The sequence below is a fragment of the Cheilinus undulatus genome, linkage group 17 (genome assembly GCF_018320785.1).
Source record: "Cheilinus undulatus linkage group 17, ASM1832078v1, whole genome shotgun sequence".
NCBI classification, from domain to species: Eukaryota; Metazoa; Chordata; class Actinopteri; order Labriformes; family Labridae; genus Cheilinus; species Cheilinus undulatus.
The window spans coordinates 7,068,613-7,140,701 of record NC_054881.1 but is presented as its reverse complement, the minus strand read 5'-3'; the positions used below and the strand labels follow the sequence as shown (position 1 = coordinate 7,140,701).

Below are 72,089 nucleotides of genomic sequence, written 5' to 3'. Positions count from 1 at the left end.
TGATGCTTTGTTTGACATCTTTTAATGGTAAACAACATTAGGTTTTCGCAGCAGACTTCTGAGCTCAATAACAGTAAAGTAAGACTGGCATAAGCAAAGGAGGACAGGATGTGATTACATCATTAGTTTGTGCAACTTAAGGAACAAGAAGAAAAAACCTTAATGTGCAAAGTGTCCCCATTTTCCTTTTATTGTTTTCAAGCAGATGCCACGAGTACTTTGAGGCGGTACTTTAGAAAGTGAAATTGTTGGAGTTTTATTGCTGCTGAACTTTTGAAGATGAGATATTCTGCTGATGAAGATGTGTTAGAGATGCGTACCCAACTTAACACCCCAGCCATGCTTAGAGTTCTTGACTGGGGAGACTAAACTGGAGCTTAGACCTCTGCAGGGGTCAGATGAGATTTGTGATCAACATACAGAGCTGTGGAAAAAAGCCATCAACACCTAAAGGGACCTATGTGAGAAATTCACTTCCCCCTAAACCTAATAACTGGTTATTCCACCCTTGGCAGCAACAACTAAGGCCGCCCATAAGGGGGGATAAAGGGAGAGCTTTCTGGGCCAGGCCAAACTGAGGCCCCTTAGAGGTCAGGAAAGTCACGTTCTATTGTAAAGTTAAAAATGTGTTAAAATAGCACAAATAAGGCATAAATGGGTTAAAAGTTGCAAAAATGGCCAAAAGTGGCATACATGGGCAAAAAAAGGGTCAAAAAGTGGCAAGAAATGAACAGAGGGTGACAAATCACCCATAAATGGGTTAAATGCACAAAAACTGGAAAAACTGACAAAGTGGTGAAAAGCAGCGAAATTAGGCAAAAAGTTTCACAAAAATGTTGCAGAAATGGACAAAGAAGGGGCAAAAAGAGGTTAAAAAGTGTTAGAAATGAGGAAAAAGGGCAAAAATGGAATAAAGTGGTGAAAAAAAAACCGTAAAGTTTAGCAAAAATAGACAAAAAGTGTTGAAAAATGTGCAAAAAATTGAGAAAAGGGTGGCCAACATAGGAGGAAGTTGCAAAAAGATGTTGCAGAAATGGGAAAAGGGTGGTTTTGGGTTTTTTTTTAATGGCAAAAATTTGACAAAGAGCCGTGAAAAGTGAAAAGGGGTAACATGAAAAAAGTTTCACTAAGATGTTGTAGAAATGGACAAAGAATGGGCAAAAAGTGGTTAAAAAAATGACAGAAATTGGCAAAATGCTGGCAAAAACGTGTTAAAGTTTGAAAATATGGGCAAGAGATTGATAAAAACAAAAGAAGTGGAAAAAATGGGTGGAAAGGGCAACGATTTGTTAAAAAGTGACAAGAAATGGGTGAAAAGCAGCAATAAATGGGTTAAATGCAGTAAAAAACTGGCAAAAATAGACAAAAAGTTGCATAAATATGTTGCAGAAATAGGCAAAAACTGGTGCAGAGTTATTAAAAAGTGACAGAAATGGGTGAAAAGGGCCAAAATGGGAAAAAGTGGAAAAAAAAATTTTTTTTTTTTTTTTTTGTTTCCGTTTATTTTGTTTTGTTTGTTTGAGTGGCAAAAATTTGACAAAAAGCAATGAAAAGTGCAAAGGGAAAATGTGAAAAAAGTTGCAAAAAGATGTAGGACTGGGTAAAATGTGGCCAAAAATGACAAAAAAGACCAACAAAAAAATGTCCAATTACGTGCAAAAAGATGTTAAAAAAGTGGCAGAAATGGTTGAAAAACAGCAAAAATGGGATGAAGTGGCAAAAAAAGGGCAAAAAATGGAAAAGATGGGCAAAAGGCAGTAAATTTTGTTTACAAATGGCAAAGAAATGTGGCAATAATGGATGGGAAAGTGGTGAAAGTGGTTGAAAAGTACCACAAATAAATTATTCCAACATCATAACCCAGTTTTATCTTGACACATTTTTTAGCTCCAAAATGAGGGAACTGTTAGCCAGGATGCTAGCATCACAGCTGCTGATCCAGCACACATGCACTGACATCATCAGTGAGTCAAAACCAGGGAAGGCCCAGTCTCTGGGATTTCAGGGGACCAGCCGAATCTGTGGGTGGGCCTGGCAACATCTGCAAACAAGCGTTAAGTGGCACTGAATCTGTCACAGTGAAGGAATACTTTCCTACTCTTCTTTAGAGAATTGATGGAGGATGGAGGGTTTTCCAGCATGAACGCCCTGTTTAAGGTCACGCCATAGCATCTCAATCAGATTTGAGTCCAGACTTTGACTAGACCACTCCAAAACCTTCATTTTGTTTGTAATGAGCCATTCAGAGGTGGAGTTGCTGGTGGGTTTGGATCATAACTCAAGTGAGCTTGGGCTCAAGGTCATGAAATGATGGCATTTTCTGGTTGTGAGCAGAATTCATGGGTGCAGTTCAAGTGGTCCAGGTCCTGAAGCAGCAAAGCAGCCCTAGACCATCCCACTACCTCCACCATGTTTGACTGTTGGTATGATGTTCTTTTCATGAAATGCTGTGTTGGTTTGACTCATTTGTCTTTTACCCCAAAAATATTTTTTGTAAGGGTTTGAATTCAAACAAGCCATTTCCGTCTGTTTTTATTGCTCTGGACTAATGGGAACATAAATACACACGCAGCAGAACAGCAACAATGGTTGGCAAGGTCGTGGAGTCATGTAGCTGCCAGGCAGTAGCCGTAGTCGTACTCAGGAAGCACTGGACTGTATTAGTTTTGTATAGAAATTGGATGAAGCTGTGCACAAACTGGCACAAATGAATGCAGGCCCCTTTAAACGTCTTTGCCTGTAGCTCACAACAAAGCCAAATATTTTAATTTGAATTAAAGAGAAACATTCATAGCTCAGGGTGCTACTGTGTGGATGATGAAACAGATTCCAGGTTGAAGCCCATGCAATCCCAGGCCACCTTTAACACCCCTGCACATCACACAGAAGGTGTACAACCAGCCTATTCTGAAATATATTCCTCTTTTTGGAGACGAATAGGAAAACTGTTTGCCTGAACTGCTTATAGGGAGAGAAGCACTTTTCTTTTGTCAATTTGTCAGAGCTTTGAGAGGAGTGTGACTCCTCTTAATGAATGCAGCTTAGGCCCTGCACAGCAGGGTGGCACCGGGCTGATGCTCTTTGAAGAGGGTTTTACTTGAGTGCTTGCATCAGTGTCTCGCCTACAGCAGGGATGGTTAGTAACATGAAACCTGGGCTGGCATATTCCAGTGTATTCCATAGGGGAAGTACTCTGGTGACAAGAGGGTTGCTCTTTGGAATGATTAAAAGAAATTCAGAGGCCTCTTTAAGCGCTTTTTTCAGCTGTTTATAACCGAGTATTTGTAATTCCACATAAACAAATCTGTTGAGAAGCCCGGGGGGAACGAAGCACTGATAGGGAAACAATATTTAGTGACAGTTCTCATATTAAACCACAGAAATATAAACCCATTCAAGAGAAATATCAGGGGTTTTGAATGTCCAACTGTCCAGCAGTAGCAGGAATCATCTGTGATCCATCTTTGGCTTTTGAATGCTGCCTTAAGTAGACTTTTGTGCTCTTTATTCCACCTTAACTGACCTCAACCCCACATTAAAACAGAGAAATGACACCAGAGAAATACTTAGACCTTCATATTTCCATGCTTTGGACCACTGACCAAGCTGTACTTTTTGATGACTTCAGAGTTCTGTCTGGCTGCCTATCCTGTCCTGCTCTTTAGGTCAGGATATGTTTCATTTGCTTCATTGATAGTCCGCCCCACCCCGTGATTGGTTTCAGCTGTGCCTCATCAGCATTGCCTCCTGGGTGTATTAAGTCTGTCCTTGATGCACAAATCACTTCCTTTACTTATAACACATTATGTGGCTGCCCTTAAAGTGTAGGTGTCTGATCTTTTCAACTGAATGTGGCGTAAAAGTTTTATATCATCAAACATATTTTATATAAAGATTACCTGAGAAAGTAGTCAGTATGTAAGTAATGAATTCATTAATTAAGGGGGGGGAAAAGCCATCCAAACCTGCCTGGTCCTTTGTGAAAACATCATTACTCTTTAAACCTAATAACTGGTTGTGCCATGCTTGGCAGCAACAACTGCAAGCTGGTATTTCTTATAACTGGTAATGAGTCTGTCACATCACAGTGAAGGAATTTTGGCCCACTCATCTTTGCAGAATTGTTTTAAATCAGCCACACTGGAGGGTTTTCCAGCATGAAGGTCATGCCATAGCATCTCAATCAGATTTAAGTCCAAACTTTGACTTGGCCACTCCAAAACCTTCTCCAAATCCATCTATTACAGTAAGTGGTCCAGGACCATCCCACTACCTCCAGCATGTCCGACCATAGTTTGTTACTCAGGGTGTAATGGGACACACACCTTACAAAAAGTCCAACTGTTGTCTCGTCAGTCCATAGAATATTTTGCCAAAAGTCTTGGGGATTATCAGGTTGGGTTATGGCAAATGTGAGACGAGCCTTTGTGAGCTTTTTGGTCTGGTTTTCTGGCTTTGGAACTCTGCCATGGTTGTCATTTTTGCCCAGTCTCTTTCTTACTGTTGAATCATGAATTGAGTCAAGTGAGGCCTGCAGGTCTTTAGATGTTCCAGGTTCTTTGTTGGCCTCCTGGATGAGTCGTCAATGCACTCTTGGAGTCATTTTAGTAGACCGGCAACTCTTGGAAAGGTTTACCACTGGTCCAAGTTTTCCCCATTTGTGGATAATGGCTCTCACCATGGTTCGCAGGAGTCCCAAAGCCGTGGAAATGGCTTTGTGACCTTTTCCAGGCTGACAAATGTCAATGACTGTTCTTGAATTTCTTTGGATGGCACCATGATGTGTTGCTTTTTGAGATCTTTAAACAACTTCACTTTGTCAGACTCTATTCTGAAAATGTTTCTCAACAGTCAAAATTTCAAAACTGCATTTTTTTATATACTCAGGTTATCTTTGTCTAATATAAAAATTTGTGCAATGATATGACACATTTAAATGTGACAAATATGCTAGAATAAGAAATCAAAAAGGGGGCCATTGAAGCAACTCTGTCTTGTAGTTTAACTATAAAAGCCGACTTACTAAAGAAGTCATGTGGTATAGGGCTGGCTGGGCCGGGCTTGAAGAGGACATTAACTGCTCAGGAATATGGACTGGAATTATAAGCCTGATCTAAGCACTTGGCCAAATCTGAGTGCAAATGCCCTACAGGATCTGCTCATATACTTGGTATGGGGACATTTGGGGTCTTTTGGGGGCTTAGACCTTGCTGCTGGGGCTGGGTGACAGGGGTCCTCCCCAGGTCCATCCTTGTTTACAACCCCTCTCTTAATGTATTTTTAAAGCACATCTATAATGAGTATTTCTCGAGTCTCCTTCGAGCATTGAGCCCCAGGCAAATCCCACCTTTGCTTATTGGTAGAACTGTGAGTGAAAGGGACTTCCTTGTAGGCAATCCAATCAAACAGAATGACAAGGTTGTCTGTTATTTTAAAGGGAGTTTTGTCAAGCATCCAGTCTTTAATAGCCGCCAGAGATTTGAGCTGAAACGTTTACTCTTTTGCTGATTGATTCATCCATTTCTGTATCTGAAACATCCATATTTGATCGGTCCACTGGGATATCTGTCGTAGTCTGCAGAAGACTGAGTCAAAGAAGCTCAAAATAACGCTGACTCATATAAGAAAACGGGTGTAATTGGACATCCTGTTATTTTTGGCATATTGCATTGAAGTACAGCGCTTGGCGTATTTTATCTTTCCCTGGCATGATAAATTGTATTAAAATATGGGCGCTGGAACACAGCCGACGAGTTCCTTTCTCTCAGTGCCAGTTTGTCTTTGTCTCGTGTCGAGCATTCCAGCTGAAGTGTTTAATCCAATAAAGTTTTGGATCCCTGCAGTGTTTCCCTCTCTCCTGCTTTGTGCATTTGTGTTTCCTACCTGCTCTCTGTCAGAGATATGTTCCTGTTTACTTTATAGTTCTGACCCTTGTCTGTAGACTTGAACAGATGGTACGCCTTTTGTTGACGACTGTGTTACTGGTTAATTGAATAAACTGCACAGGCTGTGTCTTAGTAGTTTGCATTTGGGTCCTGTTGACTGTAATCCTGCTTCTGTGTTTGACAAATGCAGTTTAAGACAGAGTTTAAAGGAAACATAGGTGCCATGCCTATATATTTCTAAAATCCCTTCACATCCACGGTCGGTCCGCCCACACAGACCTATTTCTTCTGATCAAACTTTGAACGTCTCAGGGCTGTGTGGGTGTGTGCTAAACATGACTGACATCTCTATCACATCCCTGTCAGTTCTGTGGATCCTGTTAGGATATATGAACAAATTACACCTCAATCATCCCTGCAGATTACGTACATGGGGTTCAGCGAAATCATATGGTATCCTACATACTGTAGTACAAATCTAAGATCAACCTGAGACATGATTAATCTCAATAAATTCCTTCATTTTAATCGCCTTGAATTTAGATAAAGGCCTGTTGTGTAGGTTTCAATCCTCAGATAATTTCAAAGAAAAGGAGAAAGCAGCATTGCATGTGTAAGTGGTTCTAAGATAGCCTTCTTGTGAGCAAATATCTCAAGAAAGCTTTGAGGGATTTTCTTCAAACTTTACACAAATGTCAAGTCTGCACCAAGGATGAACTGATTTGAATTTGGAGGTCAAAGGTTGCAGACGTCTTTCTCGTGAATGTGATATCTCAAGAAGGCTTCGAAAGATTTATTCATGCTTTGCACAAAGACCTCAAAGAGACGTGTTGAAGGTATTTTGTCTCATTCTCAATACTTGAATCCTTTAATTTTTGTCACAAAAGTCACAATATTTTTCCGAGTATAAAGTCAAAGAAAAATTTACAAGAAAACAAACTCAGAATTTCAGAGTTAAGAAAATAGTAATTTATAAGAAAAACCGAAAATTTTAAGGTTAAAAAGTCTCAAATTTTGGCAGTAGAAAACCCAAAAATGTCAAGTTTTTTGAATTGTTAATTTACAACAATGTACATTAAAAAATTTATAATAAACTAAACTTAAAACAGTGGTTGGATCTTCAACCTTATGACTATATAGTCTCAAAATTTAACCTTAACTTCACGTAATTTATAACCTTCAGAGCCATGAAGTCTCGTAAATTAGCGCCTTTTTGAACTTGAGAATTTTCTAATTTTTCTTGGAAATTCACTGCTCCACTTCATTGTTTTTTGTAATAACAGATAGTTTATACATAGATCTTTTGTCAAGAACAAGTGTCTGTGGGCCAGTTATGTTGGGTTTTTGTCAATTAACAATTAAAGTTGATGTTTAATTTTTCCAGGGGTGGGGGACTTAAGTCTGATCTATGCTTATGCGTCACGTCGACGGTGTAGCTACACGTAGCCCTCTGCGTTGATGTGGACCCCTACTCCGTAGCCTGATGCGCACTTCCAAAAAATCCTTACTACATGTCGCGGCGATGCAGACCGCAAGGGCTGTGATTGGTCCACTCAAAATGTCATTTCATGAGAACATGAGAACTCTCAGAACTTGACGAAATTTCTTCGTTAAAGGAATAACAAAGAACAGCAGTGAGTTGTTTTCTTTTCAAAATCGACAAAAGTCATGTACTGACATGTCTACAGTCACCATGGCTCGAGTTATGCAGTTCCCCATAGAGTTTAGTCCTCAGTAGGGGTGCAGCTTGAGTTTTTTTCCAGAGGCTCTGCCCTTTACCAAACGCTGTGTACGAGTGGTTTTCTAGATGGATGTGTGAAACAAATCCATCTGGCGTACCAGGTTACATAGGCAGACAATAAGACAACAAATGCAGCTTTCAATGAATGTTCATGAAACACTTACTACAGGAATTCTGCCCATATGAAAGTGTCTTACTTATGATCCATTTATGTTCCTTCCACGGTTCCTGCAGGGGGGGTCAAATCACGAATATTGAAGGAGGTAGCGGGAATTTAAAAAAACACCGTGGAGGTAGGGGCAGACGTGGTAGAAGCAGTGGCGGTGGAGGCTGCCTGGTGATGTCAGAATATGCAAGTTAGATGAGTGAATTTACTCCCACCACAAAGTTTGGGTCATACTGAATATTTTTCTCATTTACAGTATGCCTTTATCTCTAACCACTTTCAAGCTGCAGCCTTTTGAAATCTTGATATAACAATTGAATATTTTCTTGAAAAAACCGTGGTGTCCAAAGAGTTAAATGTCATGTCCCTTAAGATTCAGCTTTAGCATGAGAACAGGACTTGTATCCTCCTTCCAGCGTAGGAGAAGAGTTGTGTGGCCTCTTTGGATACCGGTGGGTCTGGATGGCGTCAAAGGAAGGAAAGAACTCTTGTACTCAACTGGTCTGTTGCTGACTGCACTAAAACTTAATCTAAAACTGGGAATACACAAGAGCAGTGGGAGGCAACTGGTCTGCTTTCTGAATGGGGGTGAAAAGGCCCTGGGTCACTGGGGGTTTTATTACCTGTGAACCCCCCTGCAGAGTCTCTAATCAGAGAGGAGAGTGATGTTCTGCAAAGCATACTGGGAAAACGTGTCTTAATGGAAAGACATATCGTATCATATTGTACCCTAATGTATTGTATTGCAACCTATCCTTTCTTATCGTTTCCTATCATATTGTATCATACTGTGTCTACTGCATTGGGAGATAACCTGCTAAATCCACCGTCTATGCTGTAAAATGTATACAAACCCTTGCTTTTTAAAAGGCAGACTGCTTTGAGGCATGGCATGCATTCCAGGCTCTTAAATCCCATCTTAAACTTGACATTTGCAGCACTTATTCATACCCTGCTGAATCTTCCATCTTTCTTTAAGTAGGGCCTTCATTTACAGAATGTTAATGCTGCTTTAAAGTCTCAGCGTTTGACCACAAACTCAGGAGGAAGGTGTTTACTGTTTGGGAGATAAAGTGAGGGTCATTTTCTCATAGACTTCTCTAACAACCACTCTTCTTGCTGCAGACAGCAGATTTGCCTCCTGCTGGCCTTTAATGGAGGTTTAAGGTACCTCTGCATTGACTTCATTTGTCAGACGCTGAGCCTACATCTTCTTGTTTACAGCCTGTTAAAGTGCCTTTAATTTATATTTTTTATGTTTTCCCATTGCTGATCTTGTATTTCAGCCTTAATCTATAAATTCTAGACTTTGATCACAAACTTTAATATGACAGGTCATCTAAAATCCCACCCATCTGCAGCTGTGAGAGCAGAGAGATCCGTCCTCACCTTGTTTTAAAGATGCCTCAGGTAGAAAATGGTTCATGTCTCTGCTCCCTCCCCCACGCCCTCCCTCCAGAGAAAGTGTTGGAGCTGAAAGCTCTATCAAAAGCTGATGGGCCTCCCTAATGTAATTTCTCACAAGGTAAAAGCTGATAATGTATCCTCATATTCGCTGAGGTCAGTTTAACACAATAGGGTCTTTCATTTGCTCCCCACTCTGTTTGGTCTCAGTAATAGCATCTGAAACTGCAAAATTGGAAGGATCTTACTGCAATGACATTGACTCTGGGTCGCTATCTTCATTTTAAAGGCTGTCCAATGTTTTAAAGGGATTTCCACAAGTTTTCCCCATTTTAACTCAAAGGCCAACCAAAGGATTAATAAAGATGTTATCAGTGCTATTCATGTGGATCACAACATTTGAAAACCCAGTGATTTGAAGCCACATTTATGCTTCATTTAAGACCTTATAAATATTTCCCTGACTAAGATATTGATATCTGTGGACGTCCTAAGCAGACATGCATGCAAACATTGTATTTACTCCATTTTTCCCAGGCATAATCAGTACGTTTTTGATCATTTTCTCAAGATGTGGACCCCATGCAGAGCTGCAAAAGCACAAAGCAAACAGAATTAGGACGTGTCCACAATCACAAAGCCAATCACTACTTCCTGTTTCCCTCACAGGGAGCCGTCTGACTATTCTTAGCTTTCACTCACATGACTGACACAGAGGCCTGGAGGGCAAAAAGAGCTTAGGACAGTTACAGCTACAACTGACTGCAGAGCAGTTCTGTAGCACTGAGCTCTATACTCCATTCTTTAATGACGTATTATATCACCTAACTTCTGCAGAAAATGAGACATAATAATTTAGGCTAATTTTTTTTGTTACATTAGACCCTTATACAGCCCCTGGGTTGTTATTTTAATTGCTGTAACTGTAAAAGTTTGGAAGGTTCCTTTAAAAGCAAAGATGAATGCTAGTTTTACCAATATTAGCTCATTCACGCTGTTTTATGATACAAGAATCGCTCGGCTGTTCGTCAATGTTCTGCCATGAGCCTGAAAAATCCTGCTCTCCTCTCCTTAGAGGAGCTGTTCAGGTCCCGCTGCCACAGGAAGGCCCTGGGCATCCAGAAGGACTCACCCCACCCAGCACATCACCTGTTCCAACTGCTACCCTCAGAAAGACGGTCCAGGACAATAAGAACCAAATCTAACAGACTAAAAACAGCACATATCCCAGAGCAGTTTCAAAATTTAATGAGAAACTGCTTGAGCACTGAATGGAACTGCAAAAATAATTTCATTATACGTTGTACAATGACAATAAAATGATTGAAATGAAATGAAATGAAATGGAATGAAAAAACACCGCTGCCTTCTGACGCACATCCAAAAGAGTCCTCTACAAACAAAACCAGCAGTGGCCAGATGCACTCGTCTAGATTTGGCACCATTGCTCTGTTCTCTGCTCTCTTTCAAATTTCAACTGTTGCTGAAGTTTTCTCTTTCCATATCAGTATTTAGATATTAAGACATAAGTCTACAAATGTCAGGAGGCAACAGAATAAAGTAGAAGAACTCGAGACAACTTCAATGGAGAAGTATGATTGTAAAGAATTGCATAATTGTTAAAAGTGGCAAAAATGGGTTAATCATTGCAAAAATGGTAAAATGAAATGACAGAATTAGGTAAAAGAGGCAAAAAAATAGCAAAAATGAGCAAAAAAATATGGCCAAGAATTTAAAAAAATGTGTTAAAAGTGGAAAAATAACAAAGAATTGGCACAAATGGGTAAAAACTGTCAAAGAATGGCAAAAAGGGCAAAAAAAAAAAAAAAAAAAAAAAAAAGATAATGGGTTAAAAATTGCAAAAATGACAAAAAGAAAGGGCAAAAATGGACATAAACTGGAAAAAGGACTTGGCACAAATGGGCAGAAGTTGGTTTAACATTGGTTAAACATTGCAAAATAGGTAAAACAGGTAAAAAAAAAAAAAAAAAAGTTGCAAAATTTGCAAACAAAAAAACAAAAAAACAAAAAAACAAAACCAAAAAAAAAAAGAGAAGAAAACAAAAGATATGGGTGAAAGTGGAAAAATAATATTAAGAAGTGGCACAAATGGGTAAAAACTGGCAACAAGTAAGTGGCAGATGGGCAAAAATTGCCAAGAATGACAAAAATAGCCCTAAAGTGGCAAAAAAAATGGGTTAAAGATGCAAAACTTAGTTAAAGTAACAAAAGGGAGTGTGAAAATGGACAAAGGCTGGCCAAGAATGATAAAAATTGGCAAAAATTGGACAAAATGGGTTAAAAGTTGCAGAAACGAAATAGTAAGTGGTAGCAATGGGCAACAAGTGGACCTACAGATTGGCAGAAATGGGCAAAAAGTGGTCAAAAATGGTTAAACATTGCAAAAATGACAAAATGGAGTGGTATAAATGGGTATAAGCGGTGAAAAAAATTCAAAAATGTGCAAAAAATGGCTAAGAATGTAAGAAAACATGGGTTATAACTGGAAAAATAACATAAGGAAATGGTACAAACGGGTAAAAAGAAGTGACAGATGGGAAAAAGTGGCAAGGAATGACAAAAATGGCCAAAAAGTGGCAAAAACAGGTTAAAGAATGGACAGAAATGGGTTAGTTACAAAAAGGATTGTGAAGATGGACAAAAACTGGGCAAGAATGACAAAAATGGGCAAAAAGTTGATAAAGTTCCAAAAATGACAAAAAGAAAGGGCATCAATGGGCAGAAATTAGAAAAAGGAATTGCCGATAATGGGCAAAAAGTGGAAAAATGGGTTAAAAGTTGCAATTAAAAAAAAACATGTCGCCAGGAAGATAAACACAATACCATCTGGCTTGTGCTTTTCAAAGTAAAAGCCAGATTCAGCAATTCCATGTGAAAACTAACCTTGGTTGATGCTTTAATTCCAAAATTTTCCCGGCTCAGTTGGGGTAAGCAACAAATCAAATCATGTGTAAGGAGATTGACTGAGGTGAGGTTTGCACTGACAGTGCAAGCCTTAGCTGATGTTCTCTGCAACTACACACATCTAACACACCCAGTCTGATTATTATGTCCACATCGGAGTACTTTCTGCTTTGATCAGACTAACTCTAAGGAGAAAGGGTATGATTATGTGATATATGGCATCAAAGAATTTGAGAAAAATACCATAAAATTTTAAAAATATGGTCAGACTTCACCCCCACTGGTTTAAATGTGCAATGATGCCTCTCAGTTTAGACATTTCTTTGCAGAAATTCTGCACATCTTAGCATCAAAATTCCTTCAGGAACATGGGAAGCAATGCATCTTACAAATGACTTATTTTTCATCATGGAAGTGTGACAGAATGCAAACTCTAAGCTACACTTTTTGGCTCAGAGCTGCTGTGTTGTGCCACCCGCCCCAGGAGTAATCCTGTGACAGTGACGGCTGACAGTGACAGATTGACACAGACAGATTAAACTCTGCCTGTCACACAGACTCTTCTCTGCAGACGAGCACCTATCCCGTGTTCTGCCTTTCTGCTGCAGTCGGTTTCACAGGTTAGAACCAATCAAATGTCTGATCGACTTTGGACAGTTGGGAGACGTGTTCGGGCCGTGTTTGATCATTAAAAGGACACATGAAGCTCAGACACAAAGATTTACTGTCAAAGTTTAACAGGACAGCTTTAAGAAAAAGCAGATCTAATGTTGTTTACATCAGCTGAACTTCCTGTTCACAGAGAATCATGCATTCATTTATGTTTAAAAAAAACTTTTCATATGATAAAGTTTTGGAAGAATTTTCTATAAGACTGAAATATTGAATGGACAAGTATGAGGTGGGTTGGAAGGGCTGTCTGCAGGCAGGAGTTATAAGATTTTTATCCATGTCAGGATGTGAAGCTATCAAAAAATAATGCTCTATGTAGGGGAGGGATATTTCAACTTACATCACTTTTTTATTATGATGATCAAACTTTTTAAAAATGGATTTCTGGAGGGAAACATGCTTCTTCAATGTGCAGACGCGGCATAGTACAACGATATCACATGATAATTTTACAAGAAAATACTTTCTTAGGTCTGCTTTTGAGAAATCGAGATAAACCACAAGAATATAACTCACATGAGGACTAACCTTACCCCTACTTTAGGAGTGATGGGCAAAATAGGACCACAGTTTAAATAGAATAGTTTCTGAAAGTAGTTTAACAGTAGTAGTAGTAACATCATTTACCTTTACCTTAATTTCTGCCTCTTCTACAAAATCAGCATGTTGTTTGTCTTCATTTGAACATTGTAAGGATTTTTGGTAATGTAGAGGATCAGGTCAAGTCATCAGAATCACGTGAGCTCTGCAGTTAAAAAAAAAAAAAAATAGAGTTATCAGCATGAAAACAACATTTTATTTTTTAACTTAAATAATAATATGTAACTCTTATCAAAGCAGTAAGAAATGAATTTCACTGATGATTGATTTAGTATAATAGAACATTTTAAAAAATGTAATCCCCTTCTATAGAGTAAAATTACTGTTTTATTGGTAATGTTCAAAATGAGGATGGGCACACTAGCTAGGACCGGATGTGCACGAACGTCAGGATCCAAAAAATAAAGTAGAAGAAACAGAGACAAATTTAATGAAAATGGTTTGAATAATTTAAAAAAGTGGTTAAAGTGGAAAAGAATTGGCAAAAAGTGGCAAAAAAAATTGTGAGAGAATGACAAAAATGGCCAAGAAGTGCCAAAACCAGATTAAAAGTTGCAAAAATTGGTTAAAGTGAAAAAAAAGAGTGTGCAAATGGACAAAACTGGTTAAGAAAGGGCAAAATGGGGCAAAAAGTATATATAATTGGTTAAAAGTTGCAAAAACGGTGAAAAGATGGGGCAAAAATGGGCAAATATTGGTTAAAAAAAAAAACAAGTTGGCAGAAATGGGCAAAAGTGTCCAAGAATCATAAAAAGAATGGGCAGTGGATAAAATGGGTTAAAAGTTGCAGAAATGTTGAAAAGAATGGGCAAAAATGTGCAAAAAGTGGAAAAATATTGGCAAAAATGGGCACAAAGTAGATATTATTGGTTAAAAGTTGCAAAAATGGTGAAAAGACGGGGCAAAAATGGGCAAAAATTGGTAAAAAAAAAAAATAGATAAATAAAAGTCGGCAGAAATGGGCAAAAAGTGTCCAATAATTGCATAAAGAAGGGGCCGTAGATAAAATGGGTTAAAAGGTGCAGAAATGGTGAAAAGAATGGGAAAAACTGTGCAAAATGTGGAAAAAATATTGGCAGGAATGGGTAAAAGTGGCCAGGAATGGCAAAAATGGGCAAAAAGTGGCAAAAGTGGCAAAAATGGTATAAAATGGGTTAAAAGTTGCAAAAATTGTGAAAAGAACTGGGCAAGGCAGTGAAAAAGGAATTGGCAGGAAAAGGAAAAATGGCCAAAAAAAGGCAAAAATGGGCACAAATGGTAAAAATGAGGGGAAAAAAATGGCCAAGAAGGGCAATAATGAGTAAAGACTGACCAGGAGTGAGCAAAAAGTGGATAAAATGGGTTTAAAGTTGCGTAAATGGCAAGGATTAAACCTCAAAAATGGTTAATTAAAGTGGCAAAATTTGGGCAAAAAATGGCAAAAACGGGTTAAATGTGGCAAAAAAAAAAAAAAGAAAGAAGTGTGCACAATTAGGCGAAAAGCTCCAAAAAAAAAAAAAAAACAGGTTTAAAGGGGCAAACTGAAGTGGCAAAAATGGGATGCCATGTGATGAAACAGGTTAAAGAGTAACATGTATAATTTATTTCAACATCAGAACCTTTAAATGGCTTTGCACACTGTTCAGCTCTAAAGTGAGATAACTGTTAGCCAGTATGGTAGCGCCAAAATTCCTCATCTCAGGACATCACAAGTAAATCTCAACTGAGGCGGGCCCATTCTCTGGGTTTTTCAGAGGCCCAGCCAAGTCTGTGGGTAGGCCTGATAACATGCCCTTTTTGTCTGGTGCAATTATCTGTTTTTATAGGACTTTATTCCATAGTTATTATTTGTGTTGTATTTTTACAATGAAGTGATTGCTTAAATGCTCGTTTGAAATAAAAAGGACCATAATGCATTGAAAAAGCTGTAAATTTTCTGTCTGAGGGGCAACGTAGCCTTAGCTCTTCACCCTACCCCTCCATTCCAACAAGCATCAGGACACTCCTTCCCTAAGACGCGCATGCCTAAACATAGTAGGGTTGGGCAAAGTGGTAAGGGCTAAAGCAGAGTACCAGGCTTAGGACTGAGCCTAAGCCTGGTGTAGCAGCGCAGTCAGTATCATTAAATACATCTATTTTACTTTATTTGATTTACTCATCAATGCACTGGTAATCAAACCTGTAATTGAAAATAGGATTAAATGCAATTTATTCTCAAAATTCTGAGACCAACTCAGTTTCTTTATCCAGCTCTTGGCCAGAAGAGAAGATTTTTTTTTCCCTTCCATCCTTGGGTCAACCTTCAGAGAACCTTAGACTATAAAAGCATAAAGCTGTGAGACAGCAGCCTGTAGAAAGCCAAATCACATCTCCCACAGAGTAAACAATAATAATACAAAGCCTCCATGAAGACTGAAGCAAATACTCTATGTAATATAAGATGCCTGTCATGCAGCAGAACAATATGGCCGACATTCAGCTACAATGACACTGAGCCTTACAATCAGCTGGACGTCATCACGCTCCGCGATGTTCCTGCAGCTCACAGAATGCTTAGCAATGAGCATCGTCTGCTCCGAGGTAATGCTGCTGTATGAGTGACAGTCAGACAAGTGGAAGTTGATCCTTTTAGGCTGTAAAGTGGCTTGACATGTCACTCTTGGCTGCCCGGTGCACTGCCCCAGCATGCTTTGCAGCCTGGAGATGTCGTGACCATTATCTGGTGCTGTATAAGCTGCTGCTGGAGCTGTCAGCTGTAACACGTCTCCGATATATGACTGAATGTCAGCCTTACAGGGCTTCATGGATGTCTGCAGACAATGAGACTGGAAGTGTGGCCATTTTACTCATATATTATGCTTCTAGTCATCCAGTTAGTATGAATTACCTAATTATAGGGGGCTTATATCACTTTTATCAAGTAAAATGACATGAATGGATGTATATGCATTCACAAATCCCTTCAATGCCACTGCACGACTCACTGCTGAAAAACATGGAGCAACTTTTGTTTTTCTTCTTGTTTACAGTCTTGCACAAAAAAGATTGTTTCCAATCAAGTTCCCTGTAATTTTTGAGTGATTATATATATCAAGCAATGTTGGGTATTCATGCAAAACAACCATGTATGACTCTTGTTCTATTTCCCTGACATTAATAAAACATGTGGCCTCCAAACATGACAATAGTTCAACTTATATACAGCCTATATTCAGCACATGTACTGGCCTTGAATTAAAATTCATTTGTTCGTTCCTTAAAAGTACATACATCCTCATTAAAATAGTTGTGGGTATGCTACTGCAATATTTAAGTGATTTAGTAACAAATGGCTTTAAATCTTAGGTCTTACTGCTGCATGTACTATATGAAATAATAAAAAAGTAATAATGCTGTATGATACATTGAGCTTTAATTGACCACAGGAGGATTTTCCTGCTTTCCACAATTTTTTAACTAGAAGTGCACAGGGTGCAAGGATGCTGAATGAACATATTAAAAGTATGAAATATGCAATGATAAGGCAAGTTTACATGAGTTATATAAATAGTTTATATTAATTAGTGCAAAAGCGCAATGGAAAACATGGAAAGTACAAGAGAGCTACGTATTGATGCAACTTTCCCCAGTGCCATGTGGATCTATGATTTATGATACCATATGATACAAAAATGATTTTAAAAACACTATATGGTATTAAACAATGTGGTAGAATACTTTATAATACAATATTACGAAATACTTGATACACTATATTGCCAAAAGTATTCACTCACCCATCCAAATAATTGAAATAAGGTGTTCCAATCACTTCCATGGCCACAGGTGTATAAAATCAATTCCTTGGCATGCAGACTGTTTCTACAAACATTTGTGAAAGAATGGGTCGCTCTCAGGAGCTCAGAGAATTCCAGCGTGGTACTGTGATAGGATGCCACCTGTGCAACAAGTCCAGATGTGAAATTTCCTCACCCCTAAATATTCCACAGTCAACTGTCAGTGGTATTATAACAAAGTGGAAGCCATTGGGAACAACAGCAACTCATCCACAATGGGGGGCCACGTAAAATGACGGAGCGGGGTCAGCGGATGCTGAGGCACATAGTGCACAGAGGTCACCAATTTTCTGCAGAGTCAATCGCTACAGACCTCCAAACTTCATGTGGCCTTCAGATTAGCTCAAGAACAGTGGTAAAGAGCTTCATGGAATGGGTTTCCATGGCCGAGCAGCTGCATCCAAGCCATACATCACCAAGTGCAGTGCAAAGTGTCGGATGCAGTGGTGTAAAGCACGCCGCCACTGGACTCTAGACCAGTGGAGATACATTCTCCGGAGTGACGAATCGAATCGACAAGTCTGAGTTTGGCGGTTGCCAGGAGAACGGTACTTGTCTGATTGCATTGTGCCAAGTGTAAAGTTTGGTGGAGGGGGGATTATGGTGTGGGCTTGTTTTTCAGGAGCTGGGCTTGGCCCCTTAGTTCTAGCGAAAGGAACTCTGAATGCTTCAGCATACCTAGAGATTTTGGACAATTCCATGCACTCAACTTTGTGGGAACAGTTTGGGGATGGCCCCTTCCTGTTCCAACAAGCAAGGTCCATAAAGACGTGAAAGAAAGAGTCTGAGTCCTGATCTCAACCCGATAGAACACCTTTGGGATGAATTAGAGCAGAGACTGAGAGCCAGGCCTTCTCGTCCAACATCAGTGAGTGAGCTCACAAATGCGCTTCTGGAAGAATGGTCAAAAATTCCCCTAAACACACTCCTAAACCTTGTGGAAAGCCTTCCCAGAAGAGTTGAAGCTGTTCTAGCTGCAAAGGGTGGACTGATGTCATATTAAACCCTATGGATTAAGAATGGGATGTCACTTAAGTTCATATGGGAGTCAAGGCAGGTGAGCGAATTCTTTCTGGCAATATAGCGTATGTCAAAATGCAATACAAAGCACTAGGATACAATAAGATAAGGTATGATATGGTAAAACTATTGCCGGGCAACCAGAGCAGATGCACTCTTGAGTTATATCTTGGAATTCTAGTGTTATTCCATAATTAAGTTGACAACTTATGTTTAAACTTATGACAACAAAGATGATGGATAGTCCAGGACACCTTTGAGAGAAAATTTCCATCAAGAGAAACACAAAAGATGAAAAAGAAGACATTAGACTCAACTACAACCCCTGGCTAGCTTAAAAGCTAACAACCGCTGTCAGTAACAGCCATGGAACACTGCCTGATCAACAGGAGACTACTGAATACTACCTATTGAGGTAGCATGGTGGCACGCAATGACGCAGCAGCCCGGCAGCAAAACAAAGCCCTACACTCACACCAGAAGTGACATTCTGTGTATAAGATTCTGCTTCTTTACTGCAAAGGAAGCGTGCCTGCGGAGTTTGCATCTTTCTCGACAGAGATTATCCAGGGAACGGGGCGCTCGGAAACTGAAAGGAGGAGGATGCGGAGGCAGCGTGACACCTACAGCCGGGTGGGGAGGAAGCCGATACGGTGTTGTGTGAGAAGGCGAAAGCGGGCCAAACGAGCCTGGCTGCAGGCTAGGCTAAGGGCGCATTCACACCAGAGCTGTTTGCTCTGCCTTAATTGAACTCTGGTCCATTTTCCCTGACAGTCCGGTTTGTTTGGAGAGGTGTGAAAGCTCACAACAAGCGGACTCTGGTCCTCTTGAAAACAGAGGGTCTTGGTCTGCTTCCAAACGAACCCTGGTGCGGTTCGTTTGAGGTGTGAAAGCAGAACGGACCAAGTTGTGAACCAAAGGTAGGGTGTGGCATAAAACTTGATGATATATGGATTTGTATGTGATTTAATACACTCAAACACATGTCAGTACTTCGCTTGGCGTCTGTGTAGCCATAGCAACACGCTGTAGTCGGTGCTGATTCATTTGTCTCATGTAAAAAAAACGACATTCTGGACAGCTCACCACCTCGCTGGCTGCTCATAATGCCCAAATGCAAAAGCAGAAACCCCAAGACAGTGTAAATTCAGTATTTTTTCATTGTTTATGTGGAAAAAAAGACTAAATGTTTCCGGTTTTGTCTTGTTCTACGTCTTTTTTTCTTCTTGGTTGCTGTTTGTTTGTGACAATAGCGCCCCTAGTGGGCAGACAGACAGTTTAGTCCGTCTGACCAAGAGCAATGTGAATGCAAACCAATCTAAAGGAAAGTACAACAATGTTGCAATTTCTGTTCTGAAACGGACCCCGGACTATCAGGTGTGAAAACAACCTGAGAGCGGCCCCTCACAAACCTGCTGTACCAAGTATCTTTCTCACCAGTGCACACTCCCTCGCCAACAAGATGGACGACGTGGGGCTGAAGATTTCTAACCACCGCTTGGATGACTGTGTGTTGATTATAACAGCGACCTGACTGCATGAAAACATTCAGGGAAAGTCAGAAAAGAAAGAAAAAAGTTTATGGTTCATAGGAAAATGCTTACATGTTGTTTTTTAATCAATAAAGCAAAGCCACATGAACCCAAGGCTCTTAATAACAGTCCAATTCAATAGCACGCATTCCTCGATGCATTGATTTGACACCCTACAGCATTCAAAACCATAAGACATTTAGTCTGAGCTCTATCAGCACCAGAAGCTCCAGCAGGTTTGCAGTAGGGCCAAACTGTGATCTTGTATGTCACCGGAAAGGAAACGTCACTTTTAGACATGCCCTTAAAGATTTAGGTGGACACTTGGGGGCAGCAGGATCAGAGTGCAAACACACCATTGACATACTGGCTTACAAAACAAGTATGACCACCTCTCTAAGTGGATTTGAGAAACCTGTAAGCCATATGGAGAATGCATTTCCAATATTTACTTCCTCCTCCTGAGGGAAATATCTCCCTCTTTTATGGCTAAATGCAGCTCCATGTTCACCAGCTGCTGTTTAACTGCTGTTTGATGCTGAATGGGGAGTAAACAGGATTTTTTTTTTTTTTTTTTTTAGATTTTTTAAATGTTTTTTTCCCCTGAGAACAACTTGCCTTCTGAGGCCAGAGCATTGCTAGGAGAAGTGGTGAAGTGGATCAAATAAATGAATAAATGTGTGTAGCTAAGCAATGAGATCATAGTCATTATAAAGCTCTGAGCGACGGTGGAGCTGCAGGTTCAGTAATCCTTTTTTAAGTGACAGCAATCTCATTTCAGTAAATAAATGCGGGATCTGCAGGCAGGGGGCAGGGTTTTTGTGTCGGTAGCGTTGTGATCCATGATGGTGGTTCAAGTAGTGTTGTTTCAGTAGGCCAAGGTGACGCCAAAGCTAATCAGGAGGCTCTGATTAATGGGATTTTCCAGTACTTCCAGGACCTGTTGAATCAAGATGCCCCTTAAATGAAACCTGTCTGGCAAAGTGAATCAGGTTAAAAGATCTTTAAAAACAACACAGATGAGAAACAAAGTCATTAACACCTATCAGTCTGGAAAGGGTTCCCAAGCCATTTCTAAAACTTTGGGACTCTAGTGAACCACAGTGAGAGCCATTATCCACAAATGGGGAAAACTTGGAAAAGTGGTAAACCCTTCCAGAAGACAAAATGGCCCCTAGGGTGGATAGACAGCTCATCCAGGAGGACATAAAAGGACCACGAACAACATCTGAAGACCTGCAGGTTGCACTTGACTCAGTTCAGGTCAGTGTTCATGATTCAACAATAAGAGGAGACTGGGCAACAATGGCACCCATGGGAGATTTCTAAGGCCAAAACCACTGCTGGCTGAAAAGAATATGAAGGCTCATCTCACATTTGATTAAAACATCTTGAAGATCCCTGACAGCTCTCTGGTTTTCATGATGGTCACACCTCTGACTATAAATGCAGTCTGTGCAGGTAATCATACATCTGCACTGATCTGTTGTCTCATTTTCATCTTTTAAAGTCAAACCCAAATGTTTTCAGTCTACAGCAGGGGCATCAAACTCAAGGCCCGGGGGCCAAATCCAGACCGTGTTGCAATTATACCCGGCCCACAAGAGCACATCACATTTTAACAATAACTGGCCCACCAGTGTGAGGTCTGCAGATTTCCTCCAGTATAAAAATGTAACTAAACCTTCATGATTAAAAATATCCTTAAGTCATCAAATTTAGAGTCAAGAGTAAAAACAATTAGATGAAAATATTTTATCATTTCAATCATTTTCAATTTTGCATATTACAAATATAACTTAAACTTAGGATTAAGAATTTTTATTTCATATTTTGACCTTTTAAATGCATAATTTTGGCCTTTTATCTCATAATGTGACCTTTAAAGTCATTATTTGGATTTTTCCCCTCATATTTTGGCCTTTTAAACTCACAATTTTTAATTTCCTCTCATATTTTACATTTTATATTCACAAATATTGATTTTATCTCATATTTTCAGCTTTAAAACTCATGATTTTAAATTTTCTTTCATATTCTCAGCTTAGAAACTCATGATTTTGAATTGTCTTTCATATTCTCAGCTTTGAAACTCATGATTTTCAATTTTACCTCATATTTTAAACTTTAAAACTCATGATTTTGAATTTTCTTTCATATTTTAAACTATAAAACTCATGATTTTGAATTTTCTTTCATATTCTCAGCTTTAAAACTCATGATTTTGAATTTTACCTCATATTCTCAGCTTTAAAACTCATGATTTTGAATTTTACCTCATATTTTCAGCTTTAAAACTCGTGCTTTTGAATTGTATCTCATATTTTGGCCTTTTAAACTCAATTTTTTATAATTCATATTCTCATATTTTAACTTTTAAATTCACAGCTGTGAATTTTGCTTCATATTTTGATTTTTTACATTCATGATTTTGACTTTCAGTCTCATAATCCTGCCTTACATATTTTTTTTCTGTTCTGTTTTTCTTTTAATTTTGTATTTTGACCTTTTGAACTAATAAGTTTGCCTTTTTACCTCCTTCTGAGCCTTTAAACTTATCATTTTGATGTTTTTTTAAGTCTGAAAATCCTTTATCATCTAAACTTAGTTTTTTTTTTTTTTACTTTCCATAATTCATCTTGGTGAAATGAGGTTGATAGTTTTAGGTTGAAAGTTGACCCTGTTCAGCCCTCAGGTTAGACCTAAATCCAGGCACTGGCCCCCGCTGGGGTTGAGTTTGACAGCCCTGGTCTACAGCAACATCCAGGACTTGGTCTCATTGTTATTTAGCAGGTAAAATCTCCTTCCTGCCATCCAGGCAGGGGCGGGGCTACATGGAAAGGTATTCATGAAATGCCTTTTATCCAATCAGCATTTCAGTTGGATAGAAAGCATTTCTCAAGCCCCAAATGAGTAAAAATATGGAGTCCTTGATACATGCTGACACAAAAATCAGAGAGTAGTCTTTAGTACCCTTGTTAAATAAGTATAAGGCTTTTATTTTCATGTCTGACTTTAATCCTCATAAAGGCCTAAAAGACTTTCCTCTGTTCAACATAGAAAAGATTGCCCCGCAGTCTTTTTATTTTTTCTAGCTTGTTTGAGAAAAGTCTAAAAACACAAGGAAACCCTTAAGACAATGCCAGAGCGGTTGGCTCACACTGGATCTTCCTGTTTTCTCATCAGTGATTGACTGATATTGACACGTCATATTAACGGAGCACGCTCCCTTTAAAAAAGCCTGCAGTGATGATTAAGGAGTCGACCTCTCTCTTGAGTGTAAGCTGCTTTGAATTTCAACATGTTTCTGTTAAGGCGAAGCAGCATGTTTAATAGGCTGTATGAACTATAATTAATCACCTCCCATATGACTCTCCCATACTGAACATGCTCTTTACTGATACGCCTGTCTCGGCCTGTTTTCTGATCACACTGCTCTCTGCATAGAAATGAATTGCAAATAATTGTCTGTGTATTACATGAATAATGTGCAGCCTTGGGGAAGATGCTGTGAATTAGATGGTCTTTTGCTTTTCTACATATAGTAAAATGCTTCCGGGTGGTGCTGTTATACATGGAAATTGATTCAACAGCATCATAAACCCTCCGATTCTTCCTGTCACTGTGTACACATCTAAGAGCTCATTGCATTTGCCTTTAAGTGAAACAAATGACGTCTGACAAGCAGAAAGCAATGTGTGAATGTGCTTTTTTAAGATTTTACATGCATAAAAAATCATTGTTGGTCCATTTTGAGCTTCATTATGGAGAGTGGAGAAAGTGTTAAACACAGCAGGAAGCAGCTTCAAGGGAAAGATGTCTATAATCCTTCTCTATAGAGAGCATGCACTGCAGACAGAGCTCGGCCGGGTTTATTAGTCCATACATTAAGCTCAGAGAGATATTTCTGTTCTACATATGCGCTGATGTGAGCTCAGCATGCATGTTTCTGCATACTAAATCAGCTGGAAGGCTTTCTTTTCTTCCTTTTTCTTTATTTCTTACACTTTTTGTTACAGTCCTTCAAAACAGTGGGCTAAAGTCAAACGTGCAGTGCAGTGGGAGTTTAAAAGCACATCAGCTCTTCTTTCTGGAAGCGACTAGAAATTATCTGAAGTCTTTCTTTATTAGCCATATGTGCTGCTTCCTGCAGCAGCAACATCAGGTAAAATTACAACCCCAGTTCCAAAAAAGTTGGGGCACCGTGTATAGCATGAATAAAAACAGAATGCAATGACTTGCAACTCTTATCAGATGTAGGAGTGATGACAAAATGGAAGGAGAGGGTTGGATTTCAAATCATGTGACCACCAGAAGAGGTGTGGCTGACGGGGTCCTGCTCCTGAAACTTTGCTATGTAGCATTTCACTGAAGATGGTGAGATAGCAAAGCACAGTTTATTTTTTAGGAAGATTTTTCTGAAATTGTTTTTCATTTTTCAGATGCAGTTTGTCGCAGATCGGTGCCCTACTTTACTTCTGAGAGACTCTGCCTCTCTGAAATGCTCCTTTTATGCACAGTCATGTTACTGACCCGATGCCAGTTAACCTAATTAGCTGCAAAATGTCACCTGTACATCCTTTTGTTGCCCCGCCCCTGAAATATGAAATATGCTGCCAACATCAAATTCTAAAAGAGCTAAAAGTTTTCATGAAACAGTAAAATGTCTTAGTTTCAACATCTGATATGTTGATTATGTTCTATATGGTTTTTTGAGATTTGACATTGAACAGAATTGCATTCTGTTTTATCTAGATTTTACACAGCGCCAGACATTTTAGGTCATAAATGTCCAAACTTGATGATTTCTGGTTTGTTTAATGCAGATTCATACTTTTTGTCAGGAAAAATAGTGTTGGACTGCATGGATTTTTATGTTTGTCACCTGGTTGTCCAGAAATTACAGAAGTGTACTAGTCTTTTCTAACAGTGTATTTAATCACAGTGTGACAACGGGAGCTGGGGTCCTCCACCAGGAAGTTTAGAACATTTAACTCTGATCTCCCTGATCTCTGGAGAGTATTTATGCAACGATTTGTAGAGGAAGATGTTTAAAAATCATACAAGGTTGGCTATAAAACAAGGATCAGATAGAAAACATGTCTTTGTCAAAGTGCCCTCCAAAATTTAAGACTGCTCATGAGTAAACATCAGACTTTTAAAGACTTTTTAACCCTTAAGAGTTTCTTTAATATCCTTATGCATCTGTCTCTAAAAACAAACAAAAAAATCCCCCAAATTGCTTTGAATATAATATATATTTATATATTTAACACTTAAAACAAGTTAGTCTTTTAAAACCGCTTCAGCCTGAAATATACAGATCAAATATTATTTATATTTTGGGTTTGAACCATTTAAAGGCCAGTATGTTTAAACAACTCAATTATTTTTTAATCAAAATAATAATAAAAATAATAATAAAAATGAAATAAAAAAGAAAAAGAAAAAGAAATAAATAATAATGATAATAAAGGATAATAATTTCAGTAAAATACATTTCAAGGAGAATTTAATTGTTATTATAATATCAGGGCCTAAGATGGGTCAATGATTTACAGCAACATTGATTTTGTTGCATTTTTTAATTTAATTTAATTTTTTATTATTTTTTTCTTTTTTTCAATGTTAGAATAATAAAAAAAATTCTCACGTGTGGTCCTAAAGACAAAATTGTCAGCCTACAAGAATCAACTGTAAAAATATTATATATTGATATTTTACCAATCTTTTAAAACTACTTCAGTCTGACCAATACATTTCAAATATTAATTCAATTTAGGGGATTTTAACCCTTTAAAGGTTTAGTGTGTTAACACAATGCTATTGTTTTTCTTATTTAAAAATATGTATAAAATACATTTCAATGAGTATTCAATAATAACAACAACAATAATGATAAAAGTAATAATTATAAGATAATAACAACAATTAATTATTATTTTGTATTATTTTTATCATTATTACTTTGCCCTGAGATGGTTCAGTGATTGGCAGCAAAATGGTTTTGATGCACTGTTTTTTTGTTTTTTTGTTTTTTTTTTGTTTTGTTTTGTTTTGTTTTGTTTTGTTTTTTGATTTTTTGCAGTGTCAGGTTAAAAAAACTCCCCTTCATGGTACTTAGGACAAAAATTGCCAACCTCCTAAAATCAGCCGTAAAAGTATTAGATATTGATGTTTTTTGCAACAACTTCTAAAACTTCCTAAAATATTAATATCAAATATTAATTTTATTTTTTGGGATTCAACCCTTTGAACGTCAGTATATTTACCCGACTCAATCATTTTCAATAGAACACAATCACGAAAACCCAAATAAAATACACAAATGCATAAACACACTGTTTTTACACACACACGCACCATTATCCAACATCAATAGCAACACGCGCTTATTTTAGTAGCAAGCCACCCTTGCAGAAAACAGTAAAAAGTGGGAAGTTTTGCATCATGCTATTAATGGAAAAAGTAGCGCCATCTGGTGGACAAAGATAAAAATGAAAAATTAAAGCTAGTAGTCCGAAATAAGATCTTAACATACATTAGTTTATGTTATGACAAATGTGGAACAAAAATTTGCCCTTTCAATGGTTTTCAATGGGACATTTTTTGTCGTTAGGGACGTGTAGCTAAGCTGTTTTAGGCTAATTTAAGGAACTGAGATGACAATTCAAAAAAAGAAACTTAAAAATGAAATTGCAAATTTGCCAAACACAGCCAGAATGGCTTGAAAAAAAATTATCAAATGGCACAAAATGTCCTTAGGATCTCTTAAGGGTTAAGGAATTGGATTTCACATTTGCAATTAAGACTATTTAAGACTTTTCAAGGATCTGTAGGAACCCTGAAAATAAGCTGTAAACTATAGCATGAACTTGTGCAGCTCCTGATCTGTCCGTTAGATGAACCTGCAGCCTAAAAGTGATGCTGCAGCAGCGTAGCCCTTCATCAAAGCTCTCCTTACAGTCTCTCCCAAAAATATCTTGCGTAGGTCAGGAGGTACTTGGCTAAAAAAGTCACTCAAAGGGGGAAAGTTATTGGAAAAGTTTGACATCTCCCGCTCTGAAAGATGCATAACCATTGTCCTGGTGTCTAAAATAAGAGATAATGTGCTCTCATTACAGTACATCACCTTCTCCAGCCTCTCCTCGTCTATAATTTAAACCTGTGGGCAGCACAGTTTCATTCTCACATTTTTTATGAATTCCACTGGAGTGTAACTGCAGCATATATAGACATGGCTGATTGCTGATATTACCAGATACCTGTGTGTTTTAGATTCTGAGTGCCACACTAATATGACAGCGGGAATACTGATTAGCTGGATTCAGGGATGTAAGCTTGACATTGATGTTATGCTAATGCAGTGTGCCACTCTCTCCCGACTGTGTCCACACACGCTGAGCACCTCTGGCGTCAGCCGTGAATTTTCATACAATCCACAGATAATAGAAGCTCATTTTATTCCAAAGAGGCACTGGAGAACACCAGGCATAATTACATCAATGTAAATAATAAGCTTACACCTATTCATCTTTGTCTCTTACCTTTTGTTTCACACGCAGCATTGCCTTCACTACCCCCTCCAACCACAAAGCCATTACACGTTGTTTTACACGCTACAATATACGACCTTTGATTTTGTACACAGAGCGCAACACAATGCATTATGAATCCGGCTCAGGAATATGAAATATAAATCATCGCTATGTGTGTTTAATTTTTAAAGTGCAAAGAGGAGATTAGAGCTGCCCCGGCTGTTGTTGGTGTTTGCGGGTCAATACTGCAGACACAAACAGCGGTAATCAGTGCGACACAAGCCTCACTGGAGGTAACAAGAGCGAGCATCACTGTGATTTTATTTTGAGAATCAATTTATTTTGCAAGCATGGGGCGTCAGTGAAACAAACCAAGTGCTTTAGTGGAAGTGACAGCCTGCTGGTCCGCACTCGCTGTGTGTTATGTCCTGATGGAACGAGGTGTGTGTGCAGATTTTTGTGAGCCAGCCAAAGTCTGCTCAGGACTCAAATTCTATTTCTTTGGGTATGTATTGAAGCCTTAAGTCGACATGCTCCAAACACCTTATTTACTCAATTTTCCCTGAGATAATGAGTAATTTTCAGTTGCTTTCTGCAATTTCCGCCTGTTTTCCGGTTGTTTATGTATCCCCGGAGTTGCAGGAACACAAAACCAAACACAAAAATGGGCTCAATTTGCCTCCATGTTGTGGCGATGGCAGCGTGGCATGTTGGTCCAGCAGATGACCAAGGATGTCTGAGAAACAGGGGTGAAATAATAGTAAGGGTACCTGTGGGGCACCAGTGCACAAAAGGTAGTTACAATCCTGGTTAGGATTAAACTTTTTGTTACACGTAATTATTACTACTGTACATCTGCTCTTGAGCGGTCACAGAAAATGTTGAATGTGTTTCTGGGTGCTTTAACCTGTTGTGTCTTCTGAGAGGGCACTCTAGATAGCAGTATGTAATTACTGTCCATTCAAACAGGGCACTTTACCGTATTTTGTTAACTGTAAGGGCACCCTTGAAGGCACTCTATTATGTATTGCCCCAATAAAAGACACCTTAAAGTAGACTTAACCAAGCTTTGCCCACTAAGGGAACCATAAAAGGCACTTAATCACATTTTTTCCACTGTGAAGGCACTCCAAAGGGAAATGTATCACATATTGCCCACCGAAAGAGCACCCTAAAGGGCACTTAATCACTTATTTCCAACAGAAAGGAAACCTTAGAGGGCACTTTACCATGTTTTGTTTACTGAAAGGCCACCTTAAAGGACATTTCATTAAGCCTTGGCAACATGGACAGCACCAGAGGGATCTAAGTCAAACATCTGCTATTGGAATGGCACGACAAAGGGCACTTTTGCAACGTTTTGTCCACTGAAAGGGCCCCTTAGAGGGGCTTTTACCATGTGTTGTTCACTAAAGGGCCCCTCAGAGGGCCTTTTATGAAGTATAAGCAACATGGAGAGCACCTTAGTTGGATCTAGCCAATCACTGTCCCCTGGAAAGACACCCGACAGGACCCGTTACCACGTTTTGTCCACCGGAATGACACCCTACAGGGCACTTTACCACGTTTTGTCCACGGGAAGGACACCCTACAGAGCACTTTACTGTGTTTTGTCCACAGGAAGGACACCCTACAGAGCACTTTACCATTTTTTTCCACTGGAAGGACACCCTACAGAGCACATTACCATGTTTTGTCCACTGGAAGTACATCCTACAGGGCACTTTACCATGTTTTGTCCACTGGAAGGACACCCTACAGAGCACATTACCATGTTTTGTCCACTGGAAGGACACCCTACAGGGCACTTTACCATGTTTGTCTGCTGGAAGGACACCCTTCAGAGCACTTTACCATATTTTGTCCGCTGAAAGGACACCCTTCAGAGCACTTTACCATGTTTTGTCCACTGGAAGGACATCCTACAGGGCACTTTACCATGTTTTGTCCACTGGAAGGACACCCTACAGGACACATTTCCATGTTTTGTCCACTGGAAGTACATCCTACAGGGCACTTTACCATGTTTTGTCCACTGGAAGGACAACCTACAGGGCACTTTACCATGTTTTGTCCACTGGAAGGACACCCTACAGGACACATTTCCATGTTTTGTCCACTGGAAGTACATCCTACAGGGCACTTTACCATGTTTTGTCCACTGGAAGGACATTCTTCAGGGCACTTTACCATGTTTTGTCCACTGGAAGGACATTCTTCAGGGCACTTTACCATGTTTTGTCCACTGGAAGGACATCCTACAGGGCACTTTACCATGTTTTTGCCATTGAAATGGAACCTTAGAGGGCACTTTACCATGTTTTGCAAACTAAAAGGACAACCTAGAGGGCATCTTGTCTAGTCTTAGCAACATGGAGAGTACTTTAGTTGGATCTTGGCCATACACTGCCTCCGTGAATGGTACTCAAGGCACTCTATTACTGAATTTCTCACTGAATGGGTAGGCCACATTTTGTGCACTTAAACATTGACCTAAAAATGTCGCCTCTTGGAAGGGGACCCTATGTCATATCACCACATTTTGCAAACATGAAGAGCACCTTAGAGGTGACTTCACCAAGCACTGTCCACTGGAAGGTCACTCTAGAGGGCACTTTATCAGTACTGTCCACTGAAATGTCCCCCTAGAGGGCACTTTACCATGTTTTATCCACTGGAAGGGCATCCTAGAGGGCATTTAAATGCATATTGTCTACTGGGGGGGGCAACCTATACAGCATTTATAAAGTCTTGCCAACATGAAGGGTACCTTCGTGGGATCATAGCTAGGCATATTTCACTGGAGGGCACCTTGGCGGGCACTGTATCAAGTCTTCCCAACATAAAGGGCACCTTAGAGGGGACTTAACCAAGCTTCAACCACTGAGGGTGCCCTGGAAGTCTCCTTGTTACATCCAGTCTACTTGAATGCTTCTTTGTTGTTATGGTAGTCATAAAAATTAGAAAAAGTAAACAGTAAAAATAATTTGATAAAAAAATCAGGAAGGTAAGAGAAATTTGTGTTTTCGCCATATTTTCAAATTTGCATCTCACAGTTATGACTAAAAGTTATGGTCTCATAACTGACTTTTGATCTCATATTTTTACCTTTTAGATTCATAATTTTACATTTCAAACCCTATTTTGTCCTTTTAGAGTCATGATTTTGACTTTTATCTCATGTTTTGACCTTTTTCAACTCCTAACTTTGAATTTATCTGATGTTTGTACCTGTTTGTACATTTTTATGAGGGCTGCTTACTGCACAAGTGAATAAAAAAAATATTTGTTTCTATGATAAGAGTGGTTATGAATCAGGTTAAATATCAAATACCACAGCTTAACTTTACAAAAGACCTTGATTTTGCTGGCCTCCAGTTTGGCTGGGCCATTGCTCCCCCCTAATGGGCGCCCTTGTCTCCACATGACTCTTCTTGAATGTGAATGTCTGGGTTCAGCCACCTTCAGGTACAGTGGGGGTCCCTGGTCTCTGACACCTTTATTTTGGGGGTCATGGACTGAAAATGTTGAGAACCCCTGTGGTAACCTTTTAGTCTCAGAATCATCTAGGTTGATAGTCAATGGTTAAATCTTGACCCTTTTAGGCCCTCAAGTTAGACCCAAATCCAGAACCTGGCTCCTGCTGTAGTTAAGTTTGACACCCCTGACATAAAGCTTGTTGCACTCCCATATTCTGATTCATGCTACTTTAAATTAATTGCTTTTGAACTAATTTTATTGTAATGACTATGGATTGTCATAATTGTATGTATCCATGTGAAGATTTCTAGCCATGCACTTCCTGAAAAGTCAAAGCATGCTGCTCTACTAACCTGGGGAACATCTGAGCTGAGTCTTTTCTGTTGCTTCTGCTCTGTCTATGTAGTGCCTGTGCCATCATGAGCACCACATACTTGTGCTAAAGTGTGTCCACGTCATTCTGCAGTACTCAGCCCAAATGCTACTTGGCAGTGTGATTTTTATGCTAGTCCCCTGTCCCCATCATTATATTTCCTGCTCTTTTGTGCATATGAAACCATAGCAACTAAAACTGAACTCATGTTGGAGTTGGCGCTGAAATGTTAAAACAGCTGTTGAGATTTGCAGAGATTTGATGCAGAAGAATACAACTGGCTTTAAAGACATTTAAACAATTTATAAACTTGTTGGTTTTAAAAATAATTGATTGGAATTTTTCCATCTGAAAACACAGTTATTGTTCCAGAAATAGCCGTCTTGTATGTCTTCTCTCTCTGAAAGTTGAGTCTACATGCATATTTCCAAAAACCAAAAATAGAGGCAGCAGCTCTTAGAGAGAAGAACATTTTGCCAAAGCACCCAATACAATCTGTAAATGACTAATAATCTACAGATAAATCTCTATTTGGATGAATATGTTAATTTGGGGTTATCTTGGGGTGTTTTCTGCTTTGTTCCAAACAGCAAGTCAGAGAGATTTTAACTGACCTCAAAGATAAACCATCAGTCTCCTCTGGCCAATCCCATCTCACTAATACGCTGAGCAAAGCAGGAAGAAAGTGAAAGTCTTAATTACACTGCAATCTGAGATAATGATAACACTCACATTAGCTGTCCTGAATAAGGATGCACACACAAATGCACAATTCCCCCGGTGAGGGGTTGAATGTTACAGCAAGGTGAAAACATCTCAGAGTAAACACCTCTTTGGGCTTTATTCACGGATTAACACAGAGACGCTTCTTTAACCACTCAAGGTTCAACCCGTATTAAATAAAATGTAACAAATGAGAACCAAGGTCAAACTCAGCCTTCATCAGAAAAAGACCAGCTTTTAATCACAGATAACAGATGTACGGGGTCGGATTATCTGCTGTTTGAGTCCTTATTTAGACCCTCCCCCTGCCTCCACCCTGGTCCATGTACCCTCTTACCTTTACTATGCACACAGAAGAATGAATGGACTTAGTTTAATAATAATTAAGTCTCTGTTCATGACAGTAGCAAATGGATGGAAAATGGATTTTTGCAAAACCTCCGACGACTGCAAGTCAGTAAACAATGGCTGCCGGTGAAGTTAGCTCAGATGTAGCTGTCGTTTAGAGGTAGAATTTCTTCATATATTTTTAGAAAATTTTCAGTAATTGTGTGGACAAACTTCCTGTCTGTCACAGTCATAAAGGGCCAATCAGAGAGCTGTGAGAAGATGAGGTTGTAGACATGTGCCGCTACTGTGTTAGCCAAAGCTATTCACTCTGTGTGTGATGTGCAAAATCATTTTCATTCATTTTATTCTATTGTAATCAATTATGTTAACCTTTATTATGGTTTCACTTAGGTTTTTTTTTGTTTTAATAAAGTCTCATTTTAATTTCAGCTTCAATAAATGAAATAGATTTTAAATTTTAGGTTTTGTAATTGCAATATTCTGTTAACCCTTTTAGACTGACGTTGTTTTATGCAACAAGAAAAGACAGATTACAAAAAGTTCAATGACTTTTGAAAAAAATGAATCAAAGCAGCTTCCTTTTTTTTTACTAAAAGCCTACATTGTGCCATTCTAATGATGCTATCCATGCTGTCATTGGCCTTGCACAAGCTTCTCCAGCAAGCCTGGAATTTTGGTGACTTTCTTTGGTCTTTAAAGATTAAATCCACACCATTAACTCCAACACTGAATGTTTTTTTAATCTATTTTTAATAAACCTTTTTTATCCTTTCTGACTCTAGCTTAGCATTCTTACAGTGGTTGTCCCTGCTTGGAAGAAAGCTCCACCCTCCTCTCCTGAGAGTCACATCCCTTAAGCCACATCCATTTCCTAAAAGGGGCGGAGTCAGGGGTGAAGCTCATTAACATTTAAAGCCACAGACACAGAAACAGCTTGTTCTGAGCATGGCAGAAACAGACGGGTTTTAAGACATGCAAAAATCCAATACTGGAGTGTTTCCTCAGCAACAAACTTCACAGGCATGTTTTGTAGACCTCTGAGAACAACACAAACTTGTCTACAATATGTACAATATGTGACCTTTAATGAGGCAAGACTAGGAGTTGAATCTGTGTCTGCTGGGATGTTAAGACTCTTTAGTTAGCGACCTCAGTACACCGTTACACTGTAAAACACACAGAACAGAGAAAAAATCAGAGGATATTTAACTAACTGAACACAAATTATGTTTTTGTTTTACCTTCTCTTGCCTGAGTGTCATTTTCTTCATTCTAAGTTGTTTTATTTTTAATATGTTTCATTACTAATGTTGTTTTTCCCTCTTTTTATCCTTTAAATATTCTGTTTTTAACTCTGTCAAGCACTTTGAGTTGCTTTTTGTATAAAAGAGCATACATTGGTTCTCTACAGGTACTCTGAGTTCCTCCCACAGTCCAGTGACATGCTTGTTAGGTTAATTGGTGACTCTAAATTGCCCGTAGGTGTGAGTGTGACTGTTTGTCTCTATACTTTAGCCTGGTGATTGACAGGCGACCAGACTAGGTTTGTACCCCGCCTCTCACCCAACAACAGTCAGGATCGGCTTCAGCCCCCACAACTCTGAACAGGATAGATGGATGATAGATAGCATCTATTCATCTTAATCTAGATTTTTTTTCATCGGCAGCTACTTTTACCCATTTCAGGCAACCCAGGCCTTCTTGTTTGGCTATGATTCCCATGCTAACACAGACGAACATAGAGCATTGAGACATTTTTGACTTGAAATTAGATAAAAATGCCTGCTAATATTTGAGTTCTAGTAGTCTCTATTAATAGTATAAAATAATGAGCCCACGCAGGCTTCAATCCTTCAGTTTAGAACCCTCACAGCTGCATGTCCATCATACATCAGTAACCATAGTAGTGATTATTTCCCACATATGTTAGAGGCTGTTGTGTTCAGCCCACTGTTTACCTGCTTATTTATACATTCCTCATTAATGTGGAGAGGCCTCCACAGCTCAGAGTGGGCTTTCTGAAGGACCTGTCAAGAGTTTAGAAAAGGACCTTTGTGACAAAGTGTCGCTCAGGAGGACTTGATTTGACTGGCATGTAAATCAACACAATAAGGCGCACAAATACTCATATTTAAAGTTGATTTGTTTGAATTAAGAGAAGGAGAAACCATTGGAAACAGCCGTAGATTAGCACCGTTATGGCTCTACTGTTACACTCGCCTGTAAAGAGGTCAAACCAGAGAGAGACTTCAACAGAAAAACAGCTGTGAAGATGAGAGGGGTGCTCATGTTTTGGGAGTGCCCCCTTTATTTTACTAAGGGAGGGGCCCTCTGGGACACCCCTAAAAACCAAAGCACAGACACAGTCTTGGCATTCGTTGTTGAACTTCAGAGTCTAGCTCATTGAATTAACAGTAGCTGCATCATGGGAAAACAGGAACACATCTTAGCAAAGCTGGCAGCTACCCTTCAGATCCGGCATGATCTCCTGCGTCAGGCTCTGGCTGAATGTTTGGGGACTCTGATTCTGGTGGTGAGTGGAGACTACACATCCCTGCTGCATGATGCTGACTGGGTCATATATGTCAAATACGGCCAGAGTAAAAGACTTTATCTTTACTATACTCAGTATAAACATGAGGAAAATGTTGATTCCAAATCAATCCAGAGAGATATTTTTCTACTGTGATTCAGCATCCAGTGAGAAGAAATGTAGTTTTGTTTTTGTCTGCAGCTCTGATGTTTAATGAAATGGAAATAAGATGGTTATGAGACCTGGTTATTGTTCCCAAAACTAGTTTATAAACTTCAGTTTAGTTTAACTCACTTTATTTTGGGTTATCGTTCTCACCTCTGCTGATGTTACACTGAATATTTTCACTGATTTGAATTTGAATATGAGGCTATAGAAGATACAGGAGGATGATATCCAGTACACCATGACCTCAAGAGTGATATTGTTTTTAATCAACAGATCTTTGGAGCAGGAAACTGTAAAAAAAAAAAACAAAAAAAAAAAAAAAAAAAACATATTTCTTTCATTCACTAATACAACAATCTCCACATCTTAAATTCCAGTCTATCATCAGTTCAGAGAGGCGTCTGGCTGCAGGCCTCTATTGTGAGGCTTTTTAGGCTCAACTAACATCTAACTCATCTAACTAACCTTAACCCTAACCTTTACAGTTCAGGTGCCTAACCCTAACCCTCTTTTGGTTTTCCTTAGTTTTTGGTGGGTTTTTTTAGTTTTATCCCCCTTCCCTTACCCTAATCCCAGGTTTTAGCGTTCAGTTGCCTATCCCTAACCATCATTGGGTTTCCCCTTAGATTGCAGTGTGTTATTTTTTAGTTTTATGCCCCCCTCCCCTCACCCTAATCCTAACCTTTAGGGCTCTGGTGCCTAGCCCTAACCCTCTTTGGGGTTTTCCTTAGTTTTTGATGTTTCTTTTTTAGTTTTATGCCCCCCCTCCCCTCACCCTTATCCTAACCTTTAGGGATCTGGTGCCTAGCCCTAACCCTCTTTGGGTTTCCTGTAGTTTGTGGTGTGTTTAATTCAAATTTGTCTCCCTTAGTACATTTTTTATTTTTATTTATAATATTCTGCTGTTGTGAAAAACAGCCTCTTAACATAACCTCTGACAGCAGAAAATATCCGTCATTCAGAACGTCATTCTGGTTTTGGCAATGGTTCTGGTAATGTACATCACCTTTGACCCCATGTTCGAGGTCGCCCCACTGTAGAACGCATAAGCTCAAAATGCCCCACCATATAGGTCTGTAGCCAGATCCTCTTGTGTTAATCTATGACCGAGACGCTTTACAAAGAGAGCAGGTCTAGACCATATTCTTTGTTATATCTGTGGTTTTCATCACCTAGGTCAGGACCTTAAATGGGTTGAAAGGTGGGGAAAAATGTGCTTTTATTTTGAAGGATCTTTTGTTCAGGTCATCTCAACTAAAACCAGATATCATTAAAAATGACTTCAACAGCTGAGGATAAAAAGAAATGTAAATATTATATAAGATCCATAAAAAGTATTAAAAATGACTTCATAAAGTTTGCAAAAGTGTTTTTTTTAGGAGTTTTAAAAGATGCCCTCTGTTAACAAGCTGCAGGAGTATTTTTCAAAGGAGAACTTGTCTTAAAGCCTCCTGCCATGCAGATTTTAGCTCCAAATGAGATGGAGAAAATTTTTAAGAAGTGTCCCAAGGTGCTAATTCATCCTCTCTCTTATTTGTGTGTAGAAAAGGTGAGGTTGCTGTTGTTTCTGGCTGGAGTTAAGCCTTTTGAAGAAAAAATAGTTCATAATTATGTAGCACTGTTCAAAGGTAAAGGCGGCCTAGACATAAAGGAAGTTAAAGCTGCTCATTAAATGCAACTGTCTTTAAAGTCAAGTACAGGATGATTTGAACTTCACTCATAAGAACTCCTCTGTTACTTATCTTCTGTTACTCCTATCTTTGTTCTTCTATTACACATATCCAGCCCTATTATTTAATATCTCTGCTAATGATTAAAGACTTCATACTTCCCCTGAAGTCCCAGACATTGAATCCATCACAACAGGAGGCCACCAGATCCTTAATCATTCAAACAAAATGTTTTCCAGGCAGTGCAAAACAACCCAGAGTGGTTCTGTTTCTCATGAGAGCCCACCAACAACAAAAATATCAGGAGAGGGCACCGACGGTGAAGCACAGGGACGTTTGTTTTCTGTTCCCCGGCTGCGACTGATCTGTTAACTCCAGGAGACCTTTCACTCCACCACAACCAGGTCCCCTTGGTGGTCTGAGCCAGACCTCCGCAGAGGAAGACTCTGCAGGGGGAGTCAGATTGTTGTCAGCATCAATAATGGCACACAAAGGCCAAACATAGCAGGCTCATGACCTCTGAGGTCAGAAAGACACACCCAGGATACAAGCAAAAGCAAGACTCAGCGAGACACCTGCCTCCAGGTCAAATCTCCGCGGGGCTTTATTATTCTCTTTGAGCTTTTTCTGCTACTGTGTGTCTACAAAAATAACCCCATCTCTGGGCTTTGTTGGTGTAACTCCACTAAATATTTAAGCTTGAATCTTATGATAAATCAGGTAAATATTCAGTAAATCCAGATTGTTTGTGTTTCTCCTCATCTGTCCAGATGTTTGGTTGTGGTTCGGTGGCACAGCTGGTGTTGAGTCGAGGCTCTCATGGCACGTTCCTCAGCGTCAACTTGGCCTTTGGATTTTCTGTAACCCTGGGGATCCTTGTGAGTGGACAGATCTCAGGTAAGAATAACCAAATCCCAATTCCAAAATAGTTGGGACACTCTAAAATGGGAAAACAGAATAAAATGTTTTGCAAGTTCTTTCAACCTACATTCAGTTGAACACAGCAAAAGGACATTTAATGCTCGAACTGATAAGTCTTATTGTTTTGTCATATACCATTAAGCGCTTTTTCCTAACAACACTGTAAGCATCTGGGGACTGAAGAGACTAATTGCTAAATTATTGAAAGTGGAGTCATTTCCCATTCTTGCTTGATGAACATCTAAAAATGCTCAAAACTGGGGGAGGGTTCATTGTTGTGTTTTGTGCTGCATAATGATCCATACATTTTCAATGGGAGTCAGGTCTGAACTGCATGTTTAGCACAGTCTGTCTCTTTTACTGTGAAGCCATGAAGTTGTGGCTTTGCAAAATGTGCTTTGGCATTGTTTTGCTGAAAAATACATCATCTGAATGGGAGCATATGCTGTCCAAACCCTATATGTGCCTCTCAAAGTTGCATTTACAGAGTGCAGGGTAACAGTGATACATGGTATTACAAATCTGCAATCAAGATATGCTTAATAATGGGTTTAAATGGGCAAATTTTGTCCCCAAGGGATATATACGTGAGTATTTTTCCTATGCACAATACCAGACAGGTCAATGTAATGATGTGGCTAGAAAAATTAAAAATGTGCAAAAATATACATGCCGTGCAGTTTCATGCCAATTGCATCAACAGAACACAAATTGGTTCAAGAATTCCAAAACAGAATACAAAGAGTGTGCCTAGAATACCTGAAGGTTCATTTTAAAAGTGGCCATTCCTCCGCTATATAAGCTTATAATTTAGGTCTTACAGTATCTCAAATATTCCATTAAAATTGTCAAGGACAGAGAAATTATTCATTTTTACCCACGGCAATGAAATCGGTAGGGGGTTATGTGAAGGGTTCCGTATCTTTGTTTGTTTGTATTTGTACAAGATAACTCGGGAACGGAAAGTCGGATCTTCACCAAACTTTCACGGAATATTGGGATAGTGACAGGGAAGAATCGATTAGATTTTGGTGATGATTTCTCGGACTTCGAAATTTTGAACACCATAGTAATCAATGGGAGCGTGAGTTCCTCGGTGGCGCTGCTTAGGCGTGGGTCTGCTGCCTCAGACGGCCATTCTAGTTTAGATTGTAACCGGGCATGTCTTTTTAAGGAGGCTGCCATGGGCTTTGAGTTCAGTTGCCTAAACTGACCTCTGTATCAGAGCTCTCCACAACAAGTCATCATTGGGTCATCATTTTCCAGCCAATCTGCGTGGAAAAGTGTCCTCTTGGGGTAATCAATGGGAGCGTGAGTTCCTCGGTGGCACTGCTTAGGCGTGGGTCTGCCGCCTCAGACGGCCATTCTAGTTTAGATTGTAACCGCCCTCTTGGCTGGAAAAAACACACTGAACTCCAGAAGATCATTAGGACCAAGAAATACTATGAAACATTACTGTTGCAAGGACATTCTTGATCTATATTGAGCAGAACTATATCTCACAGAACCAGTTTGGATTATCTGGTGCTAATATGGTGTTAAAATGCACTAGAATACAGGAAATGGCATCTACTTCATTGAAAATGTTCTGGGGGAAGACCCCCAGACCCCCTAGGGATATATTTATTTATTTCTGTGTGTTCCTCACAGTCCAACGTTGAATCTACACAGTTCTTGTGGATGCTGATCCTAACTACAAACTAACTTGAGTAGTCTGTCTGGCTAGTCTGTTTTAAGGCTATATAATGTGCCATTTGTATAACATATAAATATGTCTAAAGTGCCCTCGAAAACACGCCAAACTTAGTGCCCCCTTCAGTGGCGAGTGGCGCTGTATGTGCCCTTTTTTTTCCTTTTTGCCCCTGCCCTTGAAAAAGTCTGTTCACGCCACTGTCCAGGACAGTACACTGCCTCATCAAAAGAACTATACACCGCCTACTTGTCATGAACAATACACCACCTCTGTCTCTAGAACTATACATCGCCTTAAGTACAGAACCATATACCGCCAATAGATAACGATTGCATATGAGCATCTTAACCATGTGCCTATGGCAGTTCTTGTATTTGGGTTACCGTTGTGTACGTTGTTCACTATAGAGTCTTTCTGGGGTTAATTAGTTGCTCACATTGTGCTGACATGAAAGTCTTTCTGCTTAACACAGCTCTACAGCTCAAACCTGTTTTCTTCCATCTCCTAGATGAAACTCTTCTATTGTTTGACCCATCCATCACCTCAACAGCCACTCCAGGCAGACTTCACCAGTCTGTCTAAGTTACCAGGTTTTTTCACAGGCTGGATAGCAGAAGCGGTTGCTTTTGGCAACACAGATGGGTCAAAATTGGCTCAGGATAACGTGTGCTAGACTCAAATTAAAGAGTATTTCTTTGCACTTTGCTGCACTGTAGGGAAAAACTCTAAAATGTGTCAACCTGGGTGAAAAATCCTTGCATGCAAAAGCACACACCCATAGGCACACGGTTCCCTCATCTGTTGCTTGCTAGCTCACAGCCATCATCTGTGAATTGGGTGCCTCAGGTTGACAAAAACAAACAGCGAAATGGTCAAATGTGCCAGAATGACAGGAGGCAGAAATCTGCTTTGCTTTCTGCCAGAGAAAACTTCAACAAGGGAGCGGTAACTGTGTAAGTAAGGGGCCAGAACAGAAGCGTTTTGAGTAAGCCTTACAATTCATACACCATGATATGTTTGCCCTTATGGTGCACTGAAGTCAGTCAAATATAAGCATGTTTATTTCCTAATTAACAGACAAATATTTTATTAAACTTTGTTATTCCTTTGGGAAGCTGAGGAGTTGTGCTGTAAAATATGATCTTTCCTCATTGGCAAGACAAATGAGAAAGTATCTCCAACCAGGCTGTTCAGGTAAAGTCACAGGTCGGGTCAGGTACGGGGGCACATGCTGGTTCAGGCTCAGGATCAGTGCTCTCCTGAGCACACGGTCTTGCCAACAATACCTAAAGATATGCCAAAAAGACGTCATAACAAAGGAGTTGAGCCTGCACCTCTGGCCACCAGTCAGCATCCAGACCTCCTAAGAGTCCAATAAGACCAGTAGGACCAAGGACTGAAAGGCTTTGACTTTCTTCTGCATGCTCAGTTACTGAGAACAACACACTGTCTTACTCCATGACCCCGTCGCCCCATGCTAGAGTCCTAGTCTTCAGTTGACCTTAGCAGTCACAAAGTCACACCTCTATAATAAGGTAAAAGTGTTAATTAAACTCATATAGAGTTGAATTGAACACTTTGAGGTGTCTATATTGATACACACTACCTACATTTAAACTACACTTTTGAGTGTGAACTATTTAACACAATGACAGAGCTGCAGCAACTCTTGAAAATCAGTGACTAGCTAGATCTGCTCTTGTAAGAATAATGGAGAGTCAACCTCATGGCAAGGCGATGCATACTGATGAAGGATATGCTCATGCATTCTAAGGAGCACCTAAAATCACAGGCTGGAACTTTAACTGAGTGGATAACTTCACTCATGGTGCAAACGTATCACATAAAAATCCAGCAGAAACATTACCACAAGAACCTCCAGTCACAACTACACATATAAAACACATCTAACACTCTGTCCAAGAGCATGATAGGGAACACATCCCCCCAGATTTGAAATCACAGTGGGCAGAGCTTAGATTGACTCTTTGCAGAGTGATCTAACACTGATGGATAAACCCTGTCAAACAGCTCCAACACCGGTGACCATTTCATTAAGAATGGAGTAGAAATTACACTTAAAGAGTTTGAATCAACTCTGAAATATTTACCCCTGTGATATCAACAGCTGTTTTTGAATGTGAAGTGGAATCATCCTCTCCCTAAGTGCAACTTTGTCGTCAACAGAAAAAAATGAGCATTGCATTCAATTAGACATTAGAAGTGAATTTATTGTGAAATTATTGGGTGCGCGGATCATTATAAATTACTTTCCATTCCTGCAAGTTAGGCCCCAATACTGTCATTAAAATGAAGAATTTATCTTACTTTGGAAACAGTTGGAAATTTCTGAGACAATGTAAGACCTCAACTAAGACTATATTTTCAGTGCCTATAAAAAGTATTCCTCCAATTTGATGTTTTACCTTTTCTTCATAAATCAATCATGGCGAACATAATTTGGCTTTTCTGACAAACCTCCTCTTTAATGTAAAAGTGAAAACCGATTTTTACACAGTAATGTAAATTATTAAAAAAAAAAATATGTAGGGTAGAAAAAATGACTGCATAAATATTCACCCCCTTCAAGTCAGTGTTTTGGTTGCAATCACATCACTGAGTCTGTGTGGATAAGTCTCAATCAGGCTTGCACATCTGGACACTGCAGTTATACTCCATTCTTCTTTGCAAAAACAAATTCTCTATTGGATGGACGGTCTGAGTTTTGACAGAGCCACTAAATCTTCTCCCAAGCTGTAGTTCTCCTGCCACATTCATTTTACCCTCTACATTTACAAGCTTTCCAGAGCTGGCTGCTGAGAAGCCTCCCCACAGTATGATGCTGCAACCATTGTGCTTCAGAGTGGGGGTGTTGTGTTTAGTGTCAGATGGCCCAAAAAAAAAAAAAAAACAATTTTGGTCTCGTCATACTAAAGAGCTTTCTTCCACTTGACCATGGAGTCTCCCACATGCCTTTTAGCAAACTCTAGCCCAGATTTAATCTGAGTTTTCTCTAAACAGTGACTTTCTCTTTAACACTCTCCCATAAAGCTTTAAATGGTGAAGACCCCAGCCAACCGTTACTTAAGTCTGGGGGTTGTTCAGAACCTTTGATTTTTTTTTTTTTTTTTTTTTTTTTTTGTATCCATCCCCCGACTTCTACTTTTCAATAACCTTTTCTCTAAGTTGCCTGGAGTGTTCCTTTGACTTCATGGTGCAATGGTAGCCATGGATACTGACTGACCTGGAACTGGACCTTCCAGACACAACTGTCTTTATACTACACTACTATCACTTGAGTTTTTGCAGTGTAACAGATGTTTTTGATTCAAAAGCAGACAAATACACGTTCTAAGATACAACTTTTAGTTCTTACAATGCTTTATTCCCCATTTAGTTTCTTTTAATTGAGCATGCATTATCAGCAGCGGCTCCAGCTCTTCATAAAGAGAGTAAAACATGCTTTATCTTGCTATAGCTACTACTAACTTTATATTTTCAGGAACTCATTAACAACATCAATTACTGGGTAGAGCAGCTGTCATTAATGTCATTAAAGCAGACATGTTTAGAGTAAGGGAAAAAACTTTGTCATGAAGAAAATCACACTTGGTTGAGCTGCAGTCATTTGCATCACTGCTGTGAAGTAGCTGTCAGTCAAACAGAGCTTCTGGAGACTTCTTTTTTCTCCTGCTTCCATCAGCATAACAGGGAGTCATTATTATTGATGGCTTGACAGACACTAAATATCAGCAAAAGGTAAACTGGCAGTTATCTGAAGAGCAGTATTTACCACACGAGTGACAGCTGGAGGCGGCGGGGGAGGAAGAAGAGGAGGCAGTGGACAGAGGAATACAAAGTTGAAAAGAGACACACAAAAAGGAAGAAGAAGAAAAAGGAGGGGGCATTTACCTCTTAACTTGAAAACTATGTGGTCTGTAATTGAAAAGGCAGCGAGCGAGTCAATCCTGAAAGCCACTATCTTCTGTCAAAAACACAACAAAGGCTTCTGCAGTTCACTCATGCCGCTTCTTCAATGCCTTTATAATGAGGCTGTCCCCCTCTAATACACACTGCGGCTGAGAAAATAAGCTGTTATAATTAGATAGCTCCAACACTGACACAATTAAGGTGTGAATACGAGCAAGGCACCCGTATGAGTGCACCATCAGAGCGGAGATTTCCCCCCTTCAAGGTTAGAAAAAAAGGAGACTTTTCTGAATCTTTTCATCCCGCCAATTTAATTAGTGTCACAGAGACCTTCCATCCTAACAGGACTTTACTGAGACCACAATTACTGAATATACAGCCAGCTGAGACGCTCGTCTACTGTCTGATACAGTACAGGGGGTTGTACTGTAGAGTCAATGTAGTTTTATTTCTAGAAGTGTAGAAATTGACCGAGGCTGTCTTGTTTTTCTCTCCTTCAGGCGGTCATCTGAACCCAGCAGTGACCTTTGCTCTGTGTTTGCTTGGAAGGGAGCCCTGGAGGAAGCTGCCATTGTTCTTTTTCTTTCAGACCTTTGGAGCATTTCTGGGTGCAGCGATTGTATTCTGCATGTATTTAGGTACGTGAAAATGATGAGGGCAATCAATAAAATTATATGTTGTTGCCAGAAGATTACTGTCTGTATGTTATCACCAATCAGAGACCGTTTGTTGTAGTCAAATTTAAAAAGCCATTCCAAGTATTTGGGCCATTTGGAGTGCAATTCTATTTCTATGCTCATAAAAATGGCAAGACTTTAGTAAACTTGGTCACATTGCACCTTTTTTGAAAGAATAGTGTCCAAGGATTCCAACAAAACCTCAATAAAGTAGGGTCAATGACGTACAGTCACAGCACCCACCCGTATAGTGTGTGGGTGGCACCAAATACAAACTCACAGGGTTATGACTGAAAGAATAAGATCGTGGGTTCAAGAGGTCAAAACGAGATTCCTCAGGAGGGTGTCTGGGCTCAGCCTTAGAGATAGGGTGAGGACTTCGGATATCCGGAGGGATCTCAAAGTGGAGCCGCTGCTCCTTCAAATCAAAAGGATCCAGTTAAGGTGGTTCAAACATCGGATCAGGATGCCTCCTGTTCACCTCCCTGTGGAGGTCTTCCAGGCATGCCCAACTGGTAGGAGACCCCGAGGCAAACCAAGAACTTGCTGGAGGGATTATAAATCCCATCTGACTGCTTCGGAATCCCTCAGGAGGAACTGGAAAACATTGCTGGGAAGAGGGATGGCTGGGTTTACCTACTTGCCACCTTAGATAAGCAGAAGAAGGATGGATGGATGGATGGACTCGGGAAAGCTAATCCAAAAGTCTTGGCAAATCCTGGTAATCCTTAACCTTGCAAAGCAGATGCATACACCCATTTCCTTGTTTTTCACTGGCGAATCCATCTTGCAAAGCTCCTATCTGAACCGTTTGAGCCCGGTTAGAAAGTGACAGGACCAATCAGCGATGAGGGGCAGCACTTTCAGGTGCGGCAGAGTCGTGACGTAAACAAGCACCAGCAAGAGGCTGGTGCGATTATGGCGGAAGAGATTAGTGTGGATGTTGCTAAAGCGCCAGTTTTATCAGAACTTGGCGACATTTCTTCGTTAAAATTAGAACAAAGAACAGCAGTGAATTGTTTTCTTTTCAAAAACGACAAAAGTTGAGTACTTACATGTCTATAGTCGCCATTTTTCGCGTTTTTCTTCGGTAGCTGTGCATATGCAGCTTGATAGCAGCTACGTCACGTGTTTTGTTGCTCTGATTGGCCCGTAGAGACGTGACAGACAGAACGTTCATCCAATCACACTCCGAGTTTTTTCAAAGCCTCTGCCTTTTCCCAAATATTTCCTATTGAAGCTTTCCCAGATGGATGTGTGAAGCAAATCCATCTGACGTGTCAGGTTAGGTAATCCTGTTATCCAGTAAGAGTACAACAAAGAAAACTAGCTACATTTGGTCTTAAAAGCATGCTAGCTAAAGAAATCCTTGCTAGATGGATTCGCCAGTGAGAAACACGGAAATGTGCATTACCATATTTCTTTACTGAATAAAAACTAAAGAGCCACTCTACTTCGCACTTCTCCTGACTGGCCTCAGCATGAGTTCTATCCACCAACAAGCTGCACCATTAGCTGTTTTTACACAGAGATTCCACAATAAAGGCGAAAAGGAATGGTCATCTCTGTTCACAAAGAGCAATTCACACAAAGGTGTGACAGAGCCGTGCATGCCAGAGCTTACACATACACACACCCCGGCGTCCCGTAATCAGATGGCAGCTGCTGCCCGAGCTGCTGCTTTCAATGAAACTCCAAACTCTGGATTTCTCTGTTCAAAACTTGTATTTTCTAAATGAAATTCGGGGAAAATAACATGAACATTCATTTTGATCGATTAGATCCAATACACTTTTTTTCCGATGAAATGCCATTAGATTAAACCGCACTGGTTTTTAAATCTCCATTTATGGAGACAGCAGCTCACACTCGCTGTTGTGGCATGCTGTGACGTCCTTTCACACTGGTTGCAGAAAAGTCTGTTACGGCTCTGCTACTACCTCTCGATCCGGATCAGAGGTGGGGCAAAATCGACCCCCCATTGCGGAACAGTCGCTTTTATACAGACAGCATTGCGGAACGAAGGCATAACAGACATGGAAAAGAGAGGCAGAGTGAAAGTAGTTATTTATAAACTACAGCAGTGCCAGCCCAGTACCTCAGTTTGTCTCGTCGCTCTGATTGGCCCTTTATGATTGTGATGGACGAAATGTTTGTCCAATCACCTGCAGAGAATTTATTGAGAAATCCTGCCCTTCCCAAACACTTTGTGTGGGAGGTCTCCCAGATAAATATGAAAAATATCCATGCAATGGATAAATGACACAGTCTGGTGTGTCAGGTTAATAAAAAAACTTTATTGTAGCCAATTATAAAGCTTTCAGTTGTCTAACATTAGTGTGACTGTATTTTTAAGTCCTACTTGCCAACTATGTTGTCACTTACAAGGTACTTAATCGGCAGCAACAGAGATTGCTAGATGGACACAAAATACTCCATATTTAATGTAAAACTTGTGTTTTTAGGTTATTACGAAAACTCTCATGTGAACTGACCCTTGACGTTTGCAATTGTAAGCGTTTCTCAGTAAAAGTCCCTCCATTCATTGTGGATAACAACATATTTCAGTGAGAAGACTCAAGGCTGAGTCGTCTTTGTTTATTCCGTCGGGTATTTGAACATAAAAGCATGCCTTCATAGAGTCATGTTTATGTTATGTCCTGCCCTCTGCAACCGTATATTTATGTGGAACCCTGTGTGCCACTATTTATTCATGTTGTTTTTCCTTCTCTGTATGCTTGTGTCATTATTGTTCATGCATGTATTCAGTGGTATCTCTCCACATGTTTGTGCATCCTCAGTCCCCGTTCACTGCTGCCTGCAGCTATGTAATCAAGCAGAAAGTAAACAGAAACCCAAATGTCAAGTGTATTACTGTTTGCAGTAGCTGTCAGCTTTATCTCTGGAACATAAATCATCACGCCAATTTAACCTTAAGTTTGCAGGTATCTTAAGTAATATTATCTGATTTGAATGTTAGCCTTAATGCAATATGGCAGTTATTCTATCCATCTAAGTGATTGATGCAGGTGCCTCCGATCCAGGAAGGTGAACAGCAGCAACATACTTCACTTCACATTCTTGAGCTTTTACATGGATACTTGGAGAAGAATAAAGGGTTTTTGTATTCTTCCATTACTGTAGATGCACTGCTGGACTTCAGCCAGGGGGAGCTGATGGTGGTGGGGGAAAACGCCACAGCAGGGATTTTTGCCACATATCCATCAGAGCATCTCAGCCTGGTTAATGGATTCTTTGATCAGGTAATAGTAACTGTGATTCTCTGACATTATTAGTCCCAAAGGGGGCAATTAATTTGCAGCATACTCGATCTATACCATAGAAGATAGGAAGGTTATCTTGTGTTTTTATAAATGATGCCAATGGAGCATGGTCCTGAGCCTGCAGTCTTTCTAAAGGCCAGCAGAGGGCGACAGCACTCAAAGAGTGCACAGTCCAAAAAGAAGTACAAATCTCAGAATTTGACACCTCATTAAACATTTTCCAAGTACTACTGTATATTCCTACACTCTAGTCAACAGTGTTCATCAGTATAGCCTGGACTCGTCCAGTAGTCCAGGTTAAAGTAGGAATAGAATTTCAAAGTTGTTTTAGAACTTGAGTAATTGCACAATCATATGAATGAGTACTTGAGTATTCATTTCCTGTTTTTTCATTAAAAAATAAAATTGCATCATGCATGACCCTGCTTATCAATGCTCCAAATCTCAGTTCTGAATTACACAACACGTGGCAGGAATGTAAATGTTGTTAGTCATGCCTAAACTGCACTGGAGCCTGCTGGTCCTATGATGCCTGCAGCCAAACCGAACCAGGATTGCCACCCCGTCCTTAAGGTCCTCACACACCAGACACTATTTTTTACATGCGAATTATTACAGAGGGTTACATTTCCCCCACAGAGAAAACACAAATTTTATAACAAAGGTCACTAATGGGGAAACTAACAAAAACTGCATGAACAAAACAAAATGGGTCTTGGGTTTTAAAAAGGTGGCAGGGGTTTATTTCTCCACACTGCCACCCACTAAGTCTATCAAAATGAAAGAATAACTAAAAAACTGACCCAAAATAAGGATAGATGGGAGTCATTTCAAATAAGGGGTAAGTGGAATAAAAATATTTTTTGGATTTTCCCCCTCACACACAAACAAAAGGCCCTGAAACAAAGTTTTCCCTTTATCTTTAAATTCAAACACAAATAGAGAGCCAACTGATGGTGTTGACCCTCACACACTCATAACCCCCAACCTGCTCCCTATATAACTTCCCAGCCCTGCTGATTACCAACAGCTCTCAGCTGGGAGCAGACACCTCAGGTGCACCAAGTTTGCCTAAACCAGCAGGGTGCATTTTCACCGAGTTTTTGTGGGGAAAATCAAGTAAAAATCTAACTATCCATAACAAGAGAGAACCCTCATTTTATCACAGTTTATCAGAGGACAGGAGAAAACACACTGTAGACTTTTGCAGCACAAATGTTTTTAGAAAGTGCTTAATCTGTTTATAAAATTGCGTCGCTCCTATTCTGTATAGGAAGGCGTGACAAAATTCACCTCTGAATTATTCTCATTTTCATACAGTTTATTCGCGTCACCCTAAAGTTGTGAAGACCTTAGGCCAAGGCAGAGTCGGGCTTAAAGGAGTCAAGGATGTCCTGACAGACATGGCAGCATTACAATGTTGTTCCCTGGATTTCTTAAGCACTTTGTCTATTTTTTTTTTCTATTTTTGTCTGTTTTTCTCCTTGTTGTCTTTCTCAGAACAACTTCTCTGTGCAGACCTGTGGCACAAATTTCAAGACAGATTGCTCTGGTCCACCAGTCTCATTTCTTGAATATAGAAATCTTTCAGTTAGTCAGTTTTCTGTTCATCACTGACAGCAAAAACTGGAGTGTTGAATTCTCAGTGTTAAAGATTTCCATGTTAATTTTAACAATCAAAGTGTAATTTTAACTCCATTCATTGTTGAAGTTATTTGACATTGTTTCTCCACTAAGTCCAACTCTGTAGACCCAATTGATCCATGCCCCGCCTACTGCCCTTTCAAATCTGGGCGGAAGAGTTTTCCCATCATGCCTTTGTGCAGCGTGTTTAGATATGTTTTAGACATTTTAGCTGTTCAGTGCTGGGATTCACTCACACGTTTCTTGAATCATCTTGAGTTTTTGCACCATGAGTGAAGCCGTGTACTAAATTGGCCACTTGTTGAATGTGGTAATGCCTCGTTAATATTTATAGAGAGAGTGGAGTCTGTCAATTCAGGTCATGATCCAGTTCTGACTGTGTCTCAGTGCTTCATGGTTGCCATAAGATATCTTACATTACTACAGTAGTTAAATGTGGGGGGGAATCAATATTAATGAAGTATATAAGTGTTTTATGGAAGCCCATTTCAGCCACTTAAAAAAGAAAAATGTGGAATTTAAAAAAAATCCTAAGTCAACATAATGAGATAAGGAGCAAAATTATGAGAAAAAACATCTAGATTCTGAGATAAAAAGTCAAAATTATGAGATAAAAAGTCAAAATATGAGAAAAAGTCAAAATTATGAGATAAAAAGTCTAAATTATGAGATAAAAAGTCAAATTCATGAGATGAAACGTCATGACTATGAGATGAAAATCATGATTATGAGATAAAAAAAATCATTATTATGAGATGAAGTCAAAATTATGAGATATAAAGTCAAAATAATGAGATAAAAAGTCAAAATTATGAGATAAAAAGTCAAAATATGAGAAAAAGTCAAAATTATGAGATAAAAAGTCTAAATTATGAGATAAAAAGTCAAATTCATGAGATGAAACGTCATGACTATGAGATGAAAATCATGATTATGAGATAAAAAAAAATCATTATTATGAGATGAAGTCAAAATTATGAGATATAAAGTCAAAATAATGAGATAAAAAGTCAAAATTATGAGATTAAAAAGTCAAAATATGAGATAAAAAGTCAAAATTATGAGATAAAAAGTCAAAATATGAGATAAAAAGTCAAAATTATGAGATAAAAAGTCAAAATATGAGATAAAAATTCAAATTCATGAGATTAAAAAGTCTAAATTATGAGATAAAAAGTCAAATTCATGAGATAAAATGTCATGACTATGAGATAAAAATCATGATTATGAGATAAAAAAAAAACCATTATTATGAGATGAAGTCAAAATTATGAGATAAAAGGGACCTTTATCTCATAATTTCGATGTTCTATCTCATCATTATTGACTTAGGATTTTTTTTTTAAGAACTGCCTTTCTTTTACACTTTTTTTTTTTATTTGGCAGAAATGTCCTTCAATATGTTTTGCAATGAGCAGAAAATAAATTTTAAAAAAGGAATTAAAAGTACTTTACATTTGGCGCGCCGGTAGTCGAGTGGTTAAGGCGCATGCCATGTGTGAAGGCGACCCGGGTTCGAATATGGCCCGTGGCACTATTTCCTGCGTGTCTCTCCCCGCTCTCTCCCCTGTTTCCGACTCTATCCACTGTCCTATCAAATAAAGGCAAAAAGGCCAAAAATAAATCTTTAAAAAAAAAAAAAAAAAAAAAAAAGTACTTTACATTTACCCTAACCCACTGTGAGTGTTAAAAATGACCACTATGAGAGAGTTGAAATTTTAACTTTTCCCAAAGTATTACTTCAACACTCAAAAGTGTTGACACATATAAACACTTTTCTAGTATTGGATTTAACTCTCAGTGTGAATCTAACACTGGTGTTTTTGCTCTAGTCACATTTCTTCCTTGGACAAATTCACAACGCACTCAAAGCAGATCCACGTCCCACTTTTGGGTCCTGATCCACCAGTTGAGAGCCGCTAGTTTAGTGCGTATCCAGCCTGAGACAGTTGCTCCTCCATGGAGCAGATTTAATGCCGGTCTGAGAGCATCCAGTGAAATCAGTGGTCAGAAGCGCTGATGGTTCTCTTTGCTTTCTGGGTCACCTGTTTCTCACAGAAGCAGCTGAAGTCTCTTCGCGGGGCTCCAATTATCTTGAAGCAAACTTTGACAATACCATTTGATTTTTCAAGTATTCCAACTCCAGTGAGTGAAAATTGTTCATCCTTAAAAAGAAGCTCTCTCTGTCTCACAGGCAAAACACTGCAGCTAAGAACAGTACTCAATGTGTTTTATTCAAGTAGCAATCTTTTTCCATTACTGTCTATTGTACTTGTTGTCAGCAGCCTCGGTTTCTTCTTAAATAGATTGTTTATTACTTAAGAAGATACTTTAGGTCACAGTGACGCACGTCTGCAGAAGATTAGAAGACTGTCGTATTGACTGCGAGAGGCGGATCGATCCAAAACGTGTCTGAGCCGAGTCCATTCAGCGAACTGGGTGGCGATGATATTCATGTTACTGGATGTGCAGCATGCATGCAAATCTTGCAATCAAGTAAAAGCCTCTTAACCAATCCCATCTCATGGGCTCCTCCAGTCTTCTTTAACCTTTTAAAAGCAGCAGACAGTGTAATGAGCCGGACAGTGTCACTATTCATTTGATCTGATTGTCCAGAATCTAGGAGGAACAGCTTGTGAGTGTGCAAAGAAAGGCAAGGTCAATTAGACCCAGCTGTGTCGGAAGATTCAAATTATTAATGGAGCTACACTGTGCGTGAAAAATTACACAGTGTGCATCAAAAACCTGGACACTGCAGATGCAGGGCATATTATTCTGCAGCAGATTTATCCGTCAAAGAAGTTTTTTCTACAGCAGACAGGAGTGAGATGACTCACAAACTTTAGAGAACATTCTTCAGGGCATGGAAGTATTTGTTGTCTTAGTAAATGGAAATAGTTAAAGTTTCTTCTGACATCATGAAATGACCTTTTGTTTCCATGCCAAGCAATATTCAGCAAATTCAGAACTCTTTCACACATTATGCAGCACTTTGGCACAGCTAGGTTTGATAATGGAGCAAAATCATGATGTTGGTATAAAGGGCTTTTCTGCTGGGGCCTGTTGCCCCGTACCCTGTGCTGAGGCATGCTTGCCCCCCACCTAGACCCCTGCCTGTCTGCACTTACATTGCTCAAAGCCCTACCAAGCCTGAGCATGTGAAATTTCACCCCTGCTGGATACTAACCAGTCAACTGTAAGGGATATTAGAAAATGGAAGCGTTTAGGAACAACAGCGACTTAGCCATGAAGTGAAAGACCACATAAAATCACATAGGGGGGTCAACGACTGCTATGTCCTCAATAACACTCTGCTGATTCCATAGCTGAAGAGTTCTGAACTTCCACTGGCATTAATGTAAGCAGGAGGAAGCTTCATGGAATGGGTTTCCATGACCAAGCAGCTGAATGCAAGCCTCACATCACCAAGTCCAATGCCACATGTCGTATGGAGCGGTATAAAGCAGTGGTTCCAAACCGTTTGTCCTTAGGGACCCCGTACTTATAAATAGCAAAGCCCCCCAGGACCACTTGGAAAAGTAAACCCCAATTTTAATTGTTTTCATTTATGAAATTCTGAAAGATCTATCATGAACTATCCATTACTATGATAGGCCACCCTGGAATAAAATAATAAGAAAGAGGATTTGTTAATTTTCAGGAAACCTCAAAATTCTCAATTTTGAAGGGTCATCAATTTACGAGAAAAAAAATAAATTCTTGACTTTAACCTCCTGAGACCTGAGCTCTTCTTTGGAATGCATTTCTAGTTTCCTCCACTTGCTTGGTATAATTAGGACCTGATAGGTTTGAAAAGCTCAGCCATGTCTTTAATAGGAATTAATTGTTTTAAATTGAAAAAAATATACGTCCAATATCAACAAAAATTCCCCAAAATTCCAAAGAAACTACCAAAAACAATCCTTAATCATATTTTTATTTATTTCCCATTAAAATAACCCCCCATTTCTTCAAGTATTCTGCAAATGTTTCAACCAAACTTTATTATATAAAGCTTAATTTTAATTTAAAAATTTAATTTCCTAAAAATAAAAAAAAAATCCCCCAAATCCCAAAGCAAATTCAACAAAACAAATACACTCCCAAGGTTCCATGAAAAACAACTGAAAATTCTCCCTTACATGCCAAAAATTCTTCTGAAAACATCATTACATTCAAGAAATATCAAAGGATAGCCCACCTCACGCTTCCCAATCAAATTCTCAAATTTAAAAAAAGTAATTTCCCAAGTTTTCATGAGCATACCTCAAAATTACAAAGCAAAATATTTTCAATGAAATTCTCCCAAAAATTCATGATGATTTTCAAGAAATAATCCCAAAATTATCTATTGAAATCCTTGAAATTTTTAGTGCTTATTCTACCAATATTTCAAGTGAATTACTAAAACATCAACGGACAGTCCAGACAATTTTCTAATTCAAATAGTATAAAGTAATATATTGTATATTGTGGGAAAGCCAGAAAGACAAATCCTCATATGTGCACACAAGGTCTTAGGAGGTTAAAAGTTGTAAATGTAAGTGAACCAAAACGTAGTATTTTTTTGAGATAATACAGTCAAATGAAAACACAGTTTTCAGTTTGGTTTCTTGTAAATTTTGGGCTTAACACTGTTGTAAATGTAGGATTTTTAAAACTTTAATTTTCTAGTTTCTGTTGCAAAAATTAAGACTTTTTAAACAATAAAATTACAAGTATTTCTTGTAAATTTCTGACTTTTTAAACTCTAAAATTCTGATTTTGTTGTCTTGAAAATAAGCACCTTTATAATCTCAAAAATTTCACTTTTTTTTCTCAATTAATACTAACTTCTTTAAAAAATCTCCCAGGTTGGCCGTGATACGTTACGTCGGGGTTAGGAGAACATTACCTGACTGCATAGTGCCAACTGTGAAGTTTGGTGTAGGAGGGGTACTGGTATGGAGCTGTTGTTCAGGGTTTGGTTTTGACCCTTCATCTTCAGTGAAGGCTAATCTTCATGTTTCAGCATACCAGGACATTTTGGACGACGCGATGCTTCCAACTTTGTGGCAACAGTTTGAGGAAGGCTCTTTTCTATTCCAAAAAGCAAGGACTCTAAAGACATGGTTTGATGGGTTTGGTGTAGAAGAACTTGACTGACCCACACAGAGCCTTGATCTCAACCCCATCGAGCACCTTTGGGATGAACTGGAATGGAGATTGCCATCCAGGCATTCTCATCCAACATCAGTGCCTGTCCTCATAAATTTTCAACAAACTGAATGGGCACAAATTCCCACAAACACTCCTAAATCTTGTGGAAAGACTTCCTAGGAGAGTGGAGGCTGTTAAAGCTGCAAACTGGGCCGGCTCTATATGAAGTACATTGGCCTCAAAGTCTTCTAATATTTGCCAAGCCTAAGAGAACACACAACAAACTCTAGCAACACAAGAACACAAGAATATTTTCAGTGTTGGACTTTAGCCACCCTATAGCTATTAGCAGGTTATTTATATCAGCATGGCATCTTTAGATGAACACGGGCAATGGCACTCTAATAGCCAAGATGCAGGCGCGTCACTGAATGTAGAGAAATGATCATACACATTTATCAACTCTACAGTTTATCTGCTCTTTGTAAGTTATTCTAATGTCTAGACATGCAGAGATGCAACCTTCTGCCATGCTATTTTTTCTTGTTTATTTTCTGGGGCAATCCACCAGCTGAAAATGAAGTTTTATGTCAAGCAGTGTTCTACTTAAAAGTTGCCATATCTGCTAGTTTTTACAGTTTTTTTCTCAGTTTTTTTCTTACTTGAAAGCTTGTCAGTGTTTTCAGAGTGAATCCACTGAGAATATCACATTGTCTTAAAGGTGATTAATTAAACACCACATGAAGAACAGGACTTAATAATTTACAAAAGCACGATTTGTTCACATCTCCATGCAGAGGTATCAAATGATGTCTTTACATTGTATTGCTTGATGAGAATTGATGGTCTATTTTTACCTTTACTTTATCCCAGGTTATTGGAACAGCTGCACTGATCGTGTCCATCCTGGCCATAGTTGATCCAAACAACAATCCAACTCCCAAAGGTCTGGAGCCGTTCACCATCGGCTTTGTGGTGTTGGTCATCGGCCTGTCGATGGGCTTTAACTGTGGGTATGCGGTGAATCCGGCCAGAGACCTGGGGCCACGGATCTTCACGGCTCTTGCAGGCTGGGGTGGAGAGGTTTTCACGTGAGTGCAGGACTATTTTGGTCTACATTAAACCACTGTAGTGGGTAGAAATAAAGGGAGCAGTTGCTCAAGTACAGGTCTGTATCAGGCTTTGTTTACTCACTGTTACAGATGAGAAGGTTTGGGGTTTCATCTTTGAGTTATAGACCTTTTGCATTTGAGTTCACAGAGTATTTTCCGTCCCACACCATGCCTGTCTGGAAAGAAAAAGGTGTACGTTACTCACTGGATGCTAGAGCTAATCTGCTGACAGATCCACTGTAATCTGTGTAGTGCACATCCTGTACATGGAAAGTAGACAGAATTTTCAGTTTTAGTTGCCGGAAAATAATTCTTCCAAGTATTAAACAGCATTTTCCATGGAAGCATCTCATTCCTGCTGGAATCTATGTGTTGTTGTCCGACCTTCCTGCAAAACTCCTCTCCTCCGTGGTATTTTCATCTGAAATGTGCCACAAGAACGTTGAAAAAACTGGACTTTTGCGGTAGATTGTTCAGAGACTGAATGAGAGTGTGCTAGCTGACCAAGTTGCTTACTAGATAACAGGGTAAGCTCATATTCACCAGCCTGATATGAACTGCAGTTAGATTTACAACTTTGAAATGAAATATATGAGGATTTATCAGTCGATATGAAGTGCTGTCGTTTTGGTATTTTCAGATATATTTAAACATTTAAGTGTACAGATGGAAGGGATGGTTGGATTAAAAACTGGTTATTTAACATATAAACAAACATTTGAATGGCTAACTAACATTAACCTGACATTATCCTCCTTTTAATCCATCTGTAAAAAAAAGTGCAGTTTCTTGTGTTGGATCCTGGGGGCATCGTCCATATAGATCGACAAATATGTGTACATTAGTCACATACAGTATGTATAGGGAAACACGGGGCAATGCCAAAAAACATGAGGATTATGGGTAAAAACTGGTGACTTTCAAGCCAAAGAGCTCTTACAAAAACAAAAGGAGTGCTCACAAAAGCCTCTGTGATCACTTTTGTACTCTTTGAGAACAAGTCCTGTGTAGGGAGAAACACATCTTTCAGACTGTTTTTCACAAGTTTGTGAGTGCCATTGAGGTGAATCACCTCATTTCTCACCAACTTGTGTGACTTTTTTGCTGTATTTATGGCTCCCAATTACATCTTGAGCATCATTATACACTGAAATGCAAAGCAGCCTAATGTCACCACCAACACTTCTGCTGTCTACTGTGGTGAATGGTGATGTAATAGTGACATGTGTGCGACCAGTCTATGGCCTTAGCCAGTGGTTCTCAAATGATGTGGAAAGGCACACTCAACCGCAACCATACGTAATTACGACAACTATACCATAACTTAAGTTCAGTCTGAACCCTTTTGTCAAGAAACACAAAGGATGTGTGGTTATAAGTATTTTTACTTTATGAGCACTTTGCTGTTATTCATATGACTGTTCTAGGATCCCCCTGCTATCCCACAAGACCACATGGAAAGCATCAAACAGGAACACCACACGTTCAACCACTTAAGGGAAAGTCCTTGGGGTACATGGCTCTACAAAGATTTTGCAGAGGCAAACTCCAAATCAAGCTGAAATCACCCAAGGTGGCTGCTTCAGAAGAGTCACTATTTTCTTCATGAATGCGATATGAACTTATGACACCAATCTAAAATCATAATTTAATGTCATATATGGGACCAAGCCTACATTATAGTGTGAGGCTACACAGTGGTGCAATGGTTAGTGCTTTTGCCTCAGCTGTGGAGGAGATTCCTGGCTCCAATCTCGCATAAGGCAGGGCCCGTCTGTGTTGAGTTTGTATGCATGTGTGCATTCGGTTAATTGGTGACTCTAAATTGCCCATAGGTGTGAGTGCCAGCGTGCCTGTTTGGTCCAAATGTCAGCCCTGTGATTTACTGGAAACCAGTCTAGAGTGCAAGCCATCACAACCAATGACAGCTGAGTTTAAATCCAGATCCCTACGACCCCCAAGTGAATAAGTGGTATTGACCATGGTTGGATGGAGGTTATGTTGTCAAAAACAGAAGCCATATTGATTATTTTGGGAATGTAGAAAATATATGCTAAAGAATAGCTTGACACAGACCTTAATACTGGTTGGAAAGTAAAACAACTTAAACCTAAACTCTTCAAAACATGACCCTACATCCATGATTTATGGTCCATAGACTGGGTAGACCTGAGGAGGAATACTGAGCAACCATACTGGTCTTTTACTGGGTAATACACCTGAACAAACATACACTCTCTCAGATATCTCCCTTGTAAAACATGCAGCAGTTGATCCCAGTGGCCCCTGAACCACATTTGAGAAATAACAAATTAAAGTGCACATTTTGCTACCAGCTGATTTGCATTCCCATTGTTTGTGTGTTTTTGAGTGCCCCGTTTAAAGATATTGAAATTAGAGTGCCTTGATATCGACACGGCTCACATGCCTTCTGACCCGCAACATCAATAGCCTCTGATATGCACTCATATTTTATTCAGGCCTGCTACGGTGAGTAAATTGAATGAAAATTTAAAAACCACACCATGCATCACAGTTTTTCAATTTATTCTCTTACAGAGCGAACACCTACTGGTTCTTTGTGCCCGTCTGTGCCCCCTTCTTGGGTGCAGTGGTGGGTGTGCTGATATATCAACTCCTGGTTGGATACCATTTAGGAGCAGAGGTGCAAGAGGAGCAGAAGAAGGAGGAAGAGGAGGAAGAGGAACAGTTTAAGCTTTCAAATACTGCTGCAAAACACGATGTATGACTGCTCAGTTTCTTCAAACAATTCTGCCGCAGTAACAACATTCATCTGTCACAAGTTATAGTAAAATGGCATAGTTACTGTGAAACAAAAGAATAACAAGCTGCTGGTTATCAGGAAAGAAATAGTAGTGAACTGGTAATTGACAAGAGAATGAATGGAGGTCTAACTGCTATTTAAAGTACCCAGCAATTGGCCCAGTTTAAAAGAGGAATTAGCAATGAACAGCCAGGTAACCAGGTAGTGAGTCTTAAACTACCTGCTAAAACACTCAAAAATGAGTATTTGGTTACAAATTAGCAGTTACTATCTTCTAATTTAAAACTGCATGTTTGCAAGGTAACAAAAAAAGGACCTTACAACCAGTAAACCCATCAAAACTGGGACAGGTTTTACGTAACGGATTGGTAACAAACTGCTCTTAAACTCGGTCAATACAAGGTAGCAAATGAGTCATTAATTGCTAGTTAGCTAGCACACAATTGTCAATGGTCAAACTCTTGATTAACCTACAAAAACCTGATATATTTAATAGGTAACCAAGAAACAAATAAGGAACTGACAGCTATTTTGCCAGGGAACAAAAGCGCAAACAACTTTTAGCTAACAAGGGAACAAATAAGTAACAAACAGCTACCTAACCAGGGAACAAATAAGTAACAAACAGCTATCCAACCAGGGAACAAATAAGTAACAAACAGCTACCTAACCAGGGAACAAATAAGTAACTTACAGCTACCTAACCAGGGAACAAATAAGTAACAAACAGCTACCTAACCAGGGAACAAATAAGTAACAAACAGCTACCTAACCAGGGAACAAATAAGTAACAAACAGCTACCCAACCAGGGAACAAATAAGTAACTTACAGCTACCTAACCAGGGAACAAATAAGTAACAAACAGCTACCTAACCAGGGAACAAATAAGTAACTTACAGCTACTTAACCAGGGAACAAATAAGTAACAAACAGCTACCTAACCAGGGAACAAATAAGTAACTTACAGCTACTTAACCAGGGAACAAATAAGTAACAAACAGCTACCTAACCAGGGAACAAATAAGTAACAAACAGCTACCTAACCAGGGAACAAATAAGTAACAAACAGCTACCTAACCAGGGAACAAATAAGTAACAAACAGCTACCTAACCAGGGAACAAATAAGTAACAAACAGCTACCTAACCAGGGAACAAATAAGTAACAAACAGCTACCCAACCAGGGAACAAATAAGTAACAAACAGCTACCTAACCAGGGAACAAATAAGTAACTTACAGCTACCTAACCAGGGAACAAATAAGTAACTTACAGCTACCTAACCAGGGAACAAATAAGTAGCTTACAGCTACTTAACCAGGGAACAAATAAGTAACTTACAGCTACTTAACCAGGGAACAAATAAGTAACTTACAGCTACTTAACCAGGGAACAAATAAGTAACTTACAGCTACCTAACCAGGGAACAAATAAGTAACTTACAGCTACTTAAACAGGGAACAAATAAGTAACGAACAGCTACTTAACCAGGGAACAAATAAGTAACTTACAGCTACTTAACCAGGGAACAAATAAGTAACGAACAGCTACCTAACCAGGGAACAAATAAGTAACTTACAGCTACTTAACCAGGGAACAAATAAGTAACTTACAGCTACTTAACCAGGGAACAAATAAGTAACTTACAGCTACCTAACCAGGGAACAAATAAGTAACAAACAGCTACCTAACCAGGGAACAAATAAGTAACAAACAGCTACCTAACCAGGGAACAAATAAGTAACAAACAGCTAGCTAACCAGGGAACAAATAAGTAACAAACAGCTAGCTAACCAGGGAACAAATAAGTAACAAACAGCTAGCTAACCAGGGAACAAATAAGTAACTTACAGCTACTTAACCAGGGAACAAATAAGTAACTTACAGCTACTTAAACAGGGAACAAATAAGTAACGAACAGCTACTTAACCAGGGAACAAATAAGTAACTTACAGCTACCTAACCAGGGAACAAATAAGTAACAAACAGCTACCTAACCAGGGAACAAATAAGTAACTTACAGCTACTTAAACAGGGAACAAATAAGTAACTTACAGCTACTTAACCAGGGAACAAATAAGTAACAAACAGCTAGCTAACCAGGGAACAACAAGTAACGAACAGCTACCTAACCAGGGAACAAATAAGTAACAAACAGCTACCTAACCAGGGAACAAATAAGTAACTTACAGCTACCTAACCAGGGAACAAATAAGTAACTTACAGCTACCTAACCAGGGAACAAATAAGTAACTTACAGCTACCTAACCAGGGAACAAATAAGTAACTTACAGCTACCTAACCAGGGAACAAATAAGTAACTTACAGCTACCTAACCAGGGAACAAATAAGTAACAAACAGCTAGCTAACCAGGGAACAAATAAGTAACGAACAGCTACCTAACCAGGGAACAAATAAGTAACAAACAGCTACCTAACCAGGGAACAAATAAGTAACTTACAGCTACCTAACCAGGGAACAAATAAGTAACTTACAGCTACCTAACCAGGGAACAAATAAGTAACAAACAGCTACCTAACCAGGGAACAAATAAGTAACTTACAGCTACCTAACCAGGGAACAAATAAGTAACTTACAGCTACCTAACCAGGGAACAAATAAGTAACAAACAGCTACCTAACCAGGGAACAAATAAGTAACTTACAGCTACCTAACCAGGGAACAAATAAGTAACTTACAGCTACCTAACCAGGGAACAAATAAGTAACTTACAGCTACCTAACCAGGGAACAAATAAGTAACTTACAGCTACTTAACCAGGGAACAAATAAGTAACTTACAGCTACTTAACCAGGGAACAAATAAGTAACAAACAGCTACCTAACCAGGGAACAAATAAGTAACTTACAGCTACCTAACCAGGGGAAATTAAGCTTTTTAGAGCTAAATATCCAGGGAACAAATAAGTAACAAACAGCTACCTAACCAGGGAACAAATAAGTAACTTACAGCTACCTAACCAGGGGAAATTAAGCTTTTTAGAGCTAAATATCCAGGGAACAAATAAGTAACAAACAGCTACCTAACCAGGGAACAAATAAGTAACAAACAGCTACTTAACCAGGGAACAAATAAGTAACGAACAGCTACCTAACCAGGGGAAATTAAGCTTTTTAGAGCTAAATATCCAGGGAACAAATAAGTAACAAACAGCTACCTAACCAGGGAACAAATAAGTAACAAACAGCTACCTAACCAGGGAACAAATAAGTAACAAACAGCTACCTAACCAGGGAACAAATAAGTAACTTACAGCTACCTAACCAGGGAACAAATAAGTAACAAACAGCTACCTAACCAGGGAACAAATAAGTTTTTTAGAGCTAAATATCCAGGGAACAAATGAGTGACAAACAGCTACCTAACCAGGGAATAAATAAGTTATTTACAGCTCACTAACCAAGGAACAAATGTGCAACCAACTGCTTGTTAACCAGGAAATTAATGAAAACCAACAGCTAGCTTACCAGGGAACAAATGTGTAATTAACAGCTAGCTTATATAAGAAAAAAGTAACAAAATGTTTCTTAACAAGAAAATAAAGGAGCCTCTAACAGCGAGTTAACCAGGGAAGAAATGAGGGACTTACTGCTAGTTAACTGGAGGAAAAAATGAGTTACAAACAGCTTGCTGAGCAGGAAACACATGAGTAGTAACAGCTAGCTAACCAGAAAACAAACATGCAAATCAACTGGTAGCTAACCAGGGAATGAATGAGCAGCTATTACAGGTAGTACCCAGGAAACCTAGGGAAAGAATGTGTGACTTACTGCCAGGGAATGAATGACAAACCAGCTACTTGTTCACCAGCCCAAAAAAATAAGTATCTAATAGCTTGTTAACCAGGGGAACAAATTTGTATCTTACTGCCAGTTAACCAGGGAAGAAATAAGCTTACTGTTTCTACTTAACCAGGAAATATATGAGTTACAATTCACAGCCACTTCACCAGAGAAAAAACTCTAACTAATCAAGAAGTAACTACTCAAAAGTTTAATTTTGAGTAACTGCTCTCTATAAAGCTCAGCTGACAAGGCTTTGTTTACTATCTACCCGCTTACTAATTGCTCACTAATGGTTTGGCCCTCATTTATTCCTGTATAAATATAAAAAATATTGAAAATACCAGCTCTAACAGTCTCTTTCCAATTAGTTATAATTAAGTAGTATGCATAAGTAGCAGTTAATTCCTTAATTGCTTCCTTGTTAATTGTCATTAGTTGTTATTTGTCACACAGTGACTGCCAATCTTATCAAGTGTTACCCAAGTTTTCTCCAATGTTTAGGAAAATCCCCTGTTATCTAAGACCTCTTTTTTAATAGCATATAAGCTGTTATGATGACACACTCTCTTACGACATCTCCTCACAAACAGGAACAGTTTCTCAGGCGCCTGTTTTCTGAATTCATCTCCACTAAACTCCACTAAGCTCTTTCATTTCTTTTCAAAGCACAAAACTATTTCCTCTCATGCTGCGTGTCTGACAAAACGAATACATCATCTCAGAGAAAAAACCCCTAAAACAAAAGACTTGAAGAGGCATTTGAAAGGTACTTGTTTATTCCTCATGGAAGGTGGAAGGAACCTTGAAATCCTCCTCCAATCAAAAGGCATTCGCACTCATATTTTCTCTCCTGCTATTTCGATGATTAAGAGAAACCGTGCGGAGTGTCACCTCTGCAGGGCTCCTGAGTAAGAGCCAAGTTTTCTTTTCACTTAGAGCCAAATGCATGTTTAATGAAGTGATTATAATTACAAATGTGACCAAAATCTGATGTTTGTGTTATAAATTCATAAGGTACCATTTAACACCTTGTTGGAAGTGTTGTCTTATGTTTACCCAATTAAAAATAACTGTCTGTGGGAGTGTGATCCTGTCGATATCTCTGACTTACAAGAAGTTTTTGGCAATATTCACACAGAGATAGGAGCAAGTTTTAAGGGTTCATTGCTGTGTAAAATCTCATTATCACATGTCAATATGTCGACTTGGCTTACAGCCTATAACACCCCTCAGAGTTTGATAAAATATTTTCCTGCTTTGACAGTTTCATCATTTTAAGCTTTAAAATCTACATTATTCCTCACTTACAATAATAAAACCATGAGTCATGATTTTTTTGGTCTTATATTAGAAATTTAATGATTAGAATTTCTACATCAATTACAAAAAAAGTTGGGACATTGGGAATGGATATGGGAATTTTACAGTCCATTGCAATTGAAAACCCACAAGACATTTAATGCTCAAACTGATTAAATTCATTATTTTTTATTTATTTATTTATTTATTTTTTGGTAATGCACACACATTCTGATTTTAATGTTTGCAGCATGGTCCAAAAAAGTTGGGACAGAGGCAAGAATAGACTGCAAAATGCTAAAAAAAAAAAAAAAAAAAAAAGAAAGAAAACTGTAACCTTTCACAGAGGTCAGGACCTCTAGATTTTGTATGTGTATACTTAAGATAACAGATAATGGTTAGTGACTTTGGGTGTAAATTGGTGATGAAGTGAATGCTCCTGTCAGAAATATGCAATCTCTGATAGGCCAGCTACAGCTAACTAAAGTTTCAGAGTAGATTCCCAAAATGCTAAACTCCGATTTCCTGCTTTACCTCAGATCGGATCTGATGTTTGTAGCATTATCCTTAGACCACTGATCATCAACTGGCGGCCCGGGGGCCAAATCAGGCCCCCCAAAGCCTCCCGTCTGGCCCCCAGAAGATCATTAGATGCAGAAAAGCAGGAAAAGAAGATGTTGTGGTTTTAAGAGTATCTTTTGGCTTTAAATGTCTGCAGCTGTTAAATCCACCCCAAAAGCAATTCATATTCAAACAGTTTTAGAATGACTTCACATTTCATCTGTTTTTACAGAAATTCACTTGTCAGCCATTATGACAGCCATATTAGATTTTTTTTTTTTTTAATTTGTTAAAACTGGCAAAAATGGCCAGATAAAGTGGTGAAAAGGGGTTAGAGGGTGGCAAAAATGAGCGATAAGATCCAAATGGGTTGTGGAGAGGCACAAAGGGACAAAAACTTGCAGGAAAAGTGGTGAGAAGAGGTTAAAATGGGGTAAACCATTAGTATTAGAGGATAAAAGGGGCAAAAAGCAAATCAAAAATGGGTGCAAAGTGGCAAAAATGGTGACAAAAGTAATGAAAACTGGCAAAAATAGAAAAAATGGGCAAAAATGGAAAAAGGAGGGACAAGACAGGCAAGAAAAGTGGTTTGAAGGAGTTAAAGAATGGCAAAAAGTTGGGTTATAGTGGCAAAAAATGGGTTAAAAGTGGCAAAATGGTGAAAAAATAGCCAATGGCAAAGTAGTGAAACTGCAGTAAAGTGGGTTAAAGAGTGATTAAATAGCAAAAATGGGTTAAAAATTGTACAAAATCCTGCAGAAATGGCAGAATGAAGCAGTGAAGTAGTGAAAAGTGTTAAACATGAGTTCATATTGGTGCTAAATCCTAATTGTTGAGGGCCAATTCTCTGGGATTTTCAGGAGCCCAGCCAACTCTGTGGGCATGCCTGTCTCCTTGTGGTCTACGACATTATATATTGGGATAGATCTCACTGGTAATGCCTAAAAATGTCCTGTATTTTGAAAGAAAATACTAAGAAAATAATGTTAATCAGAACAAAATATTGACTTAATTTTTCCTTTATTTGGAAGTCCAGCCCCCAGAGACTCCCTTGTGCAAATGTACTTGATGACCCCTGCCTTAGACTATTAAAAATACTTGTGTTAGGTGCAAAAAGCTAAAGATGCACAAGACAACAATTTTCAGTGATAGTAGTCCCTTCGCTTCTGTAGCTAGCTTGGTTTTTGGATTTCAAACCTTGCGCACGGCCCTGGTGAGAAGTTCTCCACTTTGTGAAAGACTGCTTGAGCAAACAGGTCAACAGTTTATGAACAATTTTCCTCAATGGTTGATTAAAAGGAATTTAGAGAGTTCACCATCTACAGCAAACACTGGGACACTTTGTGGCTGAGTGCGAAGCGTTTGGGATGAGGGTCAGCGCCTTCAAGTCCGAGGCCGTGGTTCTCTGCCAGAAAACGGTGGGCGGCTCCCTCTGGATGGGGGGTGTCTTTGCCCCAAGTAAAGGAGTTCAAGTAACTTGGGGTGTTGTTCACAAGTGAGGGTAGAAGGGTCCACGAGATCGACAGGTGGATCGGTGCAGCATCTGCTGTATTGAAGACGTTGTACCACACCATCGTGGTGAAGAGGGAGCTGAGCCAGAAGGCAAAACTCCCGACTTCGCCAGTCGATCTTCATCCTAACCCTCCCCTGTGGTCATGAACTCTGGGAAATGACCAAAAGAATAAGACCACAGGTTTAAGTGACTGAAATGAGATTCCCCAGGAGGGTGGCTGGGCTCAGCCTTAGAGATAGGGTGGTCTCAAAGTCGAGCCGCTGCTCCTTCATGTTGAAAGGAGCCAGTTAATGTTCGGACATCTGATCAGGATGCCTCCTGGTGGCATACCTGTGGAGGTCTTTCAGGCACGGCTAACTAGAAGGAAACCCCAGGGTAGACCCAGAACTTGCTGGAGGAATTCTATATCCCATCTGGCTTGGGAATGCCTCAGAATCCACCAGTAGGATCTGGAAAATGTTACTGGGGAGAGAGATGTCTGGGCGGACTTGCTTGGCCTGCTGCCACCACAGCCCGACGTAAAAAAGTCAATGGATGGATGAGTGGACCATCTACACTCCGTAATATCATCAAAAGATTCAAAGAATCTGGGGAAATCTAAGGTGCTGGTGTATGTCTATCCCGCAGGTGGCAGTTTATCAACTCTGGTCATTCACAAACTCTCATCACTACTATGTGTTTGAACAACCGCTCTAACATCTGATCTGAGGAAGCAGGAAATAAACGAGCACAGGGGCCGATATGATCCCTGACACAATCATCCTCTGACTAACTATGCTCCCCTAAAGCTGTTTTTGCTTTAGGTTGGTGTATAAATCCCATAATGAGAAGGATGCATTTTAAAGCCTGGTGTTTTGAGTCGTGGTTGTTAGTGATTGTATGAAGAAGTATAAAAGGAGAGAAGTGTTTCTCGATGTTCTAAAGCCGTTTTCTGAAATTCTGGAGTGGATGCTCCTCATCTGACAGTCTGGGGTTTAGTTACTCTTTAATTTCATTCACAGCGCTGATGTGCTTACCACTTTTTGGCTGGCACTTCAGTAACAGAATTACCCCACACACAGAGCTGCTCTGAGCCTCAGACACCAAAGTATTAACCACGTGTGATCGGATGGGTGGTTTAGGCATTAATCCTGATCTGCTGATCTCAAATTTTTAATAAAAATCATCTGATAATGATTGATTTCCCATCAGTCAAGGTACACCAGTGTGGATTGCGAGGCTGTAGCCAGGGGGAGTTTGGAGGGTTCAAAACAAAACCACCAACCTTCTTGGCTAAAGTCTTTTACTTTTATTTAATACGTAAAAGTGTCTATCTGTAAAGTACAACCCAAATTCCCAAAAATTTGGGTCACTGTGTAAAACGTAAATAAAAACAGAATGCAATAATTGTCAAATCTCATAAAACAATATTCTATTCACAATAAAACATAAAAAGATACACTCATTTTAATTTGATGGCAGAAACACATGCCAAAAAAGTTAGGACAGGGCAACAAAATGCTGGAAAAGTAAGTGGTACCAATGAAAAACAGGCAACAGGTCAGTCACATGACTGGGTATAAAACAAGCATTTTAGAGAGGCAGGGTCTCTCAGGAAGATTGGCAGGGGTCCACCAATCTGCAAAAAAACACGTCTAAAAATTATGGAGCAATTTTCAGAAAAATGATCCTCACAATACAACTCCTTATCAGAGGATCTGGAGAAATCTATGAGTTTAAGGGTCAGTATTGGATGCTGGTGATCTCAGGGCCCTCAGGTGGACACTGCATTAAAAACAGGCATGATTCAATACTGGAATCACTGCATGGGCTCAGGAACACTTCAAGAAATCACTGTCTGTTGACACAGTTCACCGTGCCATCCAAAAGTGCGAGTCAAAGCTGCATCATGGAAAGAAGAAGCCATATGTGAACACCATCAACAAACGCTGCCATCCTTACCGGGCCAACAATCACTTAAAATGGACTGAGGCAAACTGGAAAACTGTTCTGTGGTCAGATTAATTAAAATTTGGAATACCTTTTCGGGAACCATGGATGCTGTGGCCTCTGAAGAGGAGAGGGGTCATCTAGCTTGTTATCGAAGCCTGCATCTCTGATGGGATGGGGTTGCATTAGCGCCTATGGCATGGGCAGCTTACTCATCTGGAAAGCCACTATCAATGCTGGAAAGTAGAGAGAGGTTTTAGATCAACATATACTCCCATCCAGACAACATCTCTATCAGGGAAGGCCTTGGCTTTTTTGGAGAGACACTGCTAAACCACATCACAACAGCATGGCTTCACAGTAGAAGACTCCAGGTACCTTTTACCATTGCAGCGATAGAATAAAATCTGGCAAAGAAGTCCCAGGACTGTTGAGTAGCTAGAGTCCTACATCAGATAAGAATGGGACAACATTTCCTCTCACAAAACCCCAGCAAAATAAAACTTCATAACCAAATAGAAGCCCTGAGAGAAGACCCTGTGCCCTGATATATTTGTACTTCATTCAGTTTAAGGGAGAAACTGCATAAATGTCTGATATTTCAGGAAAAAGAAGCCACTCCTTTCATTATACTGGCTACAGGCTGGATATTTATTCATCTTTATCATATTCTAATATCATAGTCAGAATGAGTTTGTAAAAAAATGCATATCTTTTGCAGCAGACTTGTTCAAACTGATAACACCGCCCTTTCCATGTGAACATCCTCAGACATACTCTGAGTTTACTTATCAGGTTCAAAACCAGCTTTGTGTGACTGTTTGCAAAGTCTCCTCAGTCAGAGTCAAGCAAGAAAATCAAATACAGGCCTCTGGCTGCTAGGAAAAAAACAATAAAACATACTGTTTAAAAAAATCTAATTATTTGTTATAATTATTTTGTGACTAAAACCATCTGTTTCTAAATGTGTGAAAGAGACTTAATCATCCACCCTGAATTGTTAGGGTTTAGAAATAAATCCCACATTTTACAGTCGTCCTCTTAGCTTTGCATCTATCCGGCTGCTGTCCTTAGTGAAGGTTTTGTGCTCTCTAAGTGCACTTGTAGTTTTCAATGTCAACATTTTAAATCAATAAAAGACTTCCATTGTCCTTTAACGGGACCTTAGATCACAGAGAATGACTCACAGTTTATTCCTTTTAAAGAAAGCCTTTATTTTGGCAATACAGGAACTTCTTTTTATTTCAAAACCTTTTTCAAAAAATAATAGCAGAAAAGAAATCCTTCAGTTTCTAAATAATCAATTCACAACCCAGGGAATTCAAAACATAATCACAAACTGTGGTTGAAACTTCAGCAGCCGAGTGTGTCGGCTTTTTAAGATTTCCCAAAACTTTCCTGCATGTACGACGTCTCACTTTGGACTCATCATAGCATCTAAAAACAGCTTCAGCTGATCCTTCCTCCTGATGGTGCTGGGCATCTATCACCACTGTTTTCCTCTGCTATTTATCAAGCCACAATATGTCCAGTTGATCAGCCACCACCAGCTAGTCACTGGATCTGGACGTCCTACTGGGGCTTGACTCGGGTACTTTCAACTACATTTGGGTCAACAGCCGATGGGTTCAAGTCACGTCTTAAAACAAAGTCACAGCAATTTTTTGAAGTAATTTTTTCAGTGTCTTAAAAAACTGAAGAATTGAATAAAGTGAAGTAATTAAAATAGCATACAGAAACACTGTTCACCCAGCCAGTTTGATCATGTTATCATTCAACCAATCAACCAATCAATCAGTCTGTGTTTGTAAAGTGCCAATTCAAACTGAAGTTATCTCAAGACACCTTACAAGGGCCGGTCTAGACTGTACTCTCTGTTGTGGTAATGTTATAATAGACCAGCCTTAATCATTAATAATATAATAAGACTATACCCTATTGTAATAAAGACCAGCATTAGTCAGCAAGAGCAGTATTTAACCTCATTACAGTGGCGAAAAAACCTTCCCTATTGTCCAGTTGACTCATGAAAGCCCTCTGGTGTTTGAAAAAACTAGAAGGATGGGTTTGGGTGGAGAAAGACAAGATGAGGAGAGGGACAAGAGAAACAACCACACAATAAATGAAAGAATTGTTTAAGGTCGTTGTGGCCACAAACTTATCTCTCATTCTGTAGAAAATCGCAATAACTTCATTAAAATAAGTTTCCGGAGGATAGCTGGGCTCAGCTTTACCCGCAATTTCCACATAGGAAAACTGTGCCGCGCGCTGAAGCACCATGGGTTTGCAAGCGAAGGCGGCCAGCCAGCAGGCGGGCGACCTCGCCCACTGGAAGCGTAGAAGGGCAGAGGTCACAGGAGAACTGCGAGGTCAGAAATAGTATGTCTATAGTGGAGGATTTAACCTTTTTGGGTTAATTTATCATCCTTTCTGGTGTAAGTCCATGCTATCATTGCTTCCTCCATTGGCTGAGTACATTAGGAAGTTATGAGGTGAATTTTTGCTTAATGGATCTATGGTTTGTCAATGACGCCAACCCACTGACCTCCTTGTGACCCTTTGCGCTCGCTGCAGGATGAGATGTCATCTTGGTATAGTGAGGATTTACGATCGGGTGTCTGTGCATTGTGTTTTATTTTGAAAGAACCGGGTATTCTACATTTTGACTTCCTGTTTGAAACTTTCTGATTGACGGAAACTGACGTGGTTTGGCAGCGGCCAGCGCTGAAAAGAGACCTGCAGCGTATCTCGAATGAAGCGGAGCGGGGTGGCGATCCAGGGTCGCGCTGCTGCCGGACTGGAGCGCCTGCAGTGGAACTGCTCTGACAGACTAGTGTGGGAGTGATGTGCACTGCCTGCGGATCGCAGGCTGCACATAAAGGCACATATAGTGCAGTCTTATTATGTGGAAATTGGAGGTTAAAGATAGGGTGAGGAGGTCAGACATCCTGAGGGAGCTAGAAGTAGAGCCGCTGCTCCTTTGCATCGAAAGGAGCCGGTTGAAGTGGTTTAGGCATCTGATCAGGGTGCCTCTTGGTTGCATCCCTGTGGAGGCACTGCAGTGTTAATTTTGGCAGCTATAGGGGAGAGGGGTGAGTTGTGCAAGTTTTTACTCAAAGTGATTTTAAAGTGAGGCCATGACAGTAATGCCTCCAACTTTAGTATGTACATATATTTTAGGATGTGGTGCATCCCTAGGAACAATAACTTTGGATCTGAAATAAACTGTTTAAGGAATATAGCTTTCAGAAAAAAAGCGGTCTCGTGGCACAACTTGACCCCGGTGCGGGATAAGTTGTGCCTTTGGGTAGAATACGTTGGGGTAAATTGTGCCAGTGATGAAGATTACTGAAGTAAAACAGAACATTTTAATGTCATAAACTATAATGCTGTATAAAAGCAAGACAAATTCAATACAAAATTACTCATTTAGGGTTTATTTAGATATAATCACCCTATTAAACTAATGGCATAAGTCATATTTTCTAGTTTTTGGGAAAACACAAAAACTTAAATACACAATACTGATATTTGTGAATCATTTCAGGCAAAAAGGCTTTGGCAATAGATTCCTGTTGACGTACAGTCTGTCAGTTATGCAACATATATGAATAAAGTGATTTAGGCCAATTTCTGAACATCTCATTGTGACTTAGGCCACTTAAAAACTGAATAAACTGCTCTTTAATAACAGTGCAAACTCAAAACTGAAATCAGTGTTAGCTAAATTAAATAAATGGCAGGTAAATCAAACACTGATGAGGAATGTCCGTCTCCTCACTTCTCCAGCTGCTTTTGGTCCTTCTTTGTTAGGTACTAGGTGTGTAGGTCTAGGTGTGTGATTGTGTGGATTTGTTAGGGTAGGTGTGGGTGTGTGGGACTGGGTGTGAGGGTCTGGGTGAGGGGGTGTGTGGGTTAGGGTCTAAGTCTGGGATTTATGTGTCTGGGTGCGCGGGTCTGCATGTGTGGGTCTGGATTTGTGGGTATTTGGGTCTGGTTGTGTGGGTGTCAGGGTTTGGGTCTGTCTGTGGGTCTGGGTTTGTGGGTGTACCACTGGCACAACTTAACCCAGGCCCTTTGGCACAAATCACCCCAGTCCCACTATTTTGAAAAACTAGTATGATCCAGCAGTTTAGAGCTAACATCATGCCAACTGTATAGACTCACTGTGTAGCCTACTAATGCACTAAAACATGTGTGAAATGTTTTCAGACTTGTCTATAATTGTTCAGACACAACAATCAAAAAACCTTGATCATAGAAATTTTACTTTGAAAGGCAAAAAACAGTTTTTTGAGCTAAAATGTGCTTATCTCTCATGCCATGTGTCTGTCTGTCATGCAAGATGAGTAAAATGGATGGCTCTTCAAAAATATGTGGTCACATGACCAATTTCTTCTATGGTTTTCTTGAAACAAGGGGTGGCACTACTTCCCCGCTGGCACAAATCCCCCCACTCTCCCCTATTTAATATTAGTCTTAATCTTAGTCTTTTGATGAAGTGTCTTTTCGTTTTAGTCCCATTTTAGTCATTTCTAACCTTTTTAGTTTTAGTCCCGTTTTAACCAACAAAAACTCAAGACATTTTAGTCTAGTTTTAGTCCATATAAAGTCCTCACATTTTAGTCTTTACTTTTATTTCAAGCATTTATTCTCTTGCCTAAATCTGGTACCAAATCATGGTAGTGTGTTCTCTGTCTGACCTGGGGTCCCTGCTTTCTACAGCTGAGAGGCAGAATAAATACAGCTGCATTGTTTTTTGACAGATTTACCACCAGTAGAGAAATATCATGGATTTTGAGTGTTCGACAAAAACTACACCACATTTCAGTCTAATTTTAGTCATCTTGAGAAAACCTAACTTACCTTTTGTCAGTTTTAGTCATCACAGATCCATTTTTGTTAGTTTTAGTCTAGTCTTTGTCATGGAAAAAAAGGCTGTCGACGAATAGTTTTAGTCATAGTTTCAGTCGACGAAATTAACACTGATGCACTGGAGGGATTGTTTATCCTGTCTGGTCTGGGGGCAACCACCAAGAGGAGTTTGAAATTGTTGCTTGGGAGAAGGAAGTCTGGGTTGATTTGCTCAACCTGCTAACACCACGTGACACTACTTATGCACAGTAGTTCAACAGGTGCTGGTAATCAGAGTCAATAACTTTGAATCAGTGTTCACATTGCCCATTCCTTGCACATAGCC

At 39.4% G+C, this 72,089-nt stretch overlaps 1 protein-coding gene and 1 long non-coding RNA gene across 2 annotated transcripts; one reads left to right on the top strand and one right to left on the bottom strand.

Moving 5' to 3' along the window:
• The first annotated feature begins 34,650 nt into the window (after positions 1–34,650).
• On the top strand, positions 34,651–63,863 carry LOC121525098 (aquaporin-3-like). Its single transcript, XM_041810882.1, has 7 exons — positions 34,651–34,758; positions 37,367–37,493; positions 43,641–43,778; positions 46,962–47,080; positions 54,758–54,975; positions 57,556–57,705; positions 63,836–63,863. The coding sequence occupies exons 1-7, from the start codon at positions 34,651–34,653 to the stop codon at positions 63,861–63,863; spliced, it is 888 nt and encodes a 295-aa protein (XP_041666816.1).
• LOC121525099 lies at positions 37,429–67,118 on the bottom strand. Its single transcript, XR_005993194.1, has 4 exons — positions 66,981–67,118; positions 55,079–55,172; positions 54,742–54,954; positions 37,429–37,535 (listed from the first exon to the last, which is right to left on the bottom strand). It is a non-coding gene; the product is annotated as an uncharacterized LOC121525099 (long non-coding RNA).
• Positions 67,119–72,089: the final 4,971 nt, after the last annotated feature.

Coding starts and splice junctions, on each gene's coding strand:
- LOC121525098 (XM_041810882.1), top strand. CDS start 34,651: ATGGGAAAACAGGAACACATCTTAGCAAAGCTGGCAGCTACCCTTCAG. Junction 37,494..43,640: donor TGTGAGTGGACAGATCTCAG/GTAAGAATAACC, acceptor TCTCTCCTTCAG/GCGGTCATCTGAACCCAGCA. Junction 43,779..46,961: donor TGTATTCTGCATGTATTTAG/GTACGTGAAAAT, acceptor CCATTACTGTAG/ATGCACTGCTGGACTTCAGC.